This window comes from Lathamus discolor, chromosome 5, assembly GCF_037157495.1.
Source record: "Lathamus discolor isolate bLatDis1 chromosome 5, bLatDis1.hap1, whole genome shotgun sequence".
Taxonomy (NCBI): domain Eukaryota; kingdom Metazoa; phylum Chordata; class Aves; order Psittaciformes; family Psittacidae; genus Lathamus; species Lathamus discolor.
This window is the reverse complement of record NC_088888.1, coordinates 28,801,472-28,873,560: the sequence shown is the minus strand read 5'-3', so window position 1 is coordinate 28,873,560 and position 72,089 is coordinate 28,801,472. Positions and strand designations below refer to the sequence as shown.

Here is a 72,089-nt window from a genome sequence, read left to right as displayed (position 1 = left end):
ATGAAAAAGTAAACAGGTGTTGTCACTGCAGGAGAAAGTGATATGCAATGTTATCAGTACTCTTATTGCCTCCATTTCAGGAGATATAAGCTGACTTTATGAAATCCCATGCTAAGGAAGAAAATCAGCAAGTCAAGAAATAGAAAGAAATGCCACTCACTGCTAAGACTGAATATTAAGATATATCCACTGTGTCATTATTAGCAAAGTCAGATGAGTGTCAAGGTGAAAGTTGCTGGAATGGAGCTTGGAAAATGAAGTTTCTGTGCTCAAGGCCAGGCAATCATAGAATAGCAGAATAGTTTGGCTCAGAAGGGACCTTAAAGATCATCTAGTTCCATCCCCCCTGTCACAGGCAGGGACACCTTCTTCTAGACCAGATTGCTCAAAGCCCCACCCACCCTGGCTTGAGCACTGCCAAGGATGGGGCAGCCACAGCTTCTCTGGTCTATGTATTCAAATGTCTCACCACCCACATAGTGAAGAATCTGTATTCAATCTGTATTCTAATATTCCTGACTCACAGAAACTTTATTTTGCATATATTTTTGGGTGGTTTGTGTTTATATTTGTGTTATTTTGCCAAATAGTAAGTGATTCATTTTCCTTCTTAAATTCTAAATGAAATATGTTTACTTGTTACCAAGTTGGGAACACCAAATTGTGCAACAGCAGAAGATAAAAATAATTGCCTTATCAATTTTTGTAGGTTAGGGACTATCAGCACATCAGTGGTAGAAAACAAAATGCTACTTCATATCTGTGCACAGTTTCGCATTCATCTATACATGGAGTAATTGACTATTATTTTCAGTTTGCATGAGTTTGTATCAGGTAAATCAGCATAGATTATTCTGATCCAAACACTTTCCTGAGATAGTCAGTGCTTTGATTTCTTTTAAGGACACCTCATTTTCTGTATTAGCTGGTAGCTAATCTATACATTTGGAAACTTTGCCTAGGGAAAACAATGAAAGCAAAAAATGACTTTTTTATCAGTTTAAAGCTTTATTTATTGAGTGATGCCTTGAGGTAAAATTTCAAGAATAAAAAGTTGTATTAAGGTCAAAACTACACTCCTGGACAGTACTTTAAAGTAAATACCCAGCATTAGGAAGACAGGAGAAAGGAGGACAGGAAGTAAAAGTGAGAAGCCAATAATCAGAAGACATACAAAGGCACCCTAACCTTGAGCAAAGTAATTCTGCAATACACTATCAGTGCAGAAATGAAAATACGTAGTGCAACTGAGAAAACATAGTCCACTAATTTCCTCCTTCATTGTTTAGTTGAATGTTATTCCACATGTTCTGAAGAAGGAAAACCATGAAAACAGCATTCCTTGAAAAAGGATGTGGGACATGCTGTAGTTCAGAAATTGAACATATGTTAACATTAGTGTGATGCATTAAAAACAAAAATAAAATACAATTATTAGCAGTTACATTCTATAACACCCATAAATCACTTATTTCATTCTGCTCAACACTGGAAAAGCCCCACCTGGATTGTAAGTCCATTGTAATGCACAGAAGATGCAGGAGAAGTGAAAAAACTGCGGAGAAGAAAACTTCATCTGGCGTCCCAAAATTATCTACAAGCTAAGTAGAAAGAAATGCGTTCAGTCTACAGAGAGAAAAAAGAGCAAATGTAAATATACTTACCAAGCACATAGTATTTTAGAAAAGAAAGAAACAAACATTCTGCAAATTTACTCTGAATATGATTTACAGAAATAATAGGTTTAAATTACAGCAAGAAATATTCAGAATAGGTGTTAGAAAACACTTTCTAATAAGGGTGCCAGGGTCTTAAACAATTGCCTGGTTGAGGAAAGCTATTATTTTGAAAATGGTTGTATACTGACTCAAGAATTCTGTTGGGCTGGAGAGGATCAATGAGATAATATCTTGATACTCTTCCAGCCTTATTTATACTATGCAATCAATATTTATGTGCACATATACATGGACAACTACATATCATTTATTCACATTTTCATGGGGATTTTCTTATTCAAAGAACAAAACAGCAAAAGCACAAATACAGTGACACCTGTGCAAAACTCTAGTCTCAATTCCTGATTTATTCTGTTTAGTGTCTTTATACATTTCGCAATCATGAGAAGAGATAATGATTCCATTATTTCTTTTCAAAATATTGGTATAAAATTCCAATTGTCTGTTTCATTGTTAACATTCATGCCATGCTGCTTTTAACAACTGCAATACAAACATAAAACTAATCATGTTTACATATAATGTGCAAGTCTAACTTTTTTGTAACTTTTACCGAGTTATGTCATCGACATTTAAGTATTCTCCCTATTGATTACAATCAGAAGTTCTGCTTAAAATCTCATGAGACAGTATGGTCTACTGATATTAAATAACACGTGCATACATTTTAAGAAAGAAGATAAACACAGAAAGCTATCAAAATCCTGTTTTATCATACTGCTTTACATCAAAGACATTCTTATACTTCACAGGTCTTGATTTCTGTTGGTTTACATCTTACAGTTTTTCATTTGCACCACTGAAAAACTGAATGGGAATCTACTTCAGACCTACAACTGTGAAGAAGTTCATTCAACTTGTATAAAACTGCTAGTAAGAGGTAATATAACCAGCATCTATAAGAATCTACACAGGGTATAAAACTTTAAAAATTGGAATACCCAAAAAAGTGGATAAAGGCAAAACAGCATCCAAAATCTACAAGTGAACAATTGAATGATTTGGACTACCATTAAGATGCAAGCTTTTAACAATAAGAGGCAACTAAGCAGTGGCCTCTGAAATCTCAGAAAATCTAAAAGCTTAAGTGACTGTAAAACAACCATTCTTTTTCAACAGAATTCAGTTTTCAATTTGTCTTTATGTGGATGATAACATATCCCACAAAACCACAAGAACAGGGCCCAAACTCCTCTAAACTTGCTTTTAAAGAAATTTTTTTACAGATAAAATATGCAAAAATAATAAGGAAATTGTATGTACCTTTAGACAGGGAAATCCCACTGACTGTGAAATTCAACCTGGAAACATCTTCTTAAAACTCTTCTGCCATCAAATTAACAAATTTGATCAATTATTGTTTTGAAAAATAGAAGGTAGATTATTACTTTATGCTTGAGTTGCACTGCTTACATTCATTTGCAAACACTGCCCTTCTGTTAGCCATTATTGTGATTCTTTGGTTCTCTGGCTGCTTTCAATCCTATTAACCAAGCATTACACAGTACAGACATGCAGTGTTTTAAAGAGCTGATTTACCCCTGCAAGTTTAGAAGCTTTGGTACTAGGAATCTTCAAGGACAGCCAGGCCTAATTGAGCACAGGTGGAGCTACAAAATGAGTAATGCACCAACAGGGATAGTAGTCCTGAAAAGTTCAACCTGACTGCTAATTAAATACAAATATGTGTCAACATTTTGCTGAGTGTTGTGAGGCAATAGTCATAGTGCTTGTTTTATCTAACTCATTCCTGATATCACTCTGCTTTGCATTACTGATAGAGCAAGCCCCTTAAGTCACCTAACTGAGAAACTAGGTATGTTATATTGTTAACATGCATTTTCTAAAGCATGGAAACATCTTGGTGTTTAGAGGAATACATCTGTAGAGAATTGTTTCCAACAAAACCTCATATGAGTTTCTACTAAGATAAATTTATTGCCTTGGCATGATAACATGATCTGATAGAAAGCCACCCTTCTTCCATAATTTATTCTCAATAAACCTTTGCAGATAGCAAATGTCAAATAATGTGCCTGTGAGAAAAGACTGTGTATTCGTGTAGTGTATAAGTATCTGTAGCACTGAACAATACGAGTTTTAGCAGAGACCTAGCAAAGACAAAATAGACAGCTATTTTTATTCAGTTTCTATTACACTAATCAGAAAAGCTATTAATTTCCCAAAGTGCCTAAATGTGTAAGGCAGAACTGAATTAAGTAAATTGCCATGATTAGTTGTGAAGATGCTTCTTAAACTGTACTTTGGCTGACCTTCATCATCTAATTGGCAGTGCTGCAGGATATCCAGTGTCAGATACAGAACTGGTTGAATAGTTGGACGAAACTCCCAAATGCATGTAATTAAGATGGGAATCAAACACTTATATTCATATTTACTCATGTATAGTACCACACTTCTGACATTTGGATCACATACTTCAGCTCCCAGAGATTCTGATGCTTTCAATGTATAGGCACCAATATATAAAAAGCAGCATTACTATTTTCTTTCTGATTTTTTGTATTTTTCTTCTAGAATGTATTTTCTTTCATGTAATCAGATCTCTAACTAACAAAGAAGTTGCAGCAATTTGAGTTACTGAGGTGCTATCAAGGCTATGGGTATTAATGTGCTCCCTAGCAAATGCTGATACTTCTCATTATAATGCTATTATCATCTTAGAAAGTCTTACCTAGCTTTCCAAAGAAAAGATGGTTTGTATTTGAATTTAATCCGAAGGTGCATATTTGATTCATGATTTGAAATTAAATCCAAAGTAAATCCAAATAAAGAGGCCAGTGATAATTTTGCATATCTATAATTTTGCCCTTTGTGCCTTTAGTAGCCATCTCAAAAGACATAGAAAAAAGGTAAAAAATGCTGTGTTAGGTACCTGTGGCTTTTGCAACACAAATAATCAACATTTATGAAGTGAATTAAGACACATTAAAACACTGACTCATTCTAAGAACAATCTCTTTGCTGTTAGTCTTTTCCAAGTCAAAAAATGGAAACCTCTGTTAAAGTTCCTGAATCACCCTGAGGCTATTGTGCAACCACAGATCTCTGAAGTGAAAATTTCTTCATCCCTTGAAGAGCAGCTACCTGAAAAAAACTGTACCGAAAGTGACCTTTTGTCAAGGATACATTCAGAAAGATTTCTATACTTCTCTGTAAGGTAACAAGCAGAAAGAATTAAGGTCTTTACTTTTCAAAAGCCATTATTTATCGAGAGCTTTGGATGATCTATGACTTCAGTGAGTGAGACACAATTCCGAATTAACTTTTCCCTTCCACAGCTTGGAGGAGATGGATACAAAGACTTTCTTCCTGTTCTGCTTCCCCTCCATCCCCAGTTCTTTCTTTGCCTTAGTAAACTTTGCCTGACGCTTTTTCTTTTTTGCTTCCACGACTTCCTAACTAAAACAGTGTGTGTGTGTGTGTGTGTGTGTGTGTGTGTAGGGATAAAATAAAAAAAAACAAAACGGTAAGCCAAGGAAAAAGAGATCTCATGCTGCTGTCTACACTGAATAGTCTTATCTGATTGACAGCGAGAAGAAGGGAGATTGGTAATGTCAAACAGGGTCTCACCATCATTCACTAGACTGATACTGAAGATGGACACATCCAGTCGATGTGCTAGAGTATGCGTGCTTTGCTTACTCCTGAAATTACAGGGTATAACATTCTATCACAAATTCAGCCCTGCATCTATTGCAATTAGGCAATGGTGACACATTTTTACAAGTCACTTCCTACACATAAAGAAGCAGCAGCTCATTATAGAATGACAGAATCATAGAATCAGAGAGGTTGGAAAAGACCTTTAAGATCACGAAGTCTGGCTGTTCTCCCAGCACTGCCAAGTCCACCACTAAACCATGTCATACTACATTTCATGGATTCTAAAGGGTTCAGATATGATGCTGATATTTTTCTTAGTGCAAATGGTGAGGGCAGAGAATAAGAATTGCCACATATTATTGATCATATGATGCATATGTTGATATGTATCTCTCTGGGGAAACCTTATGAGAGCCTTTCAGTCCTTATAGGGGGTTATAAGAAATATGGGGACAGACCTTTTAGTATGGTCTGCAGCTATAGGAGAAGGGCTGATGGCTTTATACTAAAACAAAATAGATTTAGACTAGGTATAAGGAAGAAATTTTTTATGATGAGTGTGTTGAAACACTGGAAATGTGCTTGTTCATTACAGGGGGTTGGAGTAAATGAGCTTTAAAAGTCTCTTCTAGACCAAACTATTCTATGATTCTGTGATTTTTAAATACAAAAATTTTAACATTCCAAAAATAGGTTTTAACTCTATCTGTTTGCCTGTGAGATAGCAAGACACCTACAGATCTTTCGAGCTATGATAAGTCACTGCCCCCATCATCAATTCTTCTAACCACGACAAGTGCAAGGTCCTACACCTGAGTCGGAGCAATCCCAGGCACAGCTACAGACTGGGCAAAGAAGAGATTCAGAGCGGTCCTGCAGAGAAGGACTTGGGGGTGCTGGTCGATGAGAAAATTAACATGAGCCAGCTTCAGTGTGCGCTCGCAGTCCAGAAAGCCAACCGTATCCTGGGCTGCATCAAAAGGAGTGTGACCAGCAGGTCGAAGGAGGTGATCCTGCCCCCCTACTCTGCTCTTGTGAGACCTCACCTGGAGTATTGTGTGCAGTTCTGGTGTCCTCAACATAAAAAGAACATGGAACTGCTGGAACAAGTCCAGAGGAGGGCCACGAGGATGATCAGGGGACTGGAGCACCTCCCGTATGAAGACAGGCTGAGGAAGTTGGGGCTTTTCAGCCTGGGGAAGAGAAGGCTGCGTGGAGACCTCATAGCAGCCTTCCAGTACCTGAAGGGGGCCTATAGGGATGCTGGGGAGGGACTCTTTTTCAGGGACTGTAGTGACAGGACAAGGGGTAATGGGTTAAAACTTAAACAGGGGAAGTTTAAATTGGATATAAGGAGGAAATTCTTTCCTGTTCGGGTGGTGAGGCACTAGAATCGGTTGCCCAGGGAGGTTGTGAGTGCTCCATCCCTGGCAGTGTTCAAGGCCAGGTTGGATGAAGCCTTGTGTTGGATGGTTTAGTGTGAGGTGTCCCTGTCCATGGCAGGGGTGTTGGAACGAGATGATCTTGAGGTCCTTTCCAACCCTAACTATTCTATGATTCTATGAATTACACTGGAAATCCAACACTGTCAAAGAAAAATGCAGCTGCCATTCAGTTTTTTTGTTGTCTCAACTTTGGGGAAGGGAGGTTTTGCACCACAACTTTTGTCTTCTGAAGTCTCTTTCTCATTGTGATGGTCTTAATAAGTAAATACGGTAAAAAGAAATCCTTGATTCAAGATCTTTTCTATTAGCTGGCGCTAAAGGTGTCTTGGTTTAGAATGAGTTCTAGTTTGGATGTAGATGAAGTATGTCATAATGGGTTTTATGAAGATAACTAGACAAGACACTAAGAAGTGAATTTCTTTTCTCCTGCAGGAATCACAAGTATGCTTACATATAGGCTAGAAATCCATGAGTCTAAGGTCATGAAAAGTCATGAAACCTTGCACTCTCGTAGTGCATCTGGTTTACTTAAGATCCTCAGAAAAAGTTAGGAATCTCTTGCAAGTGATATTTGATAATGTAAAAAACCAATTTCACTAATTCTCTCACAAAAAAGTATGTCCTGGGTTCAGCTTAAACCACAACAAACTAGCATTCAATATTATGGTCCTTTGAGGTGATTAGGCAGTTGAAGTATATTATTCATGACAGAAGGCTGAGAAAAAATGGATTTGTTGAGTCCAGGAAAGATGAAATGGAGGCTTTAATTGCTGTCTTCATCTGCTTAAAGGCACATTGCAGAGAAGACAGACCCAGTCACTTCTCACTGGTACACAATAGAATACATAACTCCCCCTTTCTTGACATTTAAAGGATACTGCAAGAAGAGCTGGTTTGCTCTTTCTTTGATAGAACTAAAAACTTGTCTTGATTGGATCATTTACTGTCTGCCTGTTTAAATCCACCTTGATGCAGTAGCTACTCCTTTGCTTTCCTGCAAATATTTAATGGTTCTCCAAAACTGCTGCTATATTTCACCTAGTTCTATTGCATTTAGTAGTGGTAATGTCAGTTTCTGCTCATTTCCACTGTGTAAATACCTATATTACAGTAAATGTCATCTCAATATAAGCACTTCCAGATCCTTCCACATGAACTACTACAAAGAAATATAGATTTTTACCAAGTAGATCAAATTCAAAATAGATGGTAATTGGGCCAATCTACCAGTGCACAACTCAAACATAATTTCCTGCATCATATCATATGATGACCTCATGCTCAAAGTGAGACTCACAGGTTGTGAATTTTCTGTACTTCTCATCACTTCAGTTGAATTGCTACATATGGGATACATTTGAAGCAGTGTTTCAACTGAGGGGAAAACTACTGCAGTGGCTAAACAATAAAACAGAGAATTGTATTTTGAAAGAAAAATGAAACTGTGAAAGATAGTTATCTATCTGTCTTCTTGCATAACGTATTTTCGGATAGGAATAATAGCAAAAAGGAAAAAAGAAAAGGACCAACAATTGGGCTTTATCAATGCAGCCAGTGACTCTGCACTGAGTTTAAATTATTTAGAAAATGCAAGATGCCTCAATCTTTCTAACAAAATCAATTTGAATGATAAAAAGCTTGGCAAATGATGTTAAGTTTCTTCAAGAAGCTATTTTAAAAAACAAATGTAAACCTAAGAAACAGTCTTTCTTCAAATAGAAGTTTGCAGCAGTTTTACATAGTAATAAATCTTTTACTTCACATATAACCAAGAGATGGAAACCTTGATCTCCAAATAGAGCACAGTTCAGGCGTAACTACACAGATAAAACTGTTGCTCCATGGCATAAATACACTCACATTCATTCAAAGAGAAGATTTTTATTTCCTTGAAAATCTTAACTCTGAGTTTGCATGTCTAGACATGATTTTTTGTTGTTGTTGATTTTTCTTTTCACATATTACTTATTTCTCATTTCCAAAAATCCCATGCTGTTTGGCTAAGCAATGATAAGGAGGACAGCTAGTAGCTGCACAGTTCTTTGAATGAAGCAGCACCATAAGTAACTGACAACAGGCACTAAACTCAGATCAGCCACTTTGAAAAGGCTCACCAGAACAGCTGTAAATTAGACCTGAAAGGAACAGGAGACCACCACTGAGGAAGTCAAAAGAAACACTGCTCCCAAAACATTATTTGGTTTAGAGATCTTTAAGAGTTTTAAAGTGACACAGACTGACCACAGTTTGTTGAATAGTATAACACTCTTCATTCCCAAGTTTGTTGATATGCTTGGCCTTTATTTTTTAATATTCTTATTACATTATATTAGCTAGTTACCAAGAACTATATATACAAAAAAGAAACAAAAATAAAAGACTAATCAAATTCATGCTACTACTTGGATTCTGCTTGAAGCAATTACATATTCATTCTGTGGGTTGATTAGCTTTCCCTACATGGTTACTATTTTAAGTTTTGCTTAAAATAGTAACAGGAAGTGCTACTTCAGGAAACTGAAAAAACTAAACCAACAACCAACTAACCCTGCTATCTCCCGCCCCATGATCCTGTCCGTACCGTGTCCCGTCCCCCCACCCCAAAGAATTACAGCTTCACAATATCTGTTTCAGCTCAGATAAAAAGCTGGAAAAATCTACCATTGCCCCATGATTCAGTGAATCCAAGTCTGCCTAGTCCTGGACACATCTTCTGTCATCTACCAATCCTTTTTGAGCCTAAACATGCCACAGGATTTCTGTTAAAATGTCCTTGATTATGCTTGGGCTCCTACTGCCCTTTGAGCTGATGCAGCCTCTTCTTTTATACTTCCTTGAGCATTATAGTTCTCTGTGTAACGCTGTCATTAAAACTGGATTAGAAAAAAACCTCTATGGTCTATCTCGAACTGCTACAATAATTTCCATATACCAGAAAAATTGTTAAACTTCAAATATTACATTATATGTATCTTCTCACAGTTTGCTGATTGTTAGTTTGCATAAAAATATGTGTTTGAACATTGCAGTTCAACAAGTTTTAAGGAATGCAGGTCAGCTATGTGTTAGGATTTGAGAAATCCATCTAGAGGACTGGATCTGAATGTGAGCTGCTTACTGGAAGCACTCTTGACAAGCTCTGACGGTAGCTGCTTCTTGCAGCTCTCCACAGCCACACAGTTTTGTGGCTTTCTCCACAGAAGAGCCATGCAAGAATAAGGAGCAACTCTTGTGGAGCCCTCTGAATTTGTGACCATTGTGAGCCCAGATAAATCCAAACTAATCTGATCTGAAAGCAATTTCTTCAGTTTCCAATGAAGATATGGATTTTTTTTTTTCTCTTAGGTGAATGTTCTGGCACACAGAGATGCACAGAAATATATTCTGTAATATGCGTTTGAAAATAATCCTTTTATAGTTGATTTTCCTCACAATTATCAATGCTCCACAAGTCTCATGCCACTGCATAATTTAAAGGAAAGCTCAGTGAATACTTTAAGCAATGCAGAAGAGAGAGGACTTGCAAAATCTGGGTTGTGGCATATCTTGTTATAGAGTGGCATCTTTATTAGGCAATTGAGATGTTCACGTTGTGAACTAGCTGTAAATATTTCAGTATTCAGTCATGTTCTCACGTAAGTAAGGAAAGCAACTGAGGAAATTAAGCAGGGAACTCTGGGAAAAATCTGACATGCAAACATTTGATGCACACTTTTCAATGTGCTCATAAAAACCATCATAGTTTTAGATCTGGGGAAATAGAAAGGGGCAAGTTAGCCTGTACATGGTCTGTCTTTTTCCGCTCCTAGATCTGCTAGTTCAGGGGTTATCACCCTTTTGGTAGCCAAGTCTCAGGTAAAAAATCTGCCGGGTGTACCCAGGTCTGTCTAGTCCCTAAGCCCCCTTCTAACATCCACCAATCCTTCCTGAGCTTACCCAAACCTCAGGATTTCTATTATAATTTCCTCAACTATGCTTCTGCCCTCCTCTTGCCATTGCATGGATGCTGCCTTTTGTTCTCCTCCTTTATGCTCTCAGTTGTGGTCACACTGATACTAAAATCAAAATAATGAGCCTATTGAAATGTGTCTGACTGTGTCCAGGGTCATTTTGGAATTTCTGCACTGGAGCATGGAAACAGTACAGAGGCCTTGACACCATCCCTGCACAAAGCCAGCACCAATCCATGCAGCTCATTGCTTGGAGTGCCTCTCTCTTAGATCCCATCATCTTATGTGGGCTTTCATGTTTAGGCAGAGACAGTAACTGTGCAAGAAATTGCACAGAGTATTCAGTGGGTCTTCCAGTAAAATATCTGACGTGTGTGAAGACAATGATTTCTCTCCAGCTGGTTCACTGGAGAGACAAAATTCATTAGTGATATCTAGATACACCTGAATTTTATGAATGATGAGTACACCTCAAAATAGCATTGGGAGAGTATGTGCTTTTTACTGGACTTCTAATACAGTTCAGCTTACAATATAATTATTTGCCTCTAAGAAGAATGCAGATTTCCATGCAAAAGGCTTCAAGAATCTAACAATAAAAACCAGCAGAGAAAAAGATGTTTCCTATAGCCACTTGCATATTATAAAATGCTATTTTACAAAGAAGTACCTGACCTTGTCATGAAAATGAAAAATGTAATCAATGCAGATGTAGAAATCTGTGTAACTTTTAAAAACTAAATTCTGTAATTCAGACAAATTCAATAGCTTCCAAAATAGATGTTTTCAAGCTATTAAGTTATAGGTAATTAAAGCTCCAAACTGCTAACAGCTACTCCCACAGGGTACCACATATAAGACTACACACTGAGTTTACCCAACAGACCTTCTGTTTTATCTACTTGCGAGCATAAAATAGAAAACACCATTTATTGTACATAGCCCTGTATGATTGATATCAACTAATCCACTACTATAATACTCGGAAAGATGAAAAGGCAGCAGCAGCTATGTCATCTTTTCCACCCACCAGCCTGTTTCAGATGAGTGTTATCTATCATTTCAAGGTATCTGGAAACTAAATGGAAGTGAACACAAATAGATGTCTGACAGGTGACTTATCTGGCATTAATGCTTTTTCATTGGTGAGGGAAAACAAGCTAGGTTATGCTTAGCTCCAGGGCAAAACGTGACACAGAAGGACCAACTGAGTGAGAGAATAAGTGCCACCTGCAGGAGAGGATGGGACTATTGTTAAGACTGTGGTCAGAAGAGAAGGGTGGGACAGTAAAATGGATCATGATTTTGTGGCAACAGTGGGAGATCAGTCTGTTTAATTCAGAAGGCAAAATTGGGCTCACTGAGCCTTTTGCAGTGAGAAAGGAGCACAGATGGCTTATTGACACATTTATCAAGCACTCCAGTGACAGGGTAGCAACTTTTATGTGACAATGAGATTTAGCATTTTAGTAAGGATCTTTTTAATTTTTACCAAATTCACCCACAAATGTGTGCATACAAGTCTCATTTCCTTTAGTTGCCATGGCTGAAGGCAGATGAGAACCTCTTAGCTATCCTTTGCTAAATACTGGAATATCAATTAAAAACGCTCATTGTTTCCACCATCACTATAAATCTCACTGACAGTACTGGGTGTTTTGTGAATAAAGAATAGAAGAAGAGTATTTGACAAGCAGAAATTCTTCATTATTCCATCTCTTTGCAATACACAAAGTAGAACATAATAAAGTGATAAATGTCATCCCAGTTTGGGTGAACTAGTAAAGAAATACTATTTTTGTCACACAACCAGGTAAGATAGTGCTGGATAAATTGACTAGAAGGCTTTGTATGATGTAAGAGAAAGCACATTCTTTTTAAATAGTGATCATCATTGTCTGTACTCACATAGCACCTTCTCATAGTCAATGCTGCAGGTTCTTTACTATGAAGCTCAAGTATACATTGAGAAAATGAAGGAAAATCAGCTTTCTAGAGGATATCACCTCTGGGGTAAGTTGTAGCTTATGTGAAACTAGTGATTATGCAAAGTGGTTTCTTTCTTATTCTTAGTCAAACTGCCAAAGGATTTTGCACTGCAATGTTGAAAAGAGTAGCACAATAGAAGACTGAAACAAGAGGAGAACAGCAAGGAGATCTGCTGTACTGCAGTACATCACTGACAAGATTGATACCTCAATCTTTGTTCTGACACAAAATCCCAACCTATCCTTTTTTTAATACTGGTGATCCACAGAGGTTACAAAATAAAAAGGTCTTTGGAGAGGAGATCCATTTCTTTTATATTGCGAGACTACCTTGCAAGATCTTTTTTTTTTCTCTTATTTCCATGTTCTTCAGGACTTTTCATGTTTTCTTTCTGTTTACTCTGCATGCGAATATATTCCCTTTCTATAGGGAATTTGTCACAATATTCAGAATCTATAATATAATGAATAAATATTTTCTTTTAGTAGTTTCCTGATTCTCAACTGAAGGAACCTTTGAAGCAGCTAAAACATCAACTTTTTCAAATTGAAACATTCTGCAAATATTCCTTCATGTAGCATTAATATTCACTTTCTGGGAATGTTTCTGCCAGCAAAACCCTATTCTTCAAATGCCAGTGTAAACCAAATACAAATAAAAAGCAAGCTTAGTTTGCTGAGCTTAAACGAGCTTGCCATAAATACTCTGAGACCTACAGAGCACGTAATTTAAAAACTATGTGTATTTGATATAGCTTCTGCTACCAGCAGTGAGATCTAAACATATATGCCAGTTGAAGAATTTACTTCAGAATACATAATATATGGAAACAATATGAAGAATAGAGAATAAAAATAATGTATTCACCACTGCTGATCAAAGCAAGAGACTGCGTATGATAAAATTAACTGTATTGACTGAACAACAGATACATTATGCAAGGAAAGTGGATTTCTCATTTTCAGATTTTATTTTAGCTAAAATACCAAAAGTGTTTTGGCAAGTCAAAATACAAGACCTACACCCTTTTAAGGTAAAGTACTATTCCTGTTCTATAGACTGTGAATCCACAGCAATGACTACAGTCTCTTACGCTCAGTTTTGTTTTTTGTCTGTCTTAATTTGATTTGATTCACTGAAAATATCTTCCTCTCACATTCTGGTTTTTTGTTGTTGTTGTTGTTGGGGGGGGGGGGGTGTTTGTTTTTTTGTTTTGTTTTGTTTTTTTTTTTTGTTATCCAAATCCTGCACAGGTCAGTTTTTAAAAGAAAAAAAAATATATTAAATTTGCATCTCTCATTGAGAATCTTTATAGGCCTTGTTGGATATAAAGTGCCAGTATACTTGGAAAAAACTGACCCTACCAGAAACAATTCTATCCAAAGAGAGGAAATAACCTGTTTCCAGCAGGAAAAACTACAAGACTCTTCAAGATAAAAAATGTTACTAGCATTCTGTCTCTTTTAAGAAAGGCGTTTTGCTTTTTGTGAGTGGAGGTAAAGCAGCTAAAGCATGCATGCTAAACCTTTGAGAAATCACTAGTCCTTCTAATCAGTTTTCAAGAGATATTTGCTAGGTGACTAGGTAAATCCAAGGACTAGTAACGGACATACATCTCTTCTATGACACCACATCAAATGGAACTGAAGTTGGCAATTTTCATCAAAATTATGGTTGGAAGGTCTAAGACTGATTTCTGGTCTGCAGACAAGGTAAAAGAATTCCTATGCCAGACAGGAACTGAATCTTTTCGTCAAAGCCAGCCCAGCACATAAAGTCTGAAACAAGCATAGCTAATAAGACGTATTCTGTTCACCTGAATGGAGACAAGAATTGTCATTACCCAGCAGTTACTATTCTGTTCAATTGTATTTAATCATAAAAACCTTGCTCTTCCATTCCTACAGAAACCATGACAAAACATGGTTGATGAATAAAATATGGGGCATTTTGACATGGTCTAGAACAAACTGAGTACAAACATAGTACTCCACTCCTTTTGCCTTTGCTTAGCCCACATTGCGGGGGATTGTATAGTAACATTTGGTACCTTTGCTAAAAGTTTGCATTCACTTAAAAGCAGGAATCAAATGCTAAAAGAGAGGAAAAATGGCCTCAGAACTAGAGGGGAGTGCTAAGTTCATAGAGTTTTCTTTCACAGGCAATTACATCATGCAGTGATTTCAAGAGGCAATGACACACCACTTTAAAGTAGTGAAGCCTCTCCACCACTATCCTAATTACTATTGGGAAGCTGTTTCTTACTCTTGCCACTCTGACTGTTACACTGGTGGTGTGTACTCATGGGTATTTTATGTTTAATTCTTCTAGTAATAAGAATTACTTGTAATTTCAATATCTCATTTCATACCCTGGAACCACACTTTGAAGACACTCTCCTTATTTTCTCTAATATTATGGTAGACATTTTAAAGTAGCCATTTATATTTTGTTAACAAAATATCTAGTATTAGCATATCACAGGAATGACTTTTCTGTGAACTTAAAGATATTAGTCTAAATCCCACATAAATTAGGATTTTGTCCATTCCCGTTAACCATGCTACCACTCTCCTCTGCAGGGCACTTCTTGCTCTGGGCAAATTATATGTGCAGGTAGGATGTTGGTCTATAAGCTATAATCAGTATTTTTTGATCACGGGTATTTTAGTTAATAAGACACACTAATTTGCACGCTTTTTAAGACAAACTTATTAGTTTCTGATAACATGGAATTGACCAGAAGCTTTTTTTTTTCACTCCTTTTCTCCAAGAAGAAGCCATACCATAGATACAACTTATCAGTTACCTAATTCAATCTATCTATTGACTGGAAGCCTGCTTACATAAATTCTTTGCCTTTTCTGAAATTCACTCTTTAGGTGTGAAAATCTAGCTGCAAGGAGATACAGCACATAAATCTGGAGCTTCATTCTCAGGTAAGTCTTGTTTGTAGAACTTTATAAGACTTAAGTAGTATCTAGGGCTTGTCATAATTTTTCATGCAGGGCGAATTTAATCCTAAGGAATAAAAATTATCCCCAGTGTTTGCAGAAAGGAAGGGAACAATTTTTTGACAGCATATAACATCTACATAAAAGGTTCCAGTTTCAGTCTAGGACATCTTGACATGCAACATGAGTATTAACTGTAAGACATTATAGTTAAAATGTTGTTAGTGACTTAGAATAACACCAGTTAGTTATGTTACTTTCAAATCTAAAATTATTTTATTTTCTAGTGTTTTTCAACCACAGAATCAAGTTGCACACCTAGATCAGAGGAATTACTGTGTAAACAGGATTTTTTGTGATAGAACACTCAAATAGCCTTACAATGTGCACTCTCTGACTGGAAATACAAATTTTCTGAGTTGACAAGACTGTAGCACATTCATAATATAAATACTTTTTAGCAAAAAATCTGGTAAAGTTTAAAACAGATTTAGCTTATGGAATGTGCTATGTTGCTTATGCAGTATAACCCAACGATACTGCCTATGTGCTGCTCAGTTATAAATATTTTATAATTCTTTGTTAAATAATATCCAAAAAGTAATGAAACATTTCTGAAACATTTCTTTTATTAAAGGCTTACAGCTGTTGGGTTTATTGTTTTTATTAATATTTCTCAAGCAAATTCTGCTGGGAAAATCTAATTTTAAAAAATCACTTTTATACAAACAAGCAGTTTATCATGTCGCTGAGGATGTGATATAGAGTAAGCTCAGCTCAAATTAGTGGCAGCTATCTTTCAGAGAAAAAAAGAGATTATGAATGTAAAAGTGCAGTTGTATAAAGGACATAAGAACAAGAGAAAAATGATGGAAGGCAGACATAAGTAACATATAAATGAGCCCCAAATGTTCTTGACCTAAGATTTAGCCTGACACTTTTCAGCACCTGGTAAATCTTTATTGAAAAATTTATGAACATAGGTGAAACATTTTCAATAGAAGCTTTACAATTTATCAACATTCTTAACTTCTGTATTCTACTAAGAAGTCACTCTAAGATCTTTACTGCATCTGATATCATGTTTCCAGTCCACCCACTGTGGAATGGATGTGACTGGGACAGTACCAGTAGAGCTGCAGAGGAACTCCCACTTACCCCCTGTCAGTTTTACCCAAGGTCTTTGCAGTATCAATCCTCTGCATTTAAGAACAGAAGTGCTTTTAGCAGCACTTTTCTTGCACAACAGATACCCTGTCATTGGGCCAACAGAACATCCACGTCGCTGTTATTTATATCAAGCAGAACTCAGAACATCCAGAGCATCTCATCTCCCAGACTTCCCCATACATTACTGTGCATATGTAGGAAAAAACAGTCTATCAGTGCAGTAGCAGTGGTATTTCTAAGGCTTTTTGAGTCTCCATAATTTACTTGTATACATGCTAATCAAGAGATGATTGGGCAATTCCTATATTCTTGACACAGTAACTGAGGTCATCTGTTTCCATAAGATCAACTAAGAAACAAGCTCGCCTGCAGAATATAGTGTTGGACCTGAGCTATAGAATCAGAGAACCAAGGTTATTTTTTCAGAGGCAGCCTTAATAAAAACAGTGGTTTCACAATTTAGGAAGTTTCTGTGAGAACAGACTCTAGCTTGATGGTGTCTGAACACAACAAACCTTTGTGCTTTCCCACATCAACTCAGCTGGATCATCAAATATAATATGACCTTTTTTAGCCATTAAGAGTAAGTAGAGCATCAGCAATGTGTTACATTCAGATAGCCAATGAAGTCTCCTTTGCTTTGTACGTATATTTACAGAGTTATTTCTAAATTGGCATAGCAGATGGCAGGAACAAAGATGATATTCACCCTTGCTGCAGCTACTTACTCTTCCATCTGCACTCTCAGTTCTTATACACAGTACCCTTGCAGAGACTTAGTCTTCAATCAAGAAGACATGGCTTTGTCTATCATTTTGTCTGCCTATCTCCCCAGAAAACCCAGTTTGAAACATATAAAACCAGGATGATGTGCTGCTTCCCATCAAGTTACATTAAAAAAAAAAACAACAGACTCTAATACCTTGTCAAATATGAAGAATCATACTACGCCAAGGACAGAAAGACCCCTAAAAGCATAATAGCTCATTTCAGAGGTAATGTGCGTTAATGTCAGATATTCCAGTGGAAGGCCAGATCTGACAGGAATCAGTCTGGAATTGGTGGCTGTCTATACCCATCCTGATCCAGGTTGGATCAGATAGTCAGGGGACAGCTTAGAGAAGAAAAAGAATTTATTAAAGTTTTTCTACTTGGTAGGAAGTACTACCTACTTCCCAGCTACTACCCCTACTACTACAGCACTACCCAGGCTGCTACGTGTCCACAGTTTCTTATTAAGGGAAGTCACAGCAACTTTATGAGAAAGAATTCTGACAATTTATTTCCTATTCCTATGATGGACTTTTAAAATAAAACATGTTTTCCTTTTTCTTTATTCTGATGGTCTAGTGAGTATGACACCAAAGTCAGTGAAACCACTTTCTTTTTCAAAGGGGTTTAATGTTTTTGAAAGCATCTTTGGGGAATAGGAGATATCTGCCAAAATCCTTAACAGTGTGTATACAGTAGTGTTTCTCACTATCAGTTTTGTTGAGCTATGTACTTAACCAGATCTTCATGTAGTTCACTGCTTATTTACATCCATGAACATGAGAAAGAAATAATCCACAGTTAGCATATAAATATCTTTTGCCATTTAACCTAATTGCCTACATTTTTTTCTTGAAAAAGAAAAAAAAATACAACTTTTTCTGGGTTTAATTGAGTGCATAACAAAGGAGGGGGCTGCTTCTCCTTATGGCGGAGCTTTTATACTGACCAAAACCCGGTAGCTTTCTGATTCTAGTTTAGAGCAGTTCTGGGAAAGCAACATCCTCTGACATTGTCCCATTGAAAGATCAATGGAGCCATAACAGTTCAGTCTCAAAAAATTTCTAGTGATAAGTTTATGGAGAGTACCATAAGAAATAGCTACTCCACTTTGTTCCTGTGTGGAAAGTTCCCAAAGGCAAAATTAATCATTTGAGAAGTACAGCTGCTTTTGCAGTGATTTGCACTACCAGAAATTCACAGGGAAAGAATTGCAGAATAGAAAAAGGCCTGCCTCTGCCCATACTTTTAAAGTGAGAGATATTCCTGACATTTACCCAAGACATTTCATTACAGTGAAAAGATTTTCCTATGTACAGAAGCAATGAAATTATTTTTCCTTCCTGAGACACAGATTCTTTTTATCCTGAAATTTTTTATCCTGAAATTTGTTACCCTTCATGTAAATACCTTATATTTTCATGCCACTAGTTTTGTTCGGACGCTGAAAGAAACAAGCAACCAGCAGAAATTCCTGGGTAATCCTGACCACTGTGTTAAAAACAACATACCCTTTCATATTCAAATTGATTAAATCTTTTATGGTAACAGCTACTTACCCAGCTAGGTATATATTAACACTTTATTCTTTGGAGGTGCCTGCAGTACATTGGGTTTTAAGGTATTTACAAAAAACTTCAGACAGCTTTAAAGTTTCCTTCTAGGCCCATAAGTGCCAAAATGTAGGTACAAATCCTTCTCTCTAAGACTGTTATGCAGATCAGAAACCTGTCCCAGTGGAATATGGAAAAAACGTTCAAAGCTCAGGTACAGTTCTAGGTGTTGGAAAGAAGAGAAACCACAGTTAAGACATTTGTTCATTTCAATGATATCGTGAGACTGAGGTACTATGGTCACCTAATTCACAGCTCTAGATTAATGGATCCTCCTCTTGGTATAACCACAAAGGAAACACTGGTTGGTTTTTCCTGTTGTTTCATTTAAGTATCGTAATTTTCATTCTTTTCATTTGTTTTAACTAAAAGGCTAAAACAAAGGCTTTCTCAAGAGTAGAAGAGGTCAATCTGTTAAGTGTAAACTGTTATTTTTAAGGTCTTATTCTATTTCAGAACAAATTGCCATAATAGATTAACTTCATAACCTTCAATTGGAGCTTCTATCATTATAATGAAATTACAGCTGCAGGCAAATAAATATCTCCTAAGTGACCTAAATAGCTTTTTCCCTTGTGTATGCTCTATCAGTTTAGTCTGTGTCAAAGAGCCAAAGCACATTTGAAATGAAAGCAGTTATTTCTTCTCCTGAGTAGAGCTTCTACTATTTTATAGTTTGCTTGTTCTAAGTTGCCTTCCATATTTCTTATATTGCTTACACTATGTGCTTGTCTCCTTGCAACAAATGTGCAACACAAGCAAAAATTTGAAAGTTAGGATCCAAATCTAAAATAAAATAAAAAAAAAAAAAACCAAAACCACAGTAATAAGATGTTCAGAGATCAAGTTATGGAATATCTATCTTATGGATTGAAAGTGCATGGATTTTGACTGGAGTTACAGATTTCAATGTCTCCGGAGAATTAGGGCAAAGTTACTGTAAACCAGGTATACAAAAACTTAGATATCCCAAAAAAAAGTGACAAGGTATAGTAAGGTTTTTAGAGAGCATCTATATTATTACTGAATGATGAAACAAGTGATCCATATTTATAGTAGGTGTCATTCCATTGAATTCAGTGGCATTATATCAGCTCTGAATTTGACAAGTAACCTGACATGCCACTCAGAAAACCAAAATTTAAGTATTGGAGCTTTTGCAACATGTGATGACTGTGAACTGCTTACTGAAGATATGAATTATGTGTAATAAGACTTCCCTCTTAACCAAGCAAATGTTTTAAAATGTAACATACCAAATTCAGGGTCTTTATAACAGAAATGTTGTTAAAGTATCATAACAAAATAGGATGTTACCACAGAGTAAAACAAAGAAATGCTAAAGAAAAGGCTTGAGGATGGCTAGACTCTTTGCTCCATTTGTGTAGTAAGAAAGCAAAACATCTATACAGATATAAGAATCTTGCAGGCAGAACTACTTCAGGCAGGAATTTCACTGAGAAAGCAATCTGAGCATGGATAAACAGTTTCCAGAGTTTTCCTTTGTTTTAGTTTGAAGCAAATATTAATTTTTGCTAAACCCTACTGAAAAACTACGGAGAGCTAAAGTTGTGAGGATCAGACATGGATTTTTTCAGAATTTCACAGGTTTACACAAGCTTACCTGACTTGCCTTGTTTCTTTCGTTTTCATTTTGTTACTTAACAAACAATAACAATAAGGTGCACTTGGGATCCTAAAGCCAAATATTCTTACTGATACTGATTTTAATGCAGGTATTCAGATTAAAAGTGACACGATGAAAGAATCACCTTTGTTGTGTCTCTTTTTCCCATCATGTAAGCTTCATTATAATCAGAGATGCAGTCACAATTCCTCTATTAAAATGGATTTTAGTTTTTGCTTAGAAGAATACTTCATACTTTTAATGTGAAGAGTTTCTTTTTTCCAACTGACACCACAAATCTGTGACTAGAGATGTAGTTTCTTGTAATTTCTCTTCAAGTAAGTCTGCTGCAGTTTCTAAGGCAGAATTATTGTAATGTCTAAATTCTTGAATCATGCCCTCAACATAAATCTATAAAGATGTTAACATTTTTTTCTTATTTTTCATTTTGTATTAGATTTCTGATTGCCCAGAATTAATGCTATTTTTCAGTACATATATTACAGTAACATTGGCCAGTGAGACTTAGCTACTTTTATACTCTATAAACAAAATGGTGAAATCCCAGTCTTGAAGTTAATTGAATTTTTGCTTATTTAAGGAAAGAAGAGACTGACTGATAAATTTCCACTTCTTGTGATACAGAAGACAGCTTGCTCTCTTGTCAACAACATTTTGTCAACATTTAAAATAAATTCCTAGCTGTCATACCTCTTGGTCTCTGCTAAAACATGAAATGCACATCTGCTTGGTTCATCACCACAAATTACACTGATTTCTCATATATAGAAGGATTGCTTCTTTCTCCTGAATTCTGAAATTATAGAAAACTCCAAGAACTAATGATCAGGTAAATGTTAAATCCTGGCCACCTTCCAAATTTGTGTCCTGTGCTCCTGTGAAGTCATTCCCAATAAGGCACCAGCCATGCCTTAGACACTCAAACTGTAAGAGTTTCTGCCTTTTTATTGACCAACTTCTATAGTCACATAGTGCACATTTATTTATGTAGATACAAGCCTGCTGGGTTTTATTCAGCTGTAGAATGCAGGGAAACAAAAATTCCTGACTTCAAATTCCAGTTCATAGAAAGTGTTGCATAGGAACTATAGACAATTTAATTAAGCACATGGGTTTGTCAGTTTTTCCTTCAGAGATAACTGGGATGAGTTAACTATGCAGAATGTCCCACTGTTGTGGACTTAAAAATACCAGGGTTTTGTGTGACATTAGGAAGCATTGCCTGTCTCGATGGAATGCCTGGCATCAGGTAGGAGAGTCCTTCTAATATTGCCTGTGTGCGGGTTCTGTGACTGGAGAATAGATTATTTCAGTGTGCAATCTTTGGTTTTGGAATTTGTCAGCTTGGGAGTTTGATCTATGAAGCTAATGTGAGGTTCATATTGTCAGCCACATCTTTGTCTCAAATGCCCACGCCATAATTCCTCATACACATTTATAAAAGCTATTTAGTTTTAATTTGTGTAATTGTAGAAGTCATAAATCCCAAAGTCAATCATGTCATTATGGTAGGTACTTTAAACAGTAATTGCCCAAGGAGCTCAGACTTTTAGGATTTGCTTCTGCCATTTCCTTTTTAAAGAGACACACATTTTGCAAGATTCCTCTTTACAAACAACTGATCAAGAAGTCAAATGATTTTCCTCCTTGACTGGAACAATAATAGAACATTGCTTGTTGCCCAGTGAAGTCTTGGACTTACAGACTCACAGAATTCTTCAGAAAGCAACCTTTTACTATGCCTCAAAATATTACTCTATATTTGGAGTCTGCAGGCAACAGGCTTCACTGCTGACAGTACACAGCTGGTATTCAAAGCTGTGCAGAGATTACAGTATCTGCAGTAAATACAGCAGAGGTTTTAAGATACTAACTGGATCTGCTGCAGTTTGGAAATTCCTGTATGACTGCAAAGATGCAATGAATCGTGCTCAGCTTCTCTGCTGTTAGCATTCAGCAGGAATATTTATGACAGCAGCTAGAAGTAAAATCACGAAGGACATGCCATGGTCCTGTCCCTGGATGATGTATGTGTATACATACTGGGAAATGTGATACAGTAGTGTATTTATCACCTCCCATGGCTTTGCATAGGCTCTTGTTACTCATAAAGGTAATAAAAACTGATGTGCATATTTAAATAAGGCCTCCTGCAAGTTTTCAGTCACATAAAAAATGGTGCAATTAACCAGCTAGATTTACATAATGTTCAGTGTATATGCTGGGGTGATTTCAGCACAGAACTGTCAATGAATTTTTTAAGAGGTCATTTTCCTTTCATTGTTGTTTTATTAAGCTGAAGATTCAGTGTATTTTTGTGTTGTAATGCAAACCTTATCTACCAAACAGTGGGTGCTGTCTTGATCACAGTTTTTAATCTAAAGGTTGAAAGCCTGCTGCCAGTAGTTCTAGCTTGCATTAATTAGGTTTACTGTCTTCCACTGGTCCCAGAGAAGTGAAGATCATTATTCAACTGGCAGACAAACCTACTATTTTCCACAGCCTTTGTTTCTTCCTGTATTTGGGAGCTTTGTTCTTATAACACAAATGGTTTTGGAATCACACTTGTAGGAACACAGGAGGATTTTCCTTCTGATGACTGTTCACTCCAGGCCAGGTTCTTGAGCTGACAGTAAAAAGGATGCCTATCCTGGGTTGTTTTGTTCTGGTTTTTTTTTTTTTCCATAAATTATCTTCGGGACTTCAGGAACTATAAAGAATGGTCAGTGAGAGAACAATGACAGAACACTGTACTGAGAAAGCAATAGAGTATATCAGGCCTATAGCCAAAATCTGAGCCTCCTAATTGAAGATACTTGTCCATTTAGGAGCAGAATTGCTGCAGGCCCCTTATACAATCAAAGGTCTGCAAGTATTCTTAGATTATCTTAATTATCCTCTGGAGATATCTCTCTCTCTAGTGGCTAAACAGAGGAGAGTTCAAGCTGATTACACTCTCAAGTCTGGTGCCTGTATTACACATCTAAAGATGGGGCTGGATGTATTCCATAGAAGAAATATTTGCCATGCTGGAAGGATGATTGCTGGACAGAAAAACTGGGATTAGCACTATGTGCCTGCGAAGTGAAAAATGTATTCTCAAAGTAGGTGGCATTTTGGAGTTGGAAAAGAAAATTTGGGCTCAAAAATTAGGAAGGAAATGAGCTAAAAGATATAAAATCTGAAAAAATTGCAACTGCAAAAATATTCATTACATGAAAACAAGATTTCTAATTCTGACCTGTCAAGATATGTTAGATGCCATGCAAAGCGTATGGGCTATACCACTTCCTGGTCTACATGAAAGACAACACACAGCTGCTGCTTTCAATACTTCATTAACTAAAGTAGCAGCCTGAAAATGTTTCAGCCCTGCTTCTGGTAGCTGTTGAAACGATGCTGTGTCAAACAGCAGGCTCAGTTCAGTTTCGCATGTTTGTCTGCTTAGCCTGGAAATTACACTTCTGAAAGCTGACAATAAACCAAGAAGATTAAGATTGAAAAGTGCAGTTGTCCCGGAGCTAATGCCAGAATTACACAGAAGTCCCCTGCTAAGCAATTCAGCCACGATTGTACTTCAACTGGGCATATGCAAGAACAAGACTAAAGGTTCCTGTTGAAGATCAGGTGCTTGTTGTCTAAGCATTAGGAGGTTACCTAAACATTAGACAGGTTTTTTTGTGAAGCACCTCGCTAGACTCAGAAGTCTAATTTAGGTTCTCTTGTCCATCTGTGTTGGTTGGTCTCTGATTCTTCAAAAAGGTGGTTTTAGAGCATGGTGAAACAAGCAGAAGCAGTTTCTTTCCTGGAAGTGCAGTACATGCTTTCTTCCAGTAGAGGGTCATAATCCCATTTCATCAGCAGATTATCAATTGAGTGGAGAAAAGATAAGGATAAACACATGTGCTTTTTCAGGTTATCTACCAAAGATAGATGTGCCAATAAGAAACCCCATATATCCATACTAGAATTGTTTCTGTGTTTCCCCTCCCTGTGAGGCACACACAAAAGCACAAATAAAATTAGGAGCTAGATTTACCATCTAACCTGCAAACAAGAAATGCATACATTTATGAACTGAAAAATATAATGACAAGAACTTTGTAGATACGGGATATTCCCTTTCATTTTTATTTTAAGTGCAGTTCAGTAACAGTAGCATCAATAGACCCAGATTACATTAGGCTCCATGCCATGGACTGTACAAATCACCAATTGCTCCAGCAGAACTATGGAGAAAACTCAGAACATGGAATCTTGACAGTACACAGCAAATAATCTTTCCTTCCCCCCACACTACCACCCCCCACAGTATCCCATGCATAAATACCAAATTCTACAATCTAGATACCAATTCAGGAATATCACGCTAGCTACTGCTGTCGGTTGGGTACAATTTAAACTCAATATCTTGCTACTTGCTATTTTTTGTGAGTGATTAACCTATAAATCTTAATGAGCTGTAGTTCATTTTCTACCAAAGTACAATGGAAGAATCACATTCATTTTTCACAAGAGATACATTCTGCAAGTTCTGCTGGAGAATCATTTTGTTGTATTAGATTGCTTCTGCAGCTGCTGACTTAAATAAGACCTGTACAAGTAGGTGATCTGTTAACTTACATCATAAAGAAATGAATAAGTCAGATTAGAAATGGATCAACTTTTCTAAAAATTCAAACTTCTTTGCATAAATGATTTAACAAATATTCAATACAGCTTCTCAAATTTCAATTCTAATTAATATCTCATTTATATGTGTGTAGTTAAAAGCTTTTCAAGTAAAATTTAGAGGATTTATTTTGCATTATTTGCCCAATTTTCTTTAGTAAAGGTACGCTACTGTTCACAAACAATGGCAGTAGACAAGAAGGTTGGCAAGATCCCAGACTGAGTTGACAAATATTTTTCAAGCAGATGAGGAGCAGGGGGACTCTTAAAACTACTATTCAAATTCAATTCGTTAAGCTTAATGGAAGAAACTCAGGCTAAGGTATAAGCTTCTAGTTATCATGCATACAAACCTCCCAATTACATTCCACTTGTTCCTGTGCTAAGAGCTTTCTTTAGAATAAGTAAGCAGAAGACATAGCTGAAATCATAAGCTTGGTTTGGTTGTTTTTATATAACAGCAATTGTGCATATTTTATTTTTAAACAAAAATAAGAAAAAAAAATGGCATGTTCAGAAAGGGTAAGAGAAGAGGGACAAGCCAGGGAACTTCAGACAAGCAAATTTCTGAACTATGGGAGCTAAACCTAATTTCTTTTTTTCTCTTCTGCCAATAGTATCCCTAAGCTCACAAATGAGATGCACACATCCTTAGAACCATAACTTGCAGTTATAGGTGCTGAAGCCACACAGGTCAGCTGAGCCCATGTGGTCTAGATTATGCTTTCTTTGCCAACCTGTTGTCTCCAGAAGGTGTTTGCACTAATCTTTGCATATTAGTGATTGCAAACTGAGGGATACAGGGCTGTTATTGAAGACATAGCTACAAAGAAGTGACTTTCTCTGTAGGTGACAGCATTTGAAATAAGAATCACCTGACAGAGAACAAAATATTCAGGTAAATAAGAGAAAAGGGGGGATTTTATCCCCTAACATGTTTTGGTATGAAATCAGTGAGAAATTCCATCCTCATCCACAGTATCAGTGATCATTATGTGAACTTTCTTTTTTAAATAGCAGATAGAAATTAAGAGGAAAAATGCAGATATTAATTTCTTATCAAAAGTAACTTTGAAAAATTCTGAAAACCTTATTTTTGAAATCACAGTGGGTAATTAGTAGTTAGTTAGCTCCAGTCAGTCTTCAATAATAAATAGCACAAGAAATGCTACAACAGTGTCGTGGGCAAAACGGCTCCTGGTAAACCCAGGACAAACAGTTATCCATTATGCTTAATAAGGCCATGATTCTGCCAACCTCACACATGTTGAGAAATACCTTGCTCTGTGTATGGTTTTATAATATGAACAGGTCATCTCATAGATTAAGATGCTATTCAAGTATCTTAATTCTAGAGTGAAATTATTGAATCATTCCCTAAATAAACAGAACAGCACACTCTCTGAACGACAGAAGCGACAATGGACTTTAAGAATAATAAATAATAATAAAGGGTTTGGCTGTTCAGACCAAAAAGTTATTTTCCATATCAGAATTCACTTACTGATAGGAACTCACCAATTCTTGTGGAGTTGCAGAGAATTTTCACCCACTTACAGTGACATTTGTCCTTACTCCAGGAATACATTGCAAGTTCCCAGTCTTTAGGTTTGCTTTGATTATTTTTCTTTTATCTTCATGGCAATCTGCCTCAAGCACACCTTACTTAGTAATTTTTTGTCTTCACTACTACTCACTGAAAGTTGGGCAGATGCTGCCTGTCTTCTCTGACTTGCCGTATCTACAGTTTTGGGCAGGTAAGGAGATATCTTTCTGAAGGACAGATGAGTACCTAGCCTTATTTTTGAAAATCCTTCTTTGTTTACTATTACCATTCTGTTGATGACTGTGAAGAGACTTTTTAGACATTCTGAAGACTGGCTTCCACCCTCCTTATAGCATCAGTGAAAAACTATCCTTTTCTAAAAGGATGTATTAACAATTAAATTTTGCTTACTGCAGCAAAGGCATTAAAAAAATTTTAACAAAATCACACAATTACCATGCACTAAATACTGGGTGCATCTTAAACCACAAGTATATCTTAATACTGTTTGCTGTCCTCATTGTTGAAATAAACTTCACTACTAAGGGAAAGCAGACAGATTTTTGGCTCAGACTTTAGAGAAAAATTGTTGCTTATCAGCTCTGAATTTTTCCCAGATGAGTAAATTCTAGATGATGGATTTTTCTGTTTATTGGTTTGTTTGTTTCGGGGCTTTTTTCAGTTTGTTACCATGTAAATATGAAATTGAATTGTATATTTTGACATTATAAAGCAATGAGTTAAATTCAACATTATGTAATACTTTTTGAGTTTCCATGTATATAATTCTAATGGTAAATACAGTGCATCAACTTGTAAAAAGTTACATGCTTTGAGACAATGAATTAAGACTGTACATTCACCTTTCTAGAGTCACAGCACTCTTGCCATGATTATATATCTAGCTGTCATCAAGTTGCACTTGCAGAGATGTTCTTTCTTTGTAGAGAGAGAGACTGGATGATGTAATAGGTCATTTTCTGTTCCTCACTTCTATTGCTTAATGAACAATAAATAATATTACCGTGTATATGTAATGTCTTGTTCCAGCAATAAAATATTGCCCACAAGACACAGACGTTACTGAAATTGTGATATAATGCCTAAAATGTCCAGACCTAAGATCAACACATTGCACACAGTACAATTTTTCTATATGGTGGGCAGTATTTAACACTTCTGCTCCTCAACAAATCATTTTGGTTTTCCCCACAGATAAGAAAAAAGGGAAACATGAGAGTTATAAATCCTACAAAGAGAATCCTGTGAACTCAGACTCTGTTTTCCTATTTTCCTTCAGAAAGCATGTTGCAGATAAGCTTGTGCAACTATCTCTGTTCTATACTGAAGAAAATAATCTGGTCCTAGCAAGTATATGGTGTTAAGGACAGAATATGTACTCACAGCTGCCCAGAATGCAACTAAAATTTTATCTCCTTTGTTGCAGTCTGAATTTGGATAGGTGCCTAAAGAACCTAAATGTTTTCCCCAGTGCTGGTAAACTGGAGCAGAAGCAAAGAATAAAAATTACACATTTGAGAACAGCAGAGCCCAATTAGCTGGCTATATTGGTCAGATACATCTTTATGAGGATGCTGGGTTTTTGTTTTCACACACCTTACTTAAACAGACCCTCAGATAAACCAGATATGTAATATGTGGAGCGCTTTTCAATAATAGAGAAGAAAATGAATAATCTCTGGCATTCATATTGTTTAGGAATTAAACCAAGTCTCTGAATTCTGCTGGACATGAGGCAAATAAAATATTATCTCATAATTTTTAAAAGATATGGCAAACATAATGGGTTACATGGTTTCCACTACTGTTATAGACAAAGCCTTTGTAATATATCCTGGATGAAGTCCAAGGAAAATCTATACTATGCCTTCCATCTCACTGTACTAGAATAAAATGTATAGCTAGCATCCTATCAGGCATGTAGTCAAAAGGAAATACTGTATCAGAGGCTCTTTATAGTTTCAGGTGCAAGAATAAAAGTGTTTTGGGTTCTAACTCTCCAAAGGGCCAAAACCCTTCATTTTTCATGACATAGACAAAGCTTCAAGCCATAGAAAGGGATGTACTAATATCACCAGTAAAATTTCAAGATTTCCCCATGCCACAGCTGAGACAAGCAATTTTCAAACAATATAATTAGAAAATATTACTTTTTCCTATTTAAGATTTCTTGCAATGAAGCAATTTCGGCCAACTGATTTATTTGCTTTTGCAAATGAATTTCAGCCTAGGGGTTGCAACACACAGGTTGTTCTGTATATTCCTAGAAATTTATGATACTTGAAAATCAAGCTATCTAATTATCTGTTTAAATTACATGATGTCTCCATATTTTGAATAGACAATTACTTCATCTTCCTTCCCCAAGCAAAATTTTAATCAAAGAAATTTCATTTTATGATTACCTATCATACAATGAGCTGAAACAGAAAAACCAACAAAAATATCCTAACGTAAATGCTTTAAAAATAATGAAAAAGAGATAAAAAATTAAAGTAGAACTATTAAAAAATATACAATTTAACTAAAAGTTCCACCAACAATAAGTTGATCAGAAGTTCTTATACTCTGTGAATATAATTGCTTATCTCCCATTTGAAACTCCATCATAATCCTAATGTAGCTATAAATAAAATGGAAAAGGCAAAAAAAGACTAGATGAATAGAAATGCTGAATTATCCTTATATAAGCAGGATAAATTTGTGAGTTGATAATGGCAGAAGCGTATAGTCATATCTTCTACTTATATTGATTTCAAATTTTATTGACTGGTTATTTCAAATTTAATAATATTCCTATTGAGAAAATTGAATAAAGCTTATGCCAGTTTTCAGAATGAGTACACCACTAATAATTAACATTGATTGCTTTGGTGAATCAAGCCAGACATCTCCATTCTTAAGTATGTGCTTGTCTTCAAGCCAAGGGATTTTCCCTCAAATTTCTGTAGGAGTCCATGAACTGAAGTTAATCTTGTAGCATCTGTTCCAGTATTTTATTCTGAGCTGTAAATATGCCAGTATCCTTCAGTAACAGTATACTGACAGTCAATATTATATAAATGATATCTTATAGTATTCCCAGTCTTCATAAGCCAAACACATCAGGCTGAACGAAGTCTGACACAAAGTCAAGGGACATGCACAGAAATACAAACCTTATATGGAAAGAATTATGGTGGCAAAGTGGATGAAAGAACAGTTTTCACAACAAAGAGAACTTGAGTAAGTTTATGAAAAATACCTACAACCAACAGGTGAATCAAACATAAAAAACCGTAAGTCATGCTTGGGCTTTACTGTCAAATGCAACAACTGAAATGCTCTTATTTTCTCTTGAAAATTTATCTGGGCATTTATTTGACCAACTTAAGAGTAACACACAAGGTACTGTGAAAATATTAACAGCAAACAGGAATATTGCAAAGGTGTTCATAAAAACCCTTCATTGTACAGCTATATGTATGACTGGCACTGCACTTTTGACCAAATAAAAAGAAAGAACCTAACTCTTTCTGGAGTTACTCCTTGTCAAAGATGCTGACTGCAAAACCTTAAGCAGCATTCTTAGCAGTTCTACTGCCTAGCCCTTTCAGCCAAACATACTAAGCCAACATAGTAGCTTTTCAAAAATAAGTATTTGCTCCTACAGATGACCAAAAAGTTCACATGCAAATTCAAAACACACTATCACAATCAAAACAACTTGCATCAGGCTCCCTTTAGAGGCAAGACATTTTCATTTCAGTCTTGCATTGGCCTATAATTTTCCTAATTTCCTTTCCAAAACTTCTGTGGATGCTGTAGTAAAAAAAAACCAAAAAATAGTTATTAAATATTTGGAAACAGTAAGTCCAGAAGAAAAGCATAATGAGGAACATCATGTCTGGTCTGGTTTCAAGGTAGATTCATCTGCTGACAGGAAAAGAATTTCAGAAGAGGAAGAGGAGAAAAGGGATACTACTCCATACAACTTCTGACAATGTACATATTTAGGGTGCATTCCAATCCTATGTACCATATAACATGACTAGAAGCTCTTTTCTAGGGAAAATCTATATACTGCAGGGTAGGGTTTTGCACTGTTTGAGAGGCAATTCTTTGTTGGGGATGTTAAGTTTTCCCTCAGAGATACCATTTGCTGTTTCTTTGCTTTAGACAAGACAATATCAAAGTAACATCTTTACATCTGAGGCAGAAGTTAATGAGAGCTTTCTTTTATATAATCTCAGTTCCCAGGAGGGATTTCATTCCACAGTTGCAGGCCAGCTCCTGCTTGAATGCTATCTCTCAAAGAGGCAATTTTGTTCCACCAGCAGCTTTACCCTGGTTGCAGAGTCAAGAATACATAGACAGAAGGACATTATCAGTGGTATTTGCCATCATAAAGTCAGGTACTAATCTGAAGCTAAGGAGTGAGTTTAATTTGAAATTCCATGGGAAGACAGGGACAACAGAAAAAAGTACTATTGTAATGTGGTTTTAGAAATAAAGAGTTTACTCACTGTTAGGGGCCTGGCTTTACAACCAGAATACAAGTCCATGGTAGGAACCACTGGAAAGCAGCAGAGCTCAAGGAACCCAAGCCTCACACCACAATCCTTAACCAAGAGGTAGGAAAGAACTGTTCAATGGCTGCATATATCAGTTCTTGATCAGGAGAGAACAACCTGCAAAGGAGCATAACCACTCCAAGTGGCCCCACAGGCAATTGTGCTTCTGTCAGATCTCATGTCAGGAAGGCACTCGTAAAGCTTTAAATATGAACTGATTTGTAAATATGTGCTTTCAAAGAAAGACCACTATGCTCTGACTTCAGATTTTTTAAACTGAAAAAGAGTAGATTTAGATTAGATATTAGAAACAAATTCTTCACTATGAGAGTGGCGAGACATTGAAACAGGTTGCCCAGGGAAGCTGTGGCTGCCTTATCGTGGTACTGTTCAAGGCCAGGCTAGACAGGGATTTTTTACACAGCAGGTCTAGTAGAAAGTGTCGTTTTCTGTGTCAGGAGGTATAGAACTTGATGACCTTAAGGTCCTTTACAACCCTAACCATTCTGTGATTTTTCAGTACTCCATCCCACTGTTCTTCACCAAGGAACTGATGTTTTGGAGTACATGCTCCAAGCACTGAACTATTCACAAAGTGGATATGGTGGATATTAGTACCATCTGTGTATTTCTGGCACCTGAGCCTTAATCACATGCACAGTGTACCTAAACATACAAATACTTATTGAAAAGATTAGAGCAACCAGGATTCTACCACTAGTGAGAGGTCTTGTTTTCCATCACTGCCTTCTGTCTTACTCCTTTTTGCAGAATGAGTCAGAGGACTTTTACATGCTCCTAGACTCCTTCCATTTCTCTTAAATGTGAGAACAGTATTTCACAGTCAGTGCTTAACGGGCAGTGCTCTTCAGGATTTATGAGTGTGAATATCTGCCTACAGAGGATTGACAGGAAGAAATAATTCATCAGTACCACTAACTTCTACATCCTGGCATGTATCCAAATTTCCCACCCAAATTTATGAAAGTTTAGACCAGGACCTGAGCAAAACCATAATCACTATGTTAAAATAGAAAAAGAAATAGCCACTGCTGTAATTGCGTATGTGAAAAATCTATACCGATTGAAGGTAATTATTTTTCAACTTAGTATTCACAGTGCATCTCTGTTAAAATAAAATACAAAAATAAAAAAAATAAAAAAAATGGAAAAAAATCATAAAGGGCATGGCCAGGATAATGCTTGACTTCAGGCTGGGGAAATCCTCCTGCTAAAAGTCTACAGGCTTAAAAGTTTTATTCTAAATGTCCTGTATATCTCTTGGAGTAAGTGTTTTTCCCAGTATCCCGGAAAAGCCTTTTTCTGTTTATTGTCAACGTTTGCCTGACCACAATGAAGTTAAGAGAGCAGAATACATTGTCCATTTTCATATTTGTTATTTCAAATTCTGAAGTGAATTAAGACAGAAACTCATTACAGCAAAGCCATAAAGAGTTACTTGTTTTTCTGTTTCTGTTTGTTTAAACTTCTTCCTGTCTGGGATCTAAGCTAACCTCTGTTTCCTAAATTCTCCTGAAAAAGATGAAATATCAATCATGGAAAATGAGCATCTGTCATGAAAGCAGATTAAGACAAGTCATACTTGAGAGGAAGAGCAGATAAGAGCTATCATAAATTAAACTAGCTAGGGAAAACTTTATTTTGTTTGCTTGTACCGTACAGAGTATGTACAGAGACACCTACAGCTAGAGGATCTGTGCTGAAAAAAGATTTAAAAAAATAGATTGCCTCACCTTTTTGAAAGGTCACCTATGAGAAATGATGTCCAGAAGGGGAAAGGACTCAAACAATGAGATGTTCTAAGGAGCTGCTTTGCAGATTATTTTTTTACCTAGTGGAATTAGCATGACACTTTGATAGAAAAGCTGAATCCTGCTGTTGAGATAAAATGAAATTGTCTAGCTGCCTCAAGGGAGGAGATTTGAAATCAAACTAACAATGGTAGTAGCTACCCGTTATTTCAAACATAATAAGATGATTATGCAACTACTTTATTGAGGATTTCAGTTGGCCATTCATGGTCCTTGAATATTCCACAAAAATTAATGGCAGATGCAGGGCTGCTAACTCTAGGGATTTCCACCATATTAGCTAGTCCAGATTAAGTTCTGTAGACCATATGAATAGAATCTGTATAGAAAAAAGACAGAATTTCTAACTCTGTAGGTAAAGTTATTAATTATCCTTAAATGATTTAGAAAATCATGAAACAATGGAATAATGGGTAGATAGATGACTTGAGCTGCAGATGTCCTATTAGATATTAATTCTGTGAGGTACCTGTTGGTATCTCCAAGTTGTAGAACCTCTGTAACAAGCTGGCCGTCAGTCCCTTTGAAAACAGAGTCAAAATATTGCTAAAACTTCAGCTATTAAATTTAAACTTTTATTTAAATAGACTGGTCTGGTTTTCACAGGGTCTAGTTCCATTGAAAACTTCCTGGCAAAACCAAAGAGGAAGGAAAAAACCCCAACATTTTATTAAAAATCACTTTTCATCATCATAGCCTGATGTAGACAGCTCTGCAATACTTCTTTTTCAGTTTGCTCTTTTTCAAGCATTGAAGCTTTATGTGAATAACTGTAACTTCAAAACTATAATAAGATCTTTCTTAAGAGAAACAGACACATTAGAAACTATCACACAGAATGAAAACTGATCACTCTAATTCAGCTACCCATATGTTCAATGCATGTAGTATAGTTAAAATTACACTGTGAAAGACATCCAAGATTAATTCCAAAGGCATTCTTATTTGACAAGAGCTAGGTAGATGTTTAATTCCAGAACAGTTTCTGGCAAATAAGGAATTAAGGCTGCCATAAAAATAATACAGTTAAATGAGAAGACTGTTTCATCTTCAGCATTTTTCAGATGAACTCACTTTGAGAACTGAGTCCTTATACTAAATGCCCTTATTAATTATAGAAGTTTAACATTGCTTCTTTGATATGTAGTCTTCCTAAAGAAATACACATTCCAACCTGACGGAGGCCTGTCTGAGCCAGTGAACTTCATTAAACAGCTGATTTCCCAGAGAATGGATGCAGAGACCTGCCCTGCCAATGGGAGAGGATGGCAGCACAGCAGGAATGAGCAAGTGTTAAAAAGTAAACTTGCATAAAAACTTGTGCAACAGCTGTGCATTTTCACACAAGTCACTGTTGACATATTTATTCCTTCCTGGAGAAATTATAATTTAGAAGTAAATTACAAGGATTTTGAAAACAGATATTAAGGATTGGAGAATATCTGCAGTTAAAGAACCCATTTTTCCATTTACACATAGGCTGTAAAAGTCATATTTCCACAGTGTAAAAGCACTTCCTGAAGAAGTGAAATTTCATTTTATATCCAAGAGATCTTAATAAATAATTACACAGAGAACCAAATAAAAGTCAAGGCATATGCATGGTGTCACCTTTCTGGAGCTGGAGAAGCTACTTTGATGTGAAATGCTTCTTACCATATTCAAGATTCTGCCACACAGGTTTATCAAAAATGAGGCATTTTGCACATACCCACAAACTCAGTGGACAACAAGTGTGTTAAATGGTCTGAAAGTCTTTGAGTTTGTAATTGAACTGTCTAGTGTAATGAATGAAGCATAGAATAATGTTCATGCTCTTTGCATTTGTTTATGCAGCCTGTCAGCCTGGTTTTGGTTCAGTTAATGTTAAAGAATTGTTTACAGGCAGATTTCTCTATTAATGTTCACAGTTTCTTTCAAGTTTAACTTTCCAATGCTTAGCTTCAGGCACAAGACTCATTACAGTGATAAACTAATAACTGAAGTGTTTTTTTTTTCTGTCATTGTTCTATCTAAATAAATAACTGGAATAATTTAAGAGTGCCACACATTAGCTTAATCATAGTCTTACGTGCATGACTGTTTTCTCCTCAGAGTAGCTTAGTGTCTTCACAAAGTTTAAAAATGAAAGAGCAGATAACTGCTACTAGAATTTGAACAGCAATCTTCTCAAGTTCTTCAATAGCTGAGAAAAAAATGGGAGAATTGTGGGGTTTTTCTACTCCAAAACATTCATTCAAAATATTTTTCAATGAAATAAATATTATTACATTGACTGATTTACTTCACATAAATACATAGAAAATTCAACTATAAGTAAATATTTGTGAGTAGATATTTTGCAATTAAACATATGCAAACACATGTATGCTTCCTAGAGATATTTCTGGGCTCCTACTATGCCCTATGTGAAGACATTCCACAGAAACTGAAATATATGTCATTTTTATCCTTTGAACATGGACCAAATCTCACCAAAGTCAAGAGGAAGCTTCTGTAAGCTTTCAATCATTCTCCTGAAATTTAACTGAGTTTGTAGAGATTCATTCGGGGCTTACAGGGATAGAAATCTGTCACTCCTGCTCTATAATATCTATGTCCCAGGAGCAATACAAATTTTCTGCACATTGACACTTCTGGTCTTCCAGACAAATATTATACTGTCTGGCAGTTTTTATGTACAGATGTAAAAGAGTGGAGACAGTTTTATTGCAGGAGCAACCTTTTTGAGAAGCCTAAGAACAAACCAGGAATGTTCTCAGTAAATACTGCTACAGCTGAACATCCAGCAGCTCTATACTTGAAAGCATTCAACTGAAGATTCTGCTTTGTACTAATTTAAAAAGCACATACCTAAGAAAAAGAAAACCAAACCAACAAGCAAACCAACAAGGGAAACGAAGCAGAGTATTCTTTGCTTAAAAAACACTTGTTGTTGCTTAATTACTGGGTTTGGAAAGCTTTAGTTGATAAAAATGAATGAAAAAAGAAAAAAAAGAAGTTTGTATATGTTTGCCTATCTATCTATATTCAGGTCTATAAATTGGTTCTAGCTTACACTTCAAATCAGTGACTGAAATTTCTAAACAGGAGATCTAGATTCTCCCTATCCATTATTTCTGATGAAATTAGGTCATACTCTTATCTCTACAGAATCAATCGATCAATCAATCAATTCTAACAGCATGGATTATAAATTCAATTAATGAATGTCTCTCCTTGGAATTTCTGAGGAAATTTGCACTTTATGGACTCTTGTCAATTAGGACAGTACCCAGGAATGTTTGGAGTTTTTCGAATTGTATGAGGGGTTCAGTTTTTCACAGTTTTCTGCAAGTATATTATGAAAAGATGAGTTTCTAACAATGTTTTGCCTCTCACTCTCCATAAGCAGAGCTGCAGAATTTTCTCTCCATTCATGGACAAGTGTAAAAGGAATTTTAGCCCTGACACAGCTGTTCCGTTAAGTCAAAATTCCACAAGAAAGATCTTCCAGACTGAATTGGCTGGTTCTTATGTGACAAAGAAAATCCACATGATTGTTGCAGGTGGAGCAGTTGGTTTAACATGGAGGAGGTTGGGTGCCAAATCCACAGATAACTGCAATGTACATGGTCAGGGTGCACTCCAAAATCATCCAACAAAGAGGTATGAAACGAAACCCCTTGAGACAGGAAAGATCTTAAATTTGATAAGTCCCTTTTTTAGAAGATGGCATGGCTATCTTAAACCATGCACTGAGTTTCATCATTTACAGGAAGAGTCCCTGTGGTTCATGATGTTTGGGGAATGCAGCTTGGAGCCTGCCAGCTCTAGGGAAAACACAGAAGGAAAATATAAAATTAAAAAAAAAGGAAGAAAACCAAGAATAACTGCCCCTTAAAATAAACATCAGTAAGTGAAAAATTCCTTAAATAAGAAACGACAAAACTGTAGAAGATTATTCCATTGCCCATGTAAGGTACAGAGGAAATATTAAAACTTTCAGAAGACTGGAAGAAGCTGGAAGCTTTGGAGCTGCACCCTAACATTTTGTACCATGCATACTTCACAGGAATGCATTAAAATACGTATATGTGCTCGTAGGCACTACAAGGCTAGAAAGTGATATGATTGCTTGTATACATATGCTACTAACAAAATAAATGCAAACACGGAGTATCCCTTCAGGAAAAAATTTTGCACTTTGAAAACACCTGTGATTGACAGGTCATGCTGAAACCTGGATGAAAAATTCCAAGCATGTTTCATGTTAAGGATGGTGTTATGTGACACTATTACCACTTAGTACATGGAAGCAGCAGGATTAGCAACTCAGCATGGTGCTAAGGTTATTATACTGTTAGAGATGGTACATCAGTGTAGTACAATGACCCAGTTCCTGGTTTTGCAAGAGCAGAAATACTACTCTTCACAATTAGCAAAAGGAAGTGTAAAATGAGGGAGGGCAGTAAGCCCAGAAAGGAACCTGAATGCACCAGTGGGAATGGGCTCAAAATTCTGCAACTGCACTTGTTAAAATGTTCGGGGTCAACAGGTATATTGCCTTATTCTCAACTAAATACATAGTGTCTTTGGTCCTGCAATTGGACTCTGATAAATAAGCAGTGAGTTCTTCCTCTAAGACTACAGCTGGCAACACGTTTGGTCCCTGCCACATATTCCAAAGCAAGTTATGGATGAATCTGTAGAGCCCTCTTTCAATATTCTTAGTAAAGTGGCCTAGATAACAATAGCTGACGAAGTGACAGTGTGAGTGTAAACAGTTACAAAAGAACTGCTACTGTTAACATATGATGATACCTGAATCTGATATACCACCTTTAGTTATAAATGGCAAAGTACTTTACAGAGCTAGCTGATTTTGCAATTCTCTTTTAAGCATTGAACACTACATAAATTTGTGATTGTTTCAGTCTCCTAGAAAACATACTAATGCAGCATCTAGAGAAAAATTTGTCATCATTTCTTGTTCTCTGCTCCTAAAACAAGCTTAGAAGATACATGAATTCAGGAAATCAAGTGAAATGATTAATCAAGTCAGTCATTCTGCTCATTGTCACAGAACTGGAATAAATATGTTGCACTAGTTCTTCCCTTAATGCTCATCTCTACAGCAGCACACAATTGGTGTTTCTATGATTAGATAAGTACATTTTCTAAGTGTGAGTGAAAGCATCAGAATACAAGAAGTATGCTGACTAGATGCTGCCAGTCCCAAGGTTCAGTACAGTGCTAATCAGTTATTCAGTAATTATATAGACCAGTTATATTAAACCAATTATATTAGGCCAGTCAGTCTCATCTCTGTGCCTGGCAATATCTTGGAGCAGATTCTCCTGGAAGGCATGCTAAGGCACATGAAAAACAACAAGGTGCTTGGTGACAGCCAGCATGGCTTCACTAAGGGGAAATCCTGCCTGACCAATTAAGTGGCCTTCTATGATGGGGCTATGGAACCGATGGAAAGGGGTAGAGCAGTTGACATCATCTACCTGGACTTGTGCAAAGTGTTCAACACTGTCTCGCATGACATCCTTGTCTCTAAATTGAAGAGACATCAATTTGATAGGTGGACCACTTGGTGGATAAAGAACTGGCTGGATGCCAGCACACAAAGAGTTGTGATCAAGGGCTGGAAACCAGTAATGAGTGGTGGCCCTTCAGGACCTGGTGTTGCGACTGGTCTTGTTCAACATCTTTGTTGGTGACATGGACAGTGGGATTGAGTTCGCCCTCAACACGTTTGCCAATGACACCAAGCTGTGTGGTTCGGTTGACACACTGGAGGGAAGGAATGCCATCCAGAGGGACCTCGACACACTTGTGAGGTGGGCTGATGCCAACCTCATGAATTTTAACCATGACAAGTGCAAGGTCCTACACCTGGGTGGGAGTGTTATAAAAATTCTGTCTTAGCCATGGTCTGCTTTAATTTTTTTATTGCAATTGATTAATATCAAGAGGCAATAAACAAGCAGTGCTGGGTGCATAGGGGAGTCTCTGCTCCACCAAGACGCACGCCGGGGTCTTTGGGTCCAGCCTCTTATACTTCTTGGTCTTGGGTCTCAGCCAATCCCTTCTTCATCTGTACCCAGATGCCGACGCAGCCCCTTTTCATTGTTCTTTTCTTGTTGCTGAGGTCTGCTTTTAGGTGAAGAAACTTCTTGGAAGAGGAACTGAACCCTGAATAAGAATCGTTTATAAAGAATAAAGAATAAAGAAGAAGAATAATAAAGAATCATTTACAATCACAGCCCTAGTTCTATCCTAATATGGTAATTTAGTCAAAGCATAGGTTTCACAAACCCCTGTAACAGGATGTATCTCTTGGTTACACAATCCCTCCCTTAAAGCACTCAAGCAGTAAAACAAAACCTTATTATTTTGACAGTCAAAAATGATTAAAGAGAAGACTATTCTGTTCCTTTGTTTCTTCTTCTCTCCCTTCATTATATTGACAGCAACATTTATTATAATCAAAGTCATTTTTATACATCCCGCACATGGTACACTGGTCACAGGTGCATTGGTAACAATGATTCCCAAGTTCTTGACACGAATCATTCTCATATTCTTTACAGGAGTAATCCCAGGCACAGCTACAGATTGGGCAGAGAAGAGATTCGAGCAGCCCTGCAGAGAAGGACTTGAGGGTGCTGGTCGATGAGAAAATGGACATGAGCCAGCTTCAGTGTGCGCTCACAGCCCAGAAAGCCAACCGTATCCTGGGCTGCATCAAAAGGAGCGTGACCAGCAGGTCGAAGGAGGTGATCCTGCCCCTCTATTCTGCTCTTGTGAGACCCCACTTGGAGTATTGTGCGCAGTTCTGGTGTCTTCAACATAAAAAGAACATGGAACTGTTGGAACAAGTCCAGAGGAGGGCCAAAAGGATGATCAGGGGACTGGAGCACCTCCCGTATGAAGATAGGCTGAGAAAGTTGGGACTGTTTAGCCTGGAGAAGAGAAGTCTGCATGGAGACCTCATAGCAGCCTTCCAGTATCTGAAGGTGTGCTATGGGGATGCTGGGGATGGACTATTCATTAGAGACTCTAGTGACAGGACAAGGGGTAATGGGTTAAAACTTAACCAAGAGAAGTTTAGACTGGATATAAGGAAGAAGTGCTTTCCTGTTAGGGTGGTGAGGCACTGGAATGGGTTGCCCAAGGAAGCTGTGAATGCTCCATCCCTGGCAGTGTTCGAGGCCAGGCTGGACAAAGCCTTGTATGATATGTTTTAGTGAGAGGTGTCCCTGCCCATGGCAGGGAGGTTGGAACTAGATGATCTTAATGTCCTTTCCAACCCTAACTATTCTATGATTCTACGATTCTATATGTTGGAATACTAAAAAGTGCATTACATATTAGACGTTTATGGAACTCATCTCCTTCTTCTGTAGACACATCAAAAAATTTTATGTCACAGCTTAAACTCTGCCAGTAATTGATTTAATGGAACCTAATGAAAACTTCTGTGATTAACTGTATATGCAAGTCACAGTAACTGAGCTGCGCTGAGCTGTCCATTCAGACCTATATGAATATTATGAGAACAAAATGCATACTCTGAAAAAAACCATCACAAACAAAGCATATGCTTGTGCAAAAAAAAAAAATTTAGACATCCCCACCCCCTAGAAATTTTGCTAGTGATTGAATTAAAGGAGCACAGTATTCTAACTGTGGCTAATACACTACTTGGTACAACTCTACAGTGTAGCTGAGCATAATAGGTTTCTTGGAACAGAGTGCGTATGTACATAACAGTTACTTAGCAGAAAAGATAGTGAACATAAAAAGAACAATCAGGAACTGTAAGATGTTCAATTAAATAAGATAGATTAAATGTTTTTAAAACATTTACATCATGACTAACTTAAATGTGAGACTTCATACGAAGCTATTTAAATCAGTGGGACAATTCCTCTCAAATTCCATGAGCTCTGAGTCGAGAGTTTGTGCACCTCACAGAATGTTTTCTGCAACCTAGCTATTATGAAACACACAAGAAAAGGCAACCATGAATCACAAACCGTTTTACTCAGTACTATAACATGAAACAGTGATTTTCTGCTGCATCGACCTTTGGCTTATTCCATCTGTGCCATTATACCTGCAAGTATAGAGCCAGCACAGGAAGAAAGGCTTGCTCTGTCAACAGAATAGCAGGAGAAGAAACATGAAAGAGTTGTGCAAGAATAAAAATTATTAACATACAGCCTTGATCCAAAATAGTCCTGTACTGCAAGGGAATTTCCAGAAGACCTGGCTGCACTTGATGACGGTGATATCTTCAGCAATGGGAAAAAATGACAGAACTCAGAGCCTGCTGATCCCTGTACCTTTTGTACTGTCAATCGCTAACATCGATTTTCCATCACGCCCTACTTTTACACATATACATTGAAAAATAAACATGATTTCATTTAGTTGTTTTATTTCTGGGTTTTATTTTGGGGACTAGTAACAAAATACTACTTCAGAGTAGAAAAATCAAATATACTATTTTCTAACCAATGTGATACTGAAAGTGCCATAATAGAAAAAATTCCTTTTATTATCACAGTGCATCCTTGCATAACTTAGCAAAGAGTATTAGTTATAAAGAGTTAAGGTAAAAGGATGCATGAGAAGGACTATGAATCCTATCACAACCTTGAGTATAAGCAACAATAGGCTGGAGTTCGTATGACAAAACTGAACAGAAGAAAGGACTGGTTTTGTACATCATCACACCATCCACTTCTTATTTTATTGTGTATCAGAAAATAACCGGCTGCTCTGTCAAAGACAAGGCAATATTATTTAGAATTGGAAACAGAAATTGAAATAAAGCACAACTTGGAATAAGAAATAATGTTCTATTATCATGACTGTTCTTAGCCTGACATTCGCCACAGAGGCAAGTTCATAAAGTAGTTTCACAAGATGCTTTTAGAGCAGTAGGTAAGTTCTCTGTCAAATACAGATGTTGTATATTTTGGACACACTTTTCCCTTTTTCTTTTTCCTTTTGGGAGAGTACTGGTTCTTTTGACTCCATTCTTAGAATATTCACATCAGAGACACCTGACCTTTTCTCAAGGTGAAGCAACCCAGTTCTCCCTCTTATTTCTGTCTCAGGGCAATATATGAGGTCAGCATCTCACTGGAAATGGGATTCAGAGTTTGCAGAATATTTCCTCTATTTAGTAGACATTACAAAATACTATTAAACACAAAGGATACATGAGAAATTACTCTTTTTGCTGCTGATTTCTCTTCTTGCTCTGTCATAGCAAGCAAACAATCAATTTTAAAAATAAATTGCTGAACTGCAATTTTTTTGTTCCAATCCCACAGATGTATCAGATGTCTGAGATGAATTTTCACCTGGTGTCATCCAACAAGGTTAGAGAGAATATCCACAGGAATAAGAAACTGCCCTTAACAGGGATAAGAAGCTGCCCTTAATAATTCATCTGCAAGTCTTGGCTCTATATTTTGAAAGCTGCTGAAAACAAACAGAAGAAAATTTAGTGCTAAAGGTTTGCTCAATTTGCTGCCTATCTCTCAACAACCACATGACAAACAATGCTAAGCACCTTCAAATTCTATTGATACAGAGAAGAACTCTAAGTGGAAATCCGTGAATGCTTGGTTAAAAATTAAGGAGGGTGTTGGAAGAGGATAATGCACAGGTAAGAATCTGCAAAATCTATTTTAAAAACCACCTCCAAAATTACTGAAAATCACAGCAAGCTGACTATCAAAGGGTCTATGATTAAACTTGCATAACAGGCATCTGCAAACAAATATTTTCTCTCATCCACACTGCAGGTGCGCTAGCTGAGCAGCAGAGATGAACAATTATTGCTTGTATGCCTTCCTTACCAATCTTTATTTTATCTTAATTTATTCTCTATTACCTGATCAGAAAAAAAGGGAACATACTGAAGTATTCAGACATTTTCATGTGTTTTGCTTCTTGATTGCAAGATATATTGCTGAAGAAAAATTTTGATCAACCCTGTCAAGGTCACCCAAATAATCAGGTCAAGAAATGCATAAGTAGGGCTTGGGATGCTATAAATTTTCACAAGAAAAAATGCATCTCCAACTATGTCTTGTTTAATGTCACGGTTTGTAAAAGAACGTGTCATTGAGGATTATTACTTCAAAGCACACTGCTTCTAACGAACCGTTTTATTCCTTCAGAGGGTGAGGTGTTTTCTCAATAATAAATGAAAAATTCCTCACGGATGTGTGTGCTATTGTAACAGATTTCTTTAAACGAGACAACCAGCATCAACAACAGAGATTTCACCTCACTGAGCAAGCAATCTGAAAGTGTGCAGAATGAATCATAACAAACAGAAAAGTAGTAATGGTGGACAATATATGCTGCAATATTGGTCTCATCAGCATGGCTATTTAGATGACATTAATGCTTTTAGCAAAACAACAAAGTTTATTAGAGGTAATTGTTTATGACACCTGGAACAGATTCACCCTTCAGATCTTACAGAAAATTTAGGATATATTCACGTCAGAATAGAAAAGAAGGGATAAATTACAGACACACAAAAACTATAGTACAGAAAGAAGACAGTCTTGGAGAAGAAAGTTCACTGTTAAGATAGCAATGTTAAAGGGACAATAAAATAAAACTTCATAATGTATCACCTGGCAAAATGAGGTGACAGCAACATATATATATTCCAAAGACAGCAAGATTAACAGATACAGTCAGCAAAGAAGAACAAATAGAAAGGTCAGAACAAAATAAGATTCTAAGTCAGGCTATCTACCATAGTGACTCATTGCAGATTCTACTGTTTTTAAAATTATGATTGAAACATCTAGTACCCAGCTGTCAAGATCACATTGCCCTCTGCTGCGGGGGACCACGGGCTGTGACAGCAGCCTCTGTGCAGCTGGCTGAGTGTAAAGCAGGACGAGAGTTTGAAGGATCTCCACAAAATCACCAAGCTCACAGTCTGTGTGGTATGAGACACAGATACGAAATCTAGCACTTGTTTCATTATCACAGCACTTTGCTGATGTTCACAGAAAAGAAAAATTCCATAAACAGCCTCTCAGTTTTTCTTGGGAAAACAGAGCATCCTTGTCTTAAGTCTCCCTATCCAATTACTGGATTCAAACTGACCAGAGTGGAAAAAAAGTCAGCTTCATTTCATTACACAGAAACATTCAGCTGTCTTTGCAGCTCTTACACCTGGAAAAGCTATGCTTGGTGTGACTCACCTTCAGGTTCCACTAGGCAGATTTACGCCCAAGACATATTCTCTTTACAAGTAATAAAAGAGATCACTGCACCATACACATTGCACATACACTTCTTTGCCCAGCAGGTTGCTATCTATAATACCGGCTGCATCTGTTAAATTTTCGATACCATAATATTAGCCACTGGCAGTCAGTGTGGGTTGAAACACTACCCTCTTTGTCCAGTTACTGAGAAGGGAAGTAAGGTGTTACACAGCGCAGGCATTCTCTATCTGCCACAGACAAACATGCTCTCTAAGAATAAAATTTCAAGAAGAAATCTAAAAGTAGCACAGGGAAAGCTGATTAAAAGATGGTAAATGAGAAATTAGTTAGGAAGCAAAAGTAGGGAAGAGATGAAAGAACAGTGTGTAGAATGGCTAGCAAATTCTAAAAGAAAACAAGTTTGGAAAACAGAAATTACTGTGGCTAAGTCCTTCCATTATCCGCAGTGTTCCCCAGCAGTCCCTGCCATTGCTTTATACCCTCTCTGACATAGTTCCGCAGTGTTCCCCAGCAGTCCCTGCCATTGCTTTATACCCTCTCTGACATAGTTTTCAGTACTTGGAGCTGGAAATGTTGAATAACAAATACAAATGCTGTTCACACATTTATAGTAAGAAATTACTCTACTATTGTCCAAGTCATGATAACAGAAGAGAACATTATGCCTACGAATATGATTCTGAGGAAATAAGATTTCAGTGTGCCATATGCTTCAGAATCTGGACTATGCTTCATGCGGTAATGACCAAAAAATACATAATTTTTAGATTTTGTACATTACATTTTTTTTAATGCAATTGCTCAGGTAACAGCAGAAAAAAATGGCTGCTTTCAGCACTAGGCTGGTTTTGCAAAAAGTGTCCCCACAGGGCTTGAATTGCAAGTTCATTGACGCTGAACACGGTTCCACTGCTGGAAGAAGAGAGGACTATCCGTCGTCCTGCTGTCCTATGGGAACACTGTTATTTGTAGGCACATTAATTTAATGAATAAAGAAAAGATTGCTGAAGGAAAGCTAGTGAGATGGAGAGAGAGAGGCAAGGAGGGGCACAGAGAGAGTAGCATTGTTACAGAGATATACTAGAGGTCATGATCCCATTTTTTAGTTTTGTACTCCTAACATTCATGTGGGATATCTACAGTATTAATTTGACTCCTTCACCTGTCTGATGAAAATAAGATGAAAAAATGTACCTGAAAAGTGAAACTTTTATACGAGTTTTTCTCCCTCTCACTAATACATACATAACTAAAATACACATTTAATATTTTACATAATCATTTATTCCAGGGCAAAATAAATATAAGCAGGTGTACATGCATCAGATTTGTTTTCAAAAACTAGTATTCATAATGCAGTTTTTATTCTGAAGCAAATCAAAGTTATTGAAAATATGATTTTTTTTTTATCATGATAAAGCCAGTATCATTTAATCTCAAGAGAGCCAGCAAATCATTGAAAAAAGTTAAAAACTATAACAGAAAAGGAAAAGTTTGTATGAGCCATGTTTATATCAATGCCAAATTTATACTGATATTCTTTTAAAGAAGAGCTGAATAAACCATGGCAATCCCAAAAAATGACAGTAGAAAGAAAACAAAGTACGACGAGGTGCAAAGTGTGGTTTGTTACACACCAACCAGTAGAATATTTGCCAACAACAAAGCCTGGTAGCCGTCAATTACCTGCCAAAATTTCAAGCTTGATTCATTGAAGAAGCAAAAACCAAAACCAAACCAAACAGAAAAAAACAAGTCCTATGTCTTGTCAAGATTTTTCCCCTTGCCTCTCAACTTCCAAAGGGACCAAACTATTATCCAGAACCAGAACATTCTGGTCTTAATCCAGATTTTGAGTCTGTAAGACAGCAGGCTCCAAAATACTCTGAATCTTCTGAATGGAAGTGCCAGTCTATAGTTAGGTAGAAAATCTCAGCATTTGGAGCCTATTTGTAGTCACTATTGTGAATTTTCATACCAGAAAGAAATTCAGTCTATGTTAATACACAATATAATAAATGAATTATTACAATTGTTGTGAGGTGACAAAGTACTTAATAATTAAGTATTTTCAAGGACAAAAGATAAGTATTCTAATCAAAATTACTCAAAAATGTTAAGAAATCAGAATGTATTATTTGATATCATTTGTGGTACCATCATAAAAAGGATGGCACATACTAAATATCCCAGAATAAAGCATTACAGTAACCCTGAGGAGATTGAAAGAGAAAATTTTAATAAAACTGCTGTAATCGTTATTGATTGGCAACACAAGCAAACAGAAAAAGAAATCACTAGCTTATTAGGAAGAATCTTTACCTTACTACAACTGTTGAAGTTTTTGTGCTCCATTTTCATGTGAAACCTTGAGTTCTGTGAGAGTCACATGCTGTATTATGACCAGTTTTTGCTAAAGCCATGTATCTCAGCCACTTTACTAAGGAGTGCAATGTAAATGCTGGCCAAACTCATTCTGGGCAAACTTTCCTACTTGTTCTACTGAAAATAGTGAAGCTGCTTCCCTTTTCCCAGTACTTCATTCAATCTAAGCAGAATGATAAGAATAACAGTATATTAAAAAAGAAAATATAAGATTATATTTAAAGACAATTGGTTAACTGAGAAGTTGAACCTAAAATTACAGACTTGTAATTTATTTCTCTTTCACAGTTGCATTCTTTCCTATTTAGAAAGGTGTGAGATTCAGATGAAACTTTCCTTGTAGTAGGAAAATTCAGAAATCTCTCCCTACACAGCGGCTTTGTTATAAAGCCCAGATTAAGAACTCATGCTGTAGTTCTTCATACCTTGACTGTATCTGCTAGCTTCCACTATCCAGCCATCTATTCTAATAAAGTACTAACAAAAGCAAGTCTTATTAAAAGAAAGTACCACTGTTAGTTTTGATAAAAACTCTACATTTGTTTCAGAATATCTAAGATGGGTACTGAAAGACTGACAAATGTAAAGTATAATTTTTATATCTTGCTGCTTTTTAAAACTCTTTAAAAAAACACCCTAAACTTAAAAAAAAAGAAGAAAAAACAGATTTCTTTTTAAAAATATTGCCATGTAAGCATATCCAAGATTTGCTGTGACTGTGTTCTAATATTAGTTAAAGCAGTACAACTGTTCTTTGGTCCTGATGAGCAGACTGTTTCCAATTGTTCAATCTAGTTGTGCCCTTCGTATATCCAGTCACACAGGTCAGTATGGAAACTAAGACAGGCAGCAACAGAAACTTTCAAGTAATATAAATTACTGAGATGGGATGAGAAATTCCCACTGCAACCTACAAAAGCTCTCTCTTCATCTTCTAGTGGCATGTCAGTGCCATTAGTTTGCTTCTTTAATAACTAAATTTAGTAAATAAAACCTTCAAGCATGTCTGTGAAATTCTCACTGGGATAAAGCAGATCTGTGCACCTGAGATTCATTTGGCTGGCCAGTGCCTAAGAACATCTCTGTGCACACAGGTAATTTAGAAGCTGTGAACACTACACCACAGTTCTGGACCAGATTACTATTAAACCCCTTCTGGTAGCAGAATAATGTGCTCTGTGAAGTCTTTGTGCAAGCCACTTCCTTTTTGCATTGAGCAATGCCCTAAAAAATGTAGATTTCCTTTTTTTTTTTTTTAATTGTTTGTAAAAGGGTACATTTTATCCATCCCTAAAATATTTTCTAGAAATTTCCCACATGTGCTGTAGAATACCGTATAGCATATACAGACTTATTTTTCTGAAATACTTCCCGTGACCCTTCAGAATTAGTTTACAAACCTCTACAAGTTCATAAAAAACCCTTACCTAAAATATTATGGGCATTTTCAGATAATTTATGTGACAACAGGGTTAAGTGCTGAGTCTAGACTGCCAACTAACAAACATGATTAGGGACATAAGCGGGGTGCCCTAAGGAGAAGATGAATAAAAAATTACTTATGTTTGGCAAGTGAAGGGGAACATCTGCACCTCAGAAGGTCACGCATTAACAACCGGACTGCACAGTCAGCACAACACAGGATGCCTAAGAGGAACTGAAAGTGTTTAGAGAGGACTAAAGTGTGTCTGTGTACTATTGCAAATTATGCTTAGCATTTTATTTCAAGCTGCATAGAAACTTCTAGGAAATCCCTATGGATACCTTCCTTCCCCTATGGTGGTGGCAGGGGACATCTTATGACCGTGAAACAAACCTTTTTTTTCCACCCTTGTGTTCCTTTCCTGGTAGGTCTACAAATACCCCAAATCACTTTTGAGACAATATATCAGATAACTTTTTAAAAGCGTACATTCTGTAACTTCTTTTCAGGCTACAATGACTATCATAGCTTCAAGTGTAAGCAGTAATCCCTATTTGCAAGTAGATGGCACATTATCACAGCATATTTATAAACAAGATATACTTGAAACGCATGTCTCAATCAGAAGTCTGAGATCACTCTTTACTGCAAATTACCTATAGCCCAGTTTTATATGAGCTATATAGTTCAAAGGTAAGAGATACATTTTTGCAGTGCTAGCAGTTACTAGTGGTTATGCTAAGTATACTTAATGTCCTAAGTACTTGATGTCCTAAGTGCACATCTGTTTCCTAGAATTTTACAAATGACACAATTCAAATACTGAGCTGAATGTAAATGGACCTTGCCTCCTTTTATACTCTAAAGTAAAATCAAGATTAACTTCATTAAAAACAGAACATTCAGGAATGCATAATCAAAGAGCTTACCCCTATTACATTGTTTAACTCATGCAACAGCTAGAAGATTTCAAAAGACTGCTGTTGCTTCTCAGTAACATCCATTATATTTCAGTTACACTAACTTAAAACACTGGGGTCTTTTTCTAAGTGGATATCAATCAATCTGTGCAAGAACAATTGCAAAGGTTGTTTCATAAATTATTTGAAATAGAATTATAGAATCCTAGAATCATTAAGGTTGAAAAAAATTATCTTTAAGGTCATAGAATCCAACCATTAACACTGACAAGTCCACCATATATTATACAGCAGAATTACCATAAATTTCAAAAAAATGCCACTACATTTGCTGGAGTCAAGGAAAACTTTGGTGCAACAGTGAATGTTTCCACCTTTATAGATGTTTTCCTACAACTTTCTTGGATACGATTATCCTTCAGTATGATATTTTTTTTAACTTTGACTTAAACAGATTCTTTCAGATATAGTTTTCACTAACATTCCTCCAGCTGATCACATAAAGTCTCTCCATCATAGTTAAAGATGGTAATGATCTCACATCTTTTATCCCTATACCTCCTAAAAAGGATTTGTATAACCCACCGAAAGTAAGCAGGATTATTCTTTCTTTTGGCAGTCATAATGGATACAGTCCCAGTGGTCTAGTTTGGACTAACACCTGTTTTAAATTTTCCCTTTACTAAGGTCTTTCAATTTAATATTATTGAAGACACAGGAGATCATTTCCTTGTTGGGCACCAACTGGGCCATTGAAGCACTTTCACTGTACACCGTATTTTTTGTTAACTCCAAGACGGTGTGCACCGAAACTGAAAATTACCTGTGCCACAGACCACACTATGTCACTGGATAACTAACCTCCCTTTTCTTACAGTATTTCAAACATTTTTCTGGTTCTAGGATATGGTATAGTAAAATAAATTACAGATCTAAAATTATATATGTATATGTCTATTATCCCATGAAAACATTGTACAATCAATATAACAGAAACATCTAATTAAGACAGAAAGTATTACGACAGTTCTAGATTGATGTTGAATACTTCACAGCTACTGTACTAAAAGCATGCCCATTATTCAGTTCACGATTTCCTGCATTCCATATAATTTGTTTCCACCTCATACTTTCAATGACCTAGTAGTTCAATATTTAATTATATTCTTGATGTAGACATGTGATATTATGACTCCATAACCTTTTTAAAAATGGTTTTCAAAATGATTAATTAGGGATGAATGTTGCAATGTATTTCATAACCTCAACCCTCTCTAAAGTTAATGGAAAGAAGTTGTTTAGCATCTTGCAGAAAGAAGCCCAAGGCAATGATTTCTTTGATAAATGAAGTAGTCGAAAAGACAATGAAGAGCACAGGAGAAGAAACAGACCATTGATACTAGCTGCAAGAGAATATTCTTCATTTTACTATTCCTAATCATCCACTGAACTTCAAAGAGCTCATATTTGGCTAACAAGAAAAACAGCAAAACTGGTAAACATAAGAAAAAATATACCTATACCTAAGTTAAATAGGATAAACTGGGTATCAGTTTGTAAGTGTTCTTTATTCCTGCTTAGTTTATTATTTCCTCATGTAGTGTTTTAAGCCCAGCCTGTCACTCAGAAACCACGCAGCTGTTTGCTCACTCCCCCCCTTCCTCCCCCTGCTCCCAGAGGGATGGGGAGGAGAATCAAAAGAATGTAACTCCCACAGGTTGACATAAGAGCAGTCCAGTAACTAAGGTATAACACAAACCACTCCTGATACCACCAATAATAATAATATGGGAAATAACAAGGGAAGAGAATGCAGCCGCTCACCACCCGCCGACTGATGCCCAACCTGAGCAGTGATCTAGCCCTTCTGGGTAACTGCGCCTAGTTTATATAGTGGGCATGACATGCTGTGGTATAGAATACCTCTTTGATTAGTTTGGGTCAGGTGTCCTGTCTTTGCTTCCTCCCAGCTTCCCCTCCTCCCTGGCAGAGCATGAGACTCAGAAAGTCCTTGGTCAGACCAAACATTACTGAGCAACAACTAAAAACATCGGTGTTATCAGTGCTGTTCCCAGGCCGAAAGTCAAAAACACAGAACTGCACCAGTTACTAAGAAGGAGAAAAATGACTGCTACTGCTGAACCCAGGACACCTCATAGATCCAAAAAGAAATATTATTATTATTCTAGCATAACTTAGACAAATTTCAAATATTCTTTTGACAAACTAAGCAAACAAAGCTCCAAGCTGCCTGTTGTGAAACACTTTCTATGACCCTAAGAGCACATCAGGTTTATTTCTGTATTCACTACAGATTTTTGTGATCTATAATCAATATAAAAATTTGGAAACAAGCACCAGATGGAGTTTTCTATCACCAAAGCCATTCACGGAAGCAAGGTAACTTCTCTCCTTTAGTTTTCTTCACTTTTATGTTCTGTTTGGTCTTTTGTTTGTTCCTTTTGAATTCATGCATCTTTTAAGAGCCAGTTTCCTGGTGCTTCGTGTTTAGACAGGTACCAGAGCATTTTTTACTACAAAACCAAGTCTCTTTGAGAGGGTTGAAAAGCTCCAGGATGGTATTTGTTAAAAGAAACAGAGTATAGAAGAATCCATATGGATAATTGGCTCTCCTCTCTGTCATCACCAAAAAGGTTTCTGTGCCTTCCATTGTCCTGTCATTGCTAGTTGCTTGTTCCTTCTTTGCTCCTGTTAAAAGTTAGCTCCACTGAAAAGGAGTGGATACAACCAGGATGATGAAAAAGAAGGGATGTGTAGATTTTCTCTTGCCCAATGTGATGAAGAACACACACAGCTCCAGATGGTGCTAACAGCAAAGATCTTTGGGCTATAGCTTTCCAAATCCCCCTGCCCACTCCACTAAATACTTACCTGCTTTAGCAGTTGGTACAAAGTAAATTGTACAGTATTGCACTCTAAATAATTTCCTTCTTATAAAATTAAGCAACTAGGGAAGCTTGAACATATTCAGTGAGTCATCTACGATCACGTAGATCACACATGATGCTGGATCAAAGACTGAGCACAATACTGCTGAATACCCATGATCAATTAATTACATTATGTAATCCTAACACTTTGCGCCATCACCAGCATTTCTGTGTTATTGTAAGAGAGAATAAACACCATAAATGAGATTTCATCCTCACCTACCCATCTGTACAGATTTACTGAGAAAGTAAAGACCATATCTTCCTACTGTGCAAGAACAAATTTCTTTTAACCTAAATCATTTTTAAGGAATGTGTATGTATTATAGAATGGAGTAGCTCATCAGTTTCACTTAAGATTTGTTTTATTGTCCAGCTGTTCTTAGAAGTTTAAGATACAAAAAAGCATCCCAATGCAGTTATTCTGCATGATAGGAGATTGCATCATAAAGCAGAAATTTGCTATTTCCACTCGGAAATTTAACTGTAAAATTCTTCCAGTAAATCAGTTTTATTGTAAAGGAAAATTACACACTGCTGGTTTATTACCAACAACGTTGATGATTAAAAGGCTATTTTGCCTACTTCTACCTTGTTCTATAGAACAGAGAACTGTAATTCCTTCTTACATCAGTTTAGTCTGTCTTTAAAATTATGACACTAATGCTTACCACCTTTTTCCTTTCAGATCTGTGATTGTAAGAACCTGAAGTATTGCTACATCCTAATGGGATTCTGGCTGTTTCACAATGAAACTCCACATTTCAGAAATCACACTGGCTTGGATAAAAACATTTCTGTGTTCAAAAGTGGCACTAAAAGAAACCAGTCAAAGCTGAAAACAGGATTTACCAAGTTTATAGCCAGGGTTTTGTGAAGTACTTCGGGATCTGCTTACTATTAGAGAATGTTTCAATAATGTGCCTAGTGCCTAATGAATCAGGACCAATGTTAGCATATATCCCCATGGATAAAGAAAAAGAGACAAAGAATTTTTACACATCTTGTGATTTCTGCTTTTTTTTTTTTTTTGTATTGACATATAGTGAAGTATTGCTACTGCTTGGTTAAAGTATGTGTTTGTTTGCCCTCTAAATTTTCTTGAACTTTAATGTTCAACACGTTCTATTTCCATCACTGAGCAAAATCTTCCAATTTCATTTGTAATGGTTAACAAGTCAAAGCCCATTCATTTAGGAGATAATAAGTGTTTGGGGCAGGAGAGTTGGACAGGATTGGTTCTAGTAGAGTTGGAAATAGAGCCCAGATTCTCATTATGACAGACAAATGTTTTATTCTATCAGTTTTACCACTAGCTCCCAAGATGAACATCTCAGAATTCTGTGTTTGGGATGGATAAAATGGAGCTATTCCAATGAATTAATTTCAAAAAGGCAATAAAATAAGGAACATAAATGCACACAGTGGTCCAGATTCCTGATAGTATTGGGTGATTAACACACAATTGAAAACAATAATGCCAAAATGCTCCTAAATTTGTCATTTAAGAGAGATTTAGACTAAAACTTTTAACAGTTTGGGGTTTATCCTATAACATTTTCTTTATTAAAAAAAAAAAAAAAAAGCAGAACCAAAAAATCCTGGTTTAGGTTAGGAAGAATATATGCAGTGCAGGAGCCCACATACTGTGGTTATACCTGGTGAACTGTAAGCAGCCAGAACTGGAGCATTTTACTTCATGGAACATGTACAAACCAGATGTTTGAGCTGAAATTCTGAAAAACCCAAATACAGGTTTTATAATTGGGCTCATAAACTGTAATTTAGGAAACTAAAATTTCTGGAAGACAAGCCGTGTTTAAAAACAATCACACCAAATAATATAAAACTAAGCAATCAAATACAACAAATCCCAAACTTTCTTACACAAAGAGAAGTACTGCACTAGAGGCTGTAACCACAAATACAGTTGGAAATAGTTAACAAGAATAACAGTGAAAGAGAAAAAGTTGGCTGTAAGAGCCAACCACAGCATTTACTGTGCCAGATGGAAAATGCATAGCTTGCTGTGAGCACAGGCTATCTCTGGCAAGGTCTTTCTAGTAAAGATCTGAGGTATTAATCGTGTATAAAATAAGGTGTGGGTTTAAACACATCTGTGAATAATTCTGGCTACCATACTCAAAACAGAAATAGTCTAAATGGAAGTGGCTTTTCAGAGAGGAAAGCCACTACTTTAAATCAAAGGAATGTAAAGACAAAAAGAGCTTGGGAATTAGGTTAGCTGTGGTAGCATCTCTCAGAGATCAAACAGCAGTAAGGAACCTTTTGAGACAAAGCATGCAAGAAAAAATCCAGGTGGGTATTAGTTAACACCTAAAGCAGAAATCATAAGGTGCTAACCATCAGGGAGGAGAGGTCTAGACCAGAATATATCTGCTGCCCAAGCTTCACTATGGGAACAGGAGAGGCACAGGGAAAAGATAACTCACCAGTTTGAAGATGGATGCCAATCATTTTACAAAACAGACTACATAGTGAGATAATCTACTGCAGATCATGCATTGATCACAAGATCCTTTTCAGTCTTACATCTTAAAAAAAGATGGTCTAGTGACTAACGCACTAGTCAGAAAACTATGTTTTATCCCAAGCTTTCTGTATAACTTAAGTCAATACATAACACAAAGAGCCTTATTTTCAAAACTTCTGACCACTTACAACCATAGAAAAAGGAGCAGGAAGCGCTCTGAAGTTTCTCAAGTTACATAAGCACAGCCAAAAACTAGCAATTTTCTGTCTCTGTTTTAAGTCCCTATCTGTACTGCAGAAATAATAACTCCTTGTTTCAGAGATGTGCTGTAAAGCATTGACATTTGTTTGATTCTTAGGTATCACTGTGATTAATTCAAACTGAAAATGCTGTTCTTTAGCAGTGATAAACCTGTATGTGACCAAAAGAATATTTTAAATCAATTATTGCTAAGCAGGAAAGAAAACCCAAAGCAAAACACAGCCAGAAGAGAGGTTAGGTGTCCTGACTTGACCTTGTAACCAGCAGGATGACAAGACCCTCACAAACAACACAGACCTCAGTAAGAGTTACAAGCCTTGACCTGTGTAAATTAGCTAGTCACCTAAACACTCAAGGCAACAGGCCCAAGCACACACCTAAAATAATCATTTGCTCTAAACTGACTTCCTTTGAGCCTCTGTTCAAAAGCAAACAAACAATTCAGATTGCTATCTTAATTTCCCCATTGAGAGTTAAATTAGCAAATATTTGCTAGAGGAGTCAGAGAGCTATGCACCTTCTATCGTGTTTACATGAACACCTAGGCCTGGGTATGCAATTTGTGAGGCTGTGCATTGTAGCCCTCTACACAGAGAATGTAAATATGATCCCCAGCTTCCCAGGGCTTAGAGAAACAGTAAGTTTTATTCCCAGTGTTTATGCCAGCTTCTTCTTCAGATGACATCAGCATCCTTGTGTTTTCTGACTTTCAAGAGGGTAGGTTAAAGAGAGAAAATAGAAACAATGATAATAATTAAAAAACAAACAAGAAGGATTCACACTGGGATGTTTCTCACTTATATTCCACACTGGACTATTCTACCTATCATATAGAAGGGGATGTTAAAGTATCACTGCTGTAACTTCGTAATATTCAGGGTGCTTGTATTCAGAAACAGACTCCAAGCATTTAGAGTAGACATATGATAATTGCTCTGGAGGAAAGAAAAATAAACACCATATTTTCTGGTTTTACTACCTACTACTGACTGCACTCTCTCTTCAGATTTAGAATTTTCATCTTTTGTCCTCAGATACTTACATTTAACTTACAATTTTATGCATATTTAAATATCTATATAAAATTAATTTTATACTATGTCATATTCTATTATTTTGAAGCTGGTTGAAATATTACTAATAATATAGACTTGTACTTCAGAAATAACTGTTACTCTCAACCTACATGACCACAAAAAGCATCCTGACATGTAGACTAGTCCCTAATATGAGGTAATAGAAGGTGCCCAGCACCTTGCCCATCTGAGGAGGAACCAAGTCCGCCCTCCCTATGGGTTGAAGCTGACAAAAACAGCTAGAAACAAATACTCCCCTTCAAAATTTCCACTGAAAATGGAAATATTCTGCCAGATGTCTTTTTTATTTGGTAAACAGAAAACATGTAACCCATAATTACAGTAGCAGAATATTAGCTAATAAAGAACGTAATAAATATATATCTCTAAACAGGTTTGAACCACGGAGATATGTACAAAATAAAAGATGTACTCTATTCTGTATACACAGTCTTACTATAAACCTGTAAAAAATAAACAACAGAGATGTGATTAGCTAAAGGAATCATCTTTTATTTACTCATGAAAGCAACTAAATAACTAGACAAGTAACTGAAAAGATAGATTAAAAATGTTTCATTAGTTCAAATCAGGTCTTATGGTAATCTAAAATGTTTCACACCTTTAATGAAAGACTTTATGTTAAACAGCATCGCCCGCCTCTGGCAATCTGCACGTCAGCAGCAGTGGAAAAGGTGGTGAATAACCTGCTGTGCGCCCCAGCGCTACAGCCAGCTGGCCACAGGTGCACTGCAGCACCTCTGTGATGCTATCCTGCTTACCAAAATCTGCTCTCTCCACTAGTTTGGGATCTGTTGCAGCATAAAAGTCACAACTGTTTACACTGTGCATATGTATACAAAATGAAATTCATACTCCTATACAGGCTTCTTAGAAAGTTATTTGTTGACCTTAGAGAAAACCTATGTTATAGAGTCTCTTGCAGACCAGATATTATAATTAGTATCAATAATGCTTCTGCATCCCCATCTCAAAGCAATATTCTGACATATACCACTATTTCAAGAAAATCAGGACTGGACAGTCTTTAAAAATAATCTATCTGAAAAATGTCAGTTTTCAACCTTTTATATTTTGCTCTTTCAACATCTTGAAAGGCAAAGTCTGATTTTTTTCCTCCAGTTTTTGCCTGTCTGATTCTCCAACAAAACTCCACTTCTTTTACTTCTTCATTTTCCTTTCTGTGTCCTACCACTAGAGCTTCCCCAGAGGTCTTCACCTCACCAGAAGAAATGCGACCCATACTCTTATTTTACAGAGGAAAATATGATCACAGGTCACACAGCAGGCAAGTGGTAGAGCTAGAAATAGAATCCACATTTCCTGAACCACAGCCTACTACTTTATATGGACTCTTAATATATGATACATAGGGAAATGCTTTCAAGAACAGCTACAAGGAAAATAATTTGAGACCCTTACACTCATAGGAAAGGAAAAAAAAAACATGCAGCAAGAGTTAAAAAGGCAAAGCTGACAGCAAATTAGACACAAATAAGCAAGAATATGAGAGACAGATTGCCTCTGATTTCATACCGAAACCAATCTTAATAAGAAGGCCCTTCTGTTACTATGGATCTTTTCAACTGCAGATAGAAAAATGAGAGGAGGTTGGGAATAGCAAAGATCATGACATTTGTTTTAATAGATGGAATTGGGCAGCGCGCTGCTGAAATGATTGCTAATCTGAAATCTAGGTATGAGGAATACTAAACCAACTAAGAATGCTTATATTAAAGGAATAATTAAAAGCAAGCATAACAACTATTAATAAAAATTATAAATATGCTCTAAAAGATGAAAATTATCAGCATGGCACAAAGAAGAATGTGTCCAGGAATAAAAATACTAAATAAGATAAAGAATATTTAATTATTCATGTCAGAAACAGATTTCTAATGATCAGACCTCTTAGGCAGTGTAAGTCTCCCAAAGGGAAGAGTAGAGTTTCACTGCATGAGTCTTTTAGCATTAATCGTAGGAATATTAAAATGGTCTTTCAAAGCAACCTAATATATATATTCTACTTTTGCTACCCTCTTAGGGCAATTAATGCTACAGTAGCATTTATATCTTCCTGCAGAATGCATCCTGCAGATGCAGCAATGACGTTTTTTCTCTTCTCAAAGAGTATTAAATTACTTAGAGATCTAAAGTGCACAGTCTTTCACAGTGAAAGACAGCAACATAATAGTGAATGGGAAGCAAAACCAAACCTGTCGTACTAGAGTTTTCTACCTTAGTAACAGCCCTTTGGTATGACTGTTTCTGGATGCTAAAGTGCCTTGGGGAAGCATCAGGATTTCCTTGTGACATCACCATCTGCTTTTGTCAACGAACAGTTGGAAATATAACCACCTTTCCCAGCAGCTACCCTATGGCTTCCAGTTTCACTAACATGACTCAGACTGTTGCCAGGCAGGCTTTTAGCACAAAAGCAGTAAGGGGCACACCAGCTGAATGCTTGGCTCTATTTCTGGTTCTAATCTGGATGTAAAGTGGATGGTGTAGTTCCCTCAAAAGTAAATAACAAATGCAAGGTAGATGATATATTTTATGTGTATTTCAGGCACTATAATACTTAAAATAATTTATGGCTCCATATTCGTAGTTGACATTTAATAAATACGTTCATCTGTGGGTTTCTAGCTCACCAGTCTTTCAATGGACCAACTATATAGCTTTCATGTTATCGCAAGGGATAATAAAATAACTCTACTTGAAACACTGGCTTATGGCAACTTTAAGCTCTGGAAATACAGTTATACTATTAATACTCAGCTAAGACACTACAGAGGAATACTTAGTGACTAATGTACACAATGCAAGCACCTGTAATGGAATCAGTGGAGCAAGATAAGGAAGCTACCTAGCCCTTCCCTATGTAGTGCATTGTTTAACATTCCCTGTTTAACTGTAATGTTATTCTTTCCTGCTATTTCATTATCATTCTATGACATATCTATTTCTTTTGAAAACAAGTTACATCGCAATTTTAATAAGGAATCCTGTGGGTTTTGACGTGATAACAAATTTTCCCATGTGAAACCTCAGCTTGGATCAGTGGATTAGCTATATCCTTTAATTACCTCTCCACTCAGTGAGGCTGAGGGTTCATAAAATGACTCCACAAAGAAAAATTCTCATTCACTTTACAGCATCAAGAGTCACTGTGAGCCACCTTGTCTAGTCTTACTAAAGTCCAGTTCAGAAAATAGTATTACCTCAATTAAATTGAGAGATTTAGGGTTCTTTTTACTTTATTTCTTTGAATATTAAGTAGACTTTTACTGCTATGGTAGTTGCAATTTTGTGTCCCCTGTGTGGCATGAACATTCATATCCCATGTCATTCACCTTTAGCTACCCAGGCACAGACAGCCCCAAATCAATCTAAAACTCCTTTGGAAAGCTTCCCAGTGAATTTCATTCTCATCATTAAATTAAAGGAAAAATTTGGGCCTTCACAGTCATGTGGTGAAAGATTAATAGCAACTTCACCCCAGAATTACAGATTAATTTCAATATAATGATCTATTTAAATTTTTCTCTTAATTGCCACGTATTTAATACATCTGTTGAAAGAAACAATCATTAGAATAATTATTTTGGGCATACCATTAGTCATAAATTTTATTATTCAAGAATCATGAGATAGCAGATTCACTTACAGAAGCTTAATTAACTAAAATGCTCCTTTTACGAAGCTGTTTCAAACTCATGGGCAGCTACCCAGAATGGAAATATTTATTGTAAGATTTCATTTAATTATATGATACAAGAAAGGCAGATATGGATGGCAGCTTGCCATGGAAGACTATTATTCTATTACTTGTTTAGCTAACACACTTAAAGAGAATTACCAGTGTAACTCAAGGTACATGCATAGCTTCACATTACTACCTGATAGTGTTCCAAACCCTAGATATCTATGTCATCCTAAGTACTTCTAGGAATAGCATTCTGTTATTTCTGTTGTATCTTCCATTAAGCCCATCTTAACAACTCCAAGAGTTTGATTTTACTTGCAGCTATTCATAGAAAAATCTAGTGATTAAGCAATCCTTTTTCCACAGTAAATTTTCTTACCTGCAGTAAGAACACCTATGCTTCTGTAGCTATTGCTATTGCCTATTCTTACTTTCAGCTCTTTTCTATTCTGGCTGCTATCACGAGACAAACTCAGATAGAACAGCTAAAAGGATTAGTCATGAGATACACAGGATTTTGCCAGAAGGACACTGGGCTCTGCCTGTTCAGTGACCTACAGTAAACAAGTTTGTCTTGGCTCAGGCTCCAAGGGACAAGCATTCTCACTGAAAAAAAAATAAAAATAAAGAGCTACAATTCTTCTTGATTTGCCTCCTTACTTATACCATTCAGAAAGCGTGAGTTTTAGAAAAACAGAAGCACCAAGCTAACTTCCGCAATGCCTGAAGACAGAAGGCATGAGTAACTGTTAGTGCTACTTCAAAGAAAGCTTGCAATACACCTGCCTCCACTGTTCTTTTTCTTTTTTTAAGAATGCAGAATGCAGTTTTCAAATGATAACACAAGTACTGGAATGAACGCTTCCCAAGAAGTGACCATAAACCTTGTTGATAATCCATAAACTCATTTGATTCTATGGATCAAAATGTAGATTTATATGTGTAACAGTGACTCTAAAGGGTGATAAGCAGACAGCCTCCTCTCAAACTCTCATTGAAAACAAATCTATCTTCCCTCTCCTCCCCCCTTTCTCTTCTCTCCTATCCTCTCCTCTCCCCTTTCTCTTCTCCTCTCCTCTCCTCTCCTTTCTTTTCAAGTTAGTTATTCAAGCAAAGCTATTCATAGGAAAGTGATACAATTCTTTTAGTATATGAGCAGTCCATTCAGTCATATATACAGTTTTATCCTGAAACAGAGAAGCAGGTAAGTTCTTTGTGGTGGCTCAGGGTTTATGCTAAAGATGTAAATAGTATCTCTGTGACAAACCAGAAAGGGGATAATAGTTTATATTCTAAAAGCAATTGTTGATATTCAGCTGTGAACAAATTCAAAGCCAAATACTGTTCATTGAAAAGTCTGCAATCCATTCTTGCCTGCACTAATATTTGACAAAGCTTCTAGGGGTTAATATTTTATTTTTTGAGGCAGGATATTTCTCTTCCATTTGAATGAGTTTTTCTATCAGATACTTAGTAGCAGAAAGAGACAAGAAAATACTTTGAGAAACATTTCTAGAATATGAGGCAGAGTATTCCTAGCCAATTTGAGGGAAGAATTCTTGTACTTCTGGACATCTTTTCTTCCTACAGATTAACCCACAGCAAACAGAATTCAGTGAGGTGGGAAATCACCAAGAATGAGCCCCTTAGTTACAGGCTCTGGGCCTGAATCACCACTGAAACCATGTAATGGTGTCTGGAGAAAGTAACCCCTTGGTTCCCGTGGCAATTTAAAGGCATTTTTCATTTAAAACAAACAATGAAAAAAACATGGCTTTCTGGAATCAAGTAGGTGCCTTTTGTCATTTTTTGAGTGTCAGCTGAAGCCAAGCTACTCTAACAGCTTGAAGAGACAGAAGAGAGGTCACATTTCTGGCCTGCAACCAGATGGATAAAATGAGTTATAAAGCAAGGCTGGTCCATATGACTGCGCAGGATGCTAGCTGCAGTGTACCATGTCACTTCCCAAACAGATTAAACAATGTGCTTGTAATCCTTTAAAATAAGTCTGCAAAGTGACATAGTTTTAGGTGGATAAAGTAGAGTGGATAAAGAAGTAGACAATACCGGTTTTACTCTTCAAGCGAGTAGTTAGGGCAGGGAATGGAACCAGGGAGTCACTGGACCTGTTAAAACACAATGATGATGCACTGACAGGTTAAAATGATACTCACTAAGCTAATATCAGATCATGGTTTCCTGATGTTTTTTTCAGTTTTCTTGCTATTGTTAAATCTACTAGCTATGTTTTGGGTGGGTAGCTGGGTGGGGGTGTACCCAAATATAATTGGATACACACTTTCTTTTGCGGTGACTGTCCTTCAATTGCATCACTAACTTGCACTTCTAAAATACGATAGACCTCTCAATTTTTTTCTAATTCACACAGCAGTAGTCTACTCATAGGCTGGATTACAGGACACAACAGCAGAATTCTTCCCTCCCTCTGGAAACCTATCTCATTGCTACAATATTCCTGAATAAGTGCATTTGGTATTTCTTAATGTGATAAACACAAATATATTGGCTTTCACAAATCATAGGTGTGGTTATGTGGATATAACTGTACAAGTTTACAGTAACAGAAACAAAGCTCGCTAAAGACAGAAGATTAGATAACAAGTTAAAAAGGGTCAGAACTCTGGAGCAAAATGGAGTCACACAGCAAAAGAATTTGTAAAGGTAAAAGAAAGAAGGGGGGGGGCTTGATATGAGAAAAGCTAGTGCCTGGAAAACATAAAGTATTTTTTAGCTTAACATAGGTTGTAGAAAGAGAACAATGTTTATGTTGTAAGTCTGTGGAATATAGTGGCCCCACTAAACATGAGTTAATTGTTTCACACTAGTCTTCTAAAGTATCTTTAGTTTTAAATAAAAATGTTTGTGTTGTAAGTCTGTGGTGAGATAACAGGATTTAGTGGCCCCACTAAACATGAATGAGTTATTTCACACCATCCTTCTACTTATCAGTTAGTTTAGAGACAGAGCCTCCCAAACATCTGCTAGCTTGAGATACTCCTTGTCTGCCTGTCCTGCAATAGGCTTTGCAGGAAGGTCACAGTTTTAAATCTTTGCTAGTTATCAGAAGAAATACAGATATAGCTGGTTTCAGCTAGTTGTGTGATTACTGGGTTGTCCAACTGTGCCAAAGTACACTGTGAGGAAGACTGCTTACTTCATCCTCAAGACCCTTACTCACAAGAGGAAGACTGCTTACTTCATCCTCAAGATCCCTGCCCACAATCACCAGAGAGCAGTGTGCAGATGCCAAGAGGAGGAGACTTATGATAAGAAGTTCTGGGAGCTAGCTATAATATTCCCCGCCTATATGCGGGAATTATGAATACGGATGTAACTAATGTAATAGTGAAAGTATATAAACTTGTAACAAATACTAATCACTCGCTCCTCTGGCTACAGTCATGTGCCCAGCGCTGTTGCTTTTGCTTTCTTGACTTTGTCCCTCAATAAAACCTTGTTATCTTGTTTAGAGGAGTGAGTTTGTTATTTTACATTAATAAGAGCATGCTTTCTACTGTTAGTGACATATTAATACAAAGCGGATTTCACATTCTGATCATTTTCCCTTCAACATTTTTTTCTCAATATGGAGCTTATGCTAACTTGACAGGTATTTCTTTTTCAGCTGCCTCAAACAGACTATTGAATATGTTTTGCAGGGACCCTCCCAATAGGCTTTCCATACAGGAATCTGCTATTGAACAAGAGACATTTTACAAGGTGTGAAAAGGGTAGCAATGAAAGAGAAATTCCAGAAAAAAAAAAAAAAAACCAACAAAACTTCATATAACCATTTGTCTAAAAATATAAGATAAGGTAATAGGATATCGAAAGAATGCTCAGCAGAACTAGTCTTCCCCTCTTCTTGCATCTCAAAAGACAGCAGACAAATCTATGCCTTCAGTCATCATTGAACAAGTGTTCTGAATCTGTTTTGGATAGGAAAATCCCTGGAGAAGATTGTCATTTCTGTTCACTGACTGGAGACACTGTGCTAGAAGCAAACAAATAGACTGCAATTCACAGTCAGAAGTAAAACCAGCTAGTAAAAGTCCATATTTCCACATTCTTCTGGATGTGCAGGCCCTGAGGTTTCAGGATTTTTATATTTTCTCTTTATGTTCGGCATTACACACCCTCTCAATGCAAATGAATAATACTGATCTCTGAGAAAAAAGAACAAGATTACCTAATGTGACTCTAAATACCTATTCAACACTGAAAAAAGATAGATAGGCAGAGGCAGTTTTAGATTCTTTGCAGCTTTCTAGCCATTCTGTATGCCATTCTTTCAGAATTCTCAAATACCAACATTTTTCACAATTGGCTGCTGACGTGGTCTGTAAATCTCCTGCAGTGAGCAAGGAATACTTGTGCAATGGAAGCTGACAGTGAGAACAAAGGCCTGGCAAGGTCCTTTGCAGAGAGCTTCCTAAACAGTGGGAAGCAAAGAGCTATTTCAAGGCCCCGAGGGGCAACTGTGAATACATACAGCAATCTACAGGGCTCCCTTGTGACAAGGACCAAGTCTGCAGTGAAAAATATCAAGTTTTACTCTGTATTTCTGGGACTGAAATCTACAGTGCTTTGATTCTTTATTTGAAGCTAGAAGGGTACAAATTTAAACATGGGAACTCCTGGCTGCCAAGATGTAATTTACGGCCTGAAACTCTTTTCGCATTGATTAGATGCATATGAAAAATTGCAAGCAAAGTTTATTGTTATATCATTACTAAGAGAAATAGTAGCCATGCCTACCACCAGAAGAAAAAGAAAATCTTTAAAACTGTTGATTTTTTTAAAAGTTGTTAAGTTTTACACAGGGGTAAGACAAGTCACATTACTTGAAGAGGCTGACATCCACTGGAGTCCTGTGTTCAACCACTACCAGCAGTTTTTAAAACTTTCAAACATACATTCTAAGTTAGGTAACAGCATCAAAACTTGCAGATGCAGATACAGTGCTCACTGCCTTATCAATACGAAGCAAACATTCATTGGTCTATTTTTTTCATAGGACCCAATGCTAATTGTAAAGCATTTTTGTTATTACAAGTTCAAAGCAAAAATATTTCAATTTCTCATTTTGAATCTGTGTGTGCATTCAACATATTTGCCATATCTTGTAAGAATAAAAATTTCCACTGCATTTTTCAGCTCTTCAGAACTGTTAGAGACCTCATGAGTTCAGGTCTACTCACAGAGTTTATGTTCTGGCTGAAATTCTTCATTCTAGGAAAATATTTTTCCTTTTTGTTTTTTTTTTTTTAATAAATATATACTTCTGCTTTATTTCTGACTATGGTACAAGTTTCAAGTTTTGAAGTTCTATGGCTTGAGCTTGGAGTCTGCGAGGGGTTTTGTATTGTTTTGGTTTGGTTTTGTCCGAGATGGCCTCTTTTCAGTTATGGTATGGAGATTTTAGTTCATATACATTTTGTGTAGCTACAGCTTCAAGATAGACAAGATACTACAATAACATTACTGTTAAGTATTACCAATTGCAAAGTGATCATGAGAACTAATATATTTAAAATGAAATAAAGGTGACAAAAAACCAACAGCTGATTTAACTAGTGATCTGAACAGTTGAAGCTACCATAAAAATAGCACTTCTTTTGTTTATAAAAGTACAAAAGAACATGTGCCCTTAAAACCTATTACATTTTTATGCTTCTTGAAAATAAGCTCTGTCAGATGTGTAGAAAAACTGTCCTATTAACTTAGAAGCATACACGAAATGCAGCAGTATGAGTAACTAATATAGTGAAGTATCCACAAGAGAATAGAGAACCTTTCTCTTTGGCAGGAACAGAAACAGCTATAACTCTGGCATTAGCTTTGAATCGTATTAAAATCTGTAGGTTTAAATAACTGTAAACAAGTACTTCCTCCAAAAACTAAATAAGCTGAATCAAACTGTAACACAATTTGGGAACAGAAAGAACATCTATTCAAGTGAAAACCAGGTCAATGAGACATCCTACAGAGCCAGACCAAAGAGGATGCTCAGACTGGGTACAGCTGTCCTTGGGTTTGACTTATCCAGTTCTAGCTTCTACTTCCCTTCTTCATGGTATGTCACTCACATTTGTTCCACAGCAGCCTCATGTTTGCTCCTCAGCAACCCAATCTCCGCATCCTTCCATCCACAAAGCTGTGGAAATAATTTACTGCTCATTTTACCCATTCTGCTTATGTTGACCTGTGTCTTTTTGTCTAAGCAGAGGGTATCTCCTTCAAGACAGGAACTCTAACCTATTCTTTGCTTTGCAAAATACTCAGGTCCTGGAGGGATTTGTGTGGAGGAAGAAGGAACCCTAACATGGCTCGGGTTTCTTAAAGTAACATGCAGTGAGCACTCCTGCCTCAAGTTCTGGACACGTAGCTGCTGCAGTCCTGTTTATATTAGGGTGTATTTCCATTGACTGCCTAATAGCAGACAGCCATGTTCCTGATCAACCCTGAAGTACTACAGTAAAAAGCAGTTTTAAATATGATTTCATATCAAATGACACTCCAATTCTATGCTGTAAAATTACAGCGCAAGTAAAAGGAAATAAAATTACTCATGAGTGTCTAGGAAATGTTTCTTTCCCAGCTGATGAATTTCCTTGGGCTGACATAAATATTGATTTGACTGGAGTTCATGTATTGACTTTTTCAAACTGAAGTGAAGGAACATCATCACCACCAAGCAAGTGCATTGACACTTGCTTTCATCCAAGAATCCCAGAATGCCCAGCACTGGCATGAGATAGGCCATGATAATAAATTATTTTTCAAAGGGGCCGAAGAGGCAAACTCAAATTTTATTAAAAAGTTTATTGGAACAAGACTGGTCCCCTATAATGTCTCATGGAAGAATACTCCCTTACTGTGCGATGCTTTCCCGTTCACAGCTTCCAGTAAAGTCTGTCATTAAACTTCAGCCAGCTAGGCTAAAGAAAACAATCCTGCTCAGCACAGCTTTCATGGTTTCTTGTTTCTTCCAATGTTCAGTTTGCCTTTCTGTGCCAACCGTGGTGGGCAAAGCCTCTCCAATTACATCAAAGATCTTCTGGCAGTAAGTTCCAGTCTACCCTTTACATTTCCTTCACAGGCTAGGCTTTTGGCATACTATGATGGCTCTGTACACATACTATCCACCTAGTCCTCCAGAAATACAGAGTAGATAAATAGTACTACAAACCCTTGTTAATGGCTTGAAAAAACTGGGACAAAGAGATTTGGAGTTCACAGTGACTAAGAGCCAAAATTAAAATTACCCTTTCTCTCAGTGTCCTTTTTCCTCCAGGTTACACTAACTAGAACTAATGGCAAAGGAGGTTCTAGTAAAGGAGGTTCAAAACTACCCTACACTTAAGTATAACACATAAAATCGCATCACATCTCAGAAGAATTATGAATTTGGCTGTATTCTGCATAAATTTAGACTCCAAATTATTTAAGTAAAATAGCTACTTTAAAGTATTTTCAAGCATCTATAACAAAATTGACACAATTAAAAATCTTTATTCCTAATATAAAAATTTTTAAATGTTTGGCAGTATCTTCCAACATCATAAATCTTTTAGGCTATTTTATCAATGTCTTGAATTACTTCACCTTCCAGAAGATATTGTAATATTTAAAACCCAATATGACGGTATACATGCAATGCCACTAGGAAAAATCAAAGACTAGAATAGGGCAGAATGCTAAAACTGAATCCTGCTTTTGAAGACAAGCTCTAGAATACAGCAGCATCAGTCCACTGACTCAGAATTTGCAGGAGCTTCTTCTGTGCCTGTTTCTGAGCTAAACTGCATCAAAGGCCTATTATTTAAGTAATACTGATAATTCACTATACAGCTTTCTAAGAATAAGAATCAGTGTTTGGCAGCTTGGAAGGAGATAGCCTAAATATCAAGCTTTTTAGAGCACAACGTTAAACCTTTGTCCAGAACCAGCACCTGATTTCAGACACCACATAAACAGAGGACCAGCATATTTTACAGGAAATTTAATCAGTTTGTCTCCAGACAGAATACAGTTTTCATGCACTGCAGGACTGAATCACAAGTGCTGGAGTTGGCTAGAATTTAGAAGGTATAAAATGGTAAATCATTTTGAACAAGAATAGTAAAAAGCTATCTGAAAGAGAAAATAAGCTGTTTCACTTCCAGCTGTGCAACATCACACACCGATTTGGGACATGTGGGTTGTCAATAAGTAGATCAAATCATCTGGAAGAATGCCATGAAAGAATCCTTGAACTGAATTCCAAACTAGAATAAATGAGAGGGAAAGAACCCCAGATTTATCTCCATCTCTCACTGCTATTTTATAATTAAATTAAAATACTTCTGAATAAAATATTTTATATATATATATATATGAGACCATACAAATTTCTGGAACTTTCTTAATTTCAAAAGGAGCAGGTATTTCTAGAAAAGGTGAAATTTTGTTTTTGCATTTAAGCAAAAACTTTAGGGCCAATCTGAGAACTGGCTATAGGATAATAGCTGGTTATAGCTCATGATACACAACATTTTACTGACTCCCCTATTCACCAGAGTGGCTGTTGACTGCTGCTACTTAACATACATTTAAAACTATTCATAATCCCTGAGGTAACTCAGTATCTGGAGAACATAGTATGGATTAAAGAAATGAGCCTACTCCATGGAAAACTCTGAGGATCTTAGCACACCAAGTTCATTAGCAATAATATTTGATACCAATTTTTGCAATAATCTTATGTTGGCCCAAATTACAATGTGACCCCTGATGCATCAAATTCTGCTAAGAATTCTGCTAATAACCTCATTCTTCTGACAGAAAACTTCTCTGGGGCTTTCTGACAATGCAGAAAACTGCTTTAAAAAAAGCAGCATATTTATTAAACCACTTCATGATTTAAAGAGTACAATTACATATTAGCTTTACAATCTAAAGGCAGCAATGGAAGCAGATTATTTGAATGCAAGCCACACAGATGACCTTGATGCTGCAATCAAACAGAACACAAACTCACTGATAAAATGTGGATGTAGGTATTGCTTTCAAGGGTGGTGCCTCTTCAGAATGCATTACTATTACTATAATTTTTTAATAGCTAAAAATATATCTTAGGCTATAGGAAGAATAAGCCCTTTTTTAACTTCATGGAATTCAGTCCCATTCCGTAGTTAAAGAACTTCTTTTTAAATTTGCTTTCTGAATCAACATGGGTCCTGAATCAAGGAAGACATTAATACAGCAAGAACTTACTTCAGAAAAATTTTTTGTCCATGAAAGGATTGCGATTTTGCCCCAAAGATAATTTTGTTTTGTAATAATTTGCACTCTGAGATATTCAGATTGTATTGGTGGAAATACTAATAAACTGCTTATTAAAGAGCCATCCAGGGTTTTGATGGAGATGGGTCACAAAGTGAATTTAATATCATAAAAGGAATTGAACTACAGAACTTTATATTATTTCTGAGATATTCTATGTTCCATTTCTCTATCTGGGACTTGTTTCTTTTTATTCTCATTGTTATTTAATATATGCCATCCTCCATGATGTTTTAAGAAACACCTGGACACACTGCAGGAAAAGTCTATTTCAAGGACATGCAGAAACAATTCTAGAGAATTCAGTTACCCCTAATACATACCAGGGAAATATGCCCCAAGCATACAAAAGTCTCACAATATTAACATGAACCTCTAGACAGTTTTAAGAAATATCTGATAACAGCTCGCTCTAGAGATATACTCAGAAATATAGCAGTATAATTTGACACTTAAAGGTGAAAATATACAGCCTTCATCAAATACCAGTACACCAGCAGAGCTGGTCAAAACAATGAGGCACAGGAGCTAATACGCATGCCTACCTCTGTCTTCTTAAAGTGCTTACATAAACTATATTCAAGAGAACTCTACTGTAGGAGCCTAAATTTTCATAAAAATACAGTGGAAAGAGTTAAGTACCTTGAAAGTGTGATTCAGTTACTAAATTGGAATTTTTGAGCTAAACAGTGTAAATATTTCCCTCACAGAACATTAAAACTAGAGAAGAATCTCCTTATATATGGAGGCTGTATTGAAGAAATCAGATCAATCACTTGATGGAGTTGCCGCTCTTTCTTCTCCTTGCATTTCAACATAACTCCATTCTGATGTTGAGATGGTCTGTCTGCAGAAATGCCCCAGATAACACAGCTGAGAGAAAGGCAGAAGAGTGAGAAGAAAACCAGATACCATCTGGATTACAACTGCCTGCTTCAAAATTCAGCTCTATCAATCAGGGCTGCAAAGGATCTGTCAGGTGAAAACAAAGAATATACCCTCAAGGGAAATTGTCAGGAAAAATCTGATTTTGATTAAAATATCTTCATGTAGGGAAACTCCAGAGGCTTAGATCAGAACACTGAAACTGACCTCTGAATTCCCTAGCTCAATCTCTTTAGTTCTTTTTCCACATTCTCTTTTTATACATTCTATATAAAATGAATACATACATGCAGTATATATTGCATTGTCATTTTTAGAATAATTTTTCTAGGAACTGTGAGTTAAATGTCAGCTGCTTTTACATGGTTTAAATTTCAGATTGTTCATGAACCATAGAAAACTTAGAACTTTTAGAACTATTGAATTTTAAACAGGGATAAAGAAAGCCTGTTTTTAAAATACCACTTCTCTGGATAACCTGTTCCAGTGTTTCACCACTCTCATTGTAAAATATTTCTTCTAAATCTAAAGTCTAAATCTACTCTCTTTCAGTTTAAAACTCTTGTGTCCTATCACAACAGACACTACAAAAATGGTCTTTCCCTATTTTCTTATAAGCCTTCTTTAAATACGGAAAAGCCAATATAAGGTCTCCCCAGAGCCTTCTCTTCTACAGGCTGAACAACCCCAACTCTGTCAATGTTTCATCACAAAAGAGACGCTCCAGCCCTCTGACTATCTTCTTGGTCCTCCCCTGGACTCACTCGTGTAGGTCCATGTCTTTCCTGTGCTGAGGTCTCCAGAACTGAATGCAGTACTGGAGGTGGGATCTCACAAGAGCAGAGTAAGAGGCAGAATCACCTCCCTCAACCTGCTGGTCACCCTTCTTTTGATGCAGACCAGGGTACAGTTGGTTTTCTGGGCTGCAAGCACACACTGCCAGCTCATGTCCAGTTTTCATCCCCCAGAACCCCAAAATCCCTCTCCTCGGAGCTGCTCTCAATCCCTTCTTCCCCAGCCTCTACTGATACCAGGGGTTGCCCCAACCCTCGTGAAGAACCTTGTGCTTGGTCTTGTTGAACCTCATGAGGTTCACATGGGCCTACTTCTCAAGCTTGTCAAGGTCCCTCTGAATGGCATCCTGTCCCTCTGGCATGTCAACCACATGACTCATGGAACATGATGACCTTCATGTACCTACATTTCCACTCACAGGACTGCCAATAATGGGAGAATATTCTGCAGACCAACTTAGGATGTGATTCACTCCTGGATACAAGTCCTACAGCAAGAACAATGAAAATATTCACTGTTAAATGTCTTTCTGCCTCCAGCAGCCCATGCCAAGTTCTTAAAGCTAAGATATGATCCACAATGTACATTTTCCAAATAAACATAACATTCACCTTTTGGCCATGTATCAGGATCACATAAAGAACACTGTAAACTAAAGATCTTCTCACAGGCCACAGATGTGTACAGCCAGTTTGTGTCTTTTTCCACCACTGCATTAGAAAAACTCCAGAACTCTGCAAGATAAACTCTATGCTTGATAGAAAATTAACCCTTGAGGGTTGCTCTTAGCAATGCCTGTTCTCACTCAGGACTCATCATGGTAACTGTTCTTAATGAATTCTTATATTTTTTGTGCTCCGTTTTTCATAACTGGGTCTACTGCTGCACAGTGTTTTAGTCAACATTTACAAAGTAAACTCAATACAGTTACCCTGGACCACGAAATTTAATGTTTTAACTACTAAATACAACTCAGCTTATTGAGAAAGGACACAAAAGTTTTTCCCCTTTCTGCAGAT

At 36.7% G+C, this 72,089-nt stretch overlaps 1 long non-coding RNA gene across 1 annotated transcript; it reads right to left on the bottom strand.

The window, feature by feature from the left end:
• Window positions 1–39,454: 39,454 nt before the first annotated feature.
• Window positions 39,455–71,552, bottom strand: LOC136014270 (uncharacterized). The gene is made up of 2 exons (XR_010612595.1): window positions 71,477–71,552; window positions 39,455–39,715 (listed from the first exon to the last, which is right to left on the bottom strand). It is a non-coding gene; the product is annotated as an uncharacterized LOC136014270 (long non-coding RNA).
• Between the last annotated feature and the right edge of the window lie 537 nt (window positions 71,553–72,089).